The 72,089-nt window shown below is 39.8% G+C and overlaps 1 protein-coding gene across 2 annotated transcripts; it reads right to left on the bottom strand.

Annotated features, from left to right (window-relative positions):
- Positions 1–38,643: 38,643 nt before the first annotated feature.
- Positions 38,644–52,235, bottom strand: MGST1 (microsomal glutathione S-transferase 1). Of its 2 annotated transcripts, none has more exons than XM_061363907.1 (4): positions 52,128–52,235; positions 49,550–49,697; positions 47,355–47,449; positions 38,644–39,257 (listed from the first exon to the last, which is right to left on the bottom strand). In XM_061363907.1, exons 2-4 carry the CDS (start codon positions 49,673–49,675, stop codon positions 39,011–39,013), a joined length of 468 nt encoding a protein of 155 aa, XP_061219891.1. In that variant the 5' UTR covers positions 49,676–49,697; positions 52,128–52,235; the 3' UTR covers positions 38,644–39,010. The 2 variants fall into 2 exon arrangements, with proteins under 2 accessions (XP_061219891.1, XP_061219890.1); XM_061363906.1 differs by lacking the exon at positions 52,128–52,235 and adding an exon at positions 50,197–50,257.
- Positions 52,236–72,089: the final 19,854 nt, after the last annotated feature.

The raw sequence follows: 72,089 nt of genomic DNA on the forward strand, positions 1-72,089 counted from the left end.
ATATATTTTGGACATAAATTAACATTTAAAATTTCTTTAAGCCTATCAAGCCAGCCATAGCCTAGTCTTTTATCAGCTAGTACATAGAAAACTTTTTTTTGTTTGTTTTAAGAGTCCTTCTTGTCTGTGATCATATTTTTGAGTGAAGGGTTTCACATAAAACCAAAATGACAGTGGACATTTAACAGGAAAGGACTCAAGCAATAAATGTCCAAAGAGCAGCTGGATCCTGTTTCAGCCTGCATAAGCTGTACCAAATAACTGACAGTCTTACTGCCTTTCCGTTTTACACAAAACCACGGTAAAAAAAGTGGTATCTTCTGAAAGTTATTCCATGTGGAATGTAACTCATTTTCTGGGCAGACTGATGCTTTCTTTGAGAAGCAGATAGTGAACCAAAGGTATATATTTCAAGAGAAACATAGCTGTGGAAATTAAAGACAGAAAAATTACAGGTAGGACCCAGCTTCCCTTAAATCCAAACCAGTTTTTCTATATACTTCAGTGGGAAGTTGCAACAGGATTCCTGAAGAGAAATCCTGGTTCCTTTTAGCTTCCTTTAATTAAAAATTTCCAGGACTGTTCTTACAGAGTATAAGCATGACACAGTCATGGAGACTATTAAGAAAGAGTGATGTATATATAATTGTTTATCAGGTAGTATTAACTTTAAGTTGCTTTTAATGTACAAAATTTCTTGTTTAATACCTTGCATATTTCATTAATTTTGTATCATTTTTCTAATTGCAATGTGTTTATTTGCCCCTCCTCTTCTCCTGCTCATATTCTAAGTGTGTAATGCAGTAAGGACTTGACCTTGTATGAACAAACACGTGGAAGTCTTGCCTGAGACCAGTGGGTGTTTAAGACCTCTAAACATTTACACATGCTAGCACCTCCATAGATTTAAATAACCTTCCTCCCTCCCTAAATTCAACACCTGGCAGAATCAAAGAAAGCTGGAGAGAAACGGAGCCCACAGATTTTCACCTTTGTGCTTCTGCTTATATCTGATTACTTCTGCTAATTTTGCTGCAAAGCGTAAAGTAAACTATGCATTCCAATGTAATATAAATGACATAATTTAATGTGACTAAGAGATATACAGATGGCATTGAATTTCCTCCACAGCATGGAGAGGTCAGACAGCAATTGGCTATAACACAAACTAAGCTAATGCAGAGCTACAAGCTGCCAGATCTTGGTCCTGCTTACTAACAGCCTATACTATGTGAAGCAGTTGAGCATACAGCAAAATTCTCAACTGTTCTTAAGCAAAGGACAATGTTGGAAAATGTCAGTGCTCCAACTTAACAAATCTTCACATAAATAGGAAGCTATTTTAAAAGATTTTAATGATAAAAAGTTCAGAAGAAACAAACTTTTTGTTAGGAGTGCCTAGATCTACAGCTCACATATTACAGATGTTTAGTCTTTCTCACCTCCTAGGAAAACTGCAAAGAGAAATCTTGAAATTAAAAATAAGCCACTTCTGTTATTCACTTTGATACCCCCCAAAAGTTAACAATAATTTATAATTATAGTTTATCTAGGTTTTGTTCAAAATATAACCAGTAACACTATTACAAAATTATCTAGTTTCTAGTATAAATCCCTTCCTTAAGCCTCATTCTAAGGGGAAGTAGAGTTAATATTTTTTTTCTATGTAAAAGTCTATGCAAATTGTGCTATAACTCCATCTACAAAGGATCCTGACTTGTTTCATTTCAGAAATGTAAAAAGAGGCTTTAAAACTGTCCCATCCGTGTAACTATGGGAAATTCTACCTCATGGCAAGAACAGAGCAAGTCAAGTCAAAGTAAAGGGAAAGAAGAGGGTCTGACAACATAAATGACCAAACTGTACTGTACTCTCCTCAGCACTATAATGCACTAAGATGTCTTTAGGAGATGCTATAAAATACAATAACAATCAAATACTTCCCTTAACTATATAATCAGCAGAGCATGCCCCCTCCTTCCCAGAGAAGGTATGAAGAGTTTTGTGTCCCTACACATACAGATAGCTAGGTTATTCAGTATTTGTAAACCAGCTGTTCAAATCTAAAACAACTTACTTATGTATCTTCTACTGTTTAATCTTTAGTAATCACCTTCTGATCAGTAAAATCCATAAATATAAAAACATATAAAGAGTGCAACCATCTTCTACATGTACTGAGCTGCAAGTATCCCTCTGAAGAGGTGCTGGAAAAGCTATCTGGGTTTGCAGCTGTGAATGAGTCTCAATCCATATGAGATTAATTTCTGGATCCAATTTGGAAATCAATTGTCTCTCTAATGTGCCTGTACTTCAGCAGAAGACTTCCAAAGAGTACATGCCTAATTATAGCCGCTCAGCTGAGAAATGGCAACTTACAATGCTCCCATTATGTCAGCAAATTACATTTTTTTTCCGTAGTTGTGTAACAGCTGTGTTTTCTGTTACTGCTTAGCTACCTGAACCCCATGGAAGCATGGAGTGACAATCTGAACACTGTTGCTGACACTTGCATTTTTTACATTAATCCTGAAACATTTAACATGATTCTTAAATCTCCATATCCCCAAATCAAAAGATTGCTACAGAACATAAACTTTTATTTAAAGAAGGGTGGTATTTGTAGATCTGGTTCCCTCAGAGAAAATCTCAAAAGTCTGCATAGAACAGAAGACAGTAAAGAGCATCCAGATTAGTAATATTAAAAGCAGTCTAATGATTTTCTGAGGCCTGATTCATGCTTTTTAAACCTCTGGAGATATAAAAATTAAAACTGACTGTAGGAAGACCTCACAGAACTAAATGAGTGTGTAATAAGATGGTAAATGAAATAAAAAATTGATAAACACAAAAAATACACAAAGTAAAAATAGTGGTAATTATGTACACTGAGATCACAAGTTCTAAACTAGCTATTACTATTACAGAAGGAGATTTTGAAGTGACTGTGTTTGCTCAGCAATGTCAGTTTAGTGGTTGTTGCTGGTCAAAAAAAAGCAAACTGAACAATGGGAATCACTGAGAAAGGAATACAGATTAAAATGGAAAACATCCTAATCTAGATCCAGTGCAACCACATATTGTTTACTGCTTGCAATTCTGTTTCCTTCCATGTCACACAGTAGGATCTGATAAGACACAAGAACACTCATTGTTCCTAGAGTTATGAAACATCTTATTTGCAAGATTAAGTGAGGTTGAATAAATAACAGGTGAAATTAAAATGTTTCCTAAAAAATTCATATGGATTCACAGTCACATTTGGAATTTTGCAAACACTGACAAACATACACAGTAAAATACAAAGTTTTTAAGATAAACACTGCCAAATACTTCCCTAATTCTCACCCAAAACACAGTCTAGATTTATGCACAATTTACTCATGCCAGGAGTACTTTTCATGTTCCTTTAAAAAGAGAGAAGCCATTCAGTATGATTTTCATGAGCCATCATGGCTTAGATAGTTCCAGGTTCTGAATGTGCACAAGTCCATTGGTCCTGATGAAATCCATCCGTGGGCTCTAAAAGAGCTGGCAAATGAAGTTGCTAAGCTGCTGGCCATCATATTTGAGAAATCATGGCAGTCAGGTGAAGTTCCCAACGACTGGAAAAAGGGAAATATAACCCCCATTTTCAAGAAGGGGAAAATGGATACCCAGGGAATTACAGACCAGTCAGTCTCACCTCTGTGCCTGGCAAAACCTTGGAGCAGATTCTCCTGGAAGGCATGTTAAGGCACATGAAAAACAACAAGGTGCTTGGTGACAGCCAGCATGGCTTCACTAAGAGGAAATCCTGCCTGACCAATTTGGTGGCCTTCTATGATGGGGCTACAGAATTGATGGACAATAGTAGAGCAGTTGACGTCATCTACCTGGACTTGTGTAAAGCATTTGACACTGTACCACATGACACCCTTGTCTCTAAATTGAAGAGACATCAATTTGATGAATGGACCACTCGGTGGATAAAGAACTGGCTGGATGGCCGCACACAAAGAGTTGTGGTCAATGGCTCAATGTCCAGCTGGAGATCAGTAACGAGTGGTGTCTGTCAGGGATCAGTGTTGGGACTGGTCTTGTTCAACATCTTTGTTGCTGCCATGGACAGTGGGATTGAGTGCATCCTCAGCAAGTTTGCCGATGACACCAAGCTGTGTGGTTTGGTTGATATGCTGGAGGGAAGGAATGCCATCCAGAGGGACCTTGACGCGCTTGTGAGGTGGGCCGATGCCAACCTCATGAAGTTTAACCATGCCAAGTGCAAGGTCCTACACCTGGGTCGGAGCAATCCCAGGCACAGCTACAGGTTGGGCAGAGAAGAGATTCAGAGCAGCCCTGCAGAGAAGGACTTGGGGGTCTTGGTCAATGAGAAAATGAACATGAGCCAGCTTCAGTGTGTGCTTGCAGCCCAGAAAGCCAACCGTATCCTGGGCTGCATCAAAAGGAACATGACCAGCAGGTCGAAGGAGGTGATCCTGCCTCTTTAGTCTGCTCTTGTGAGATCTCACCTGGAGTATTGTGTGCAGTTCTGGTGTCCTCAACATAAAAAGGACATGGAACTGTTGGAACAAGTCCAGAGGAGGGCCACGAGGATGATCAGGGGACTGGAGCACCTCCCATATGAAGATAGGCTGAGAAAGTTGGGACTGTTCAGCCTGGAGAAGAGGAAGACTGCGTGGAGACCTCACATCTGAAGAGGGCCTATAGGGATTCTGGGGATGGACTCTTCATTAGGGACTGTAGTGACAGGACAAGGGGTTAAAACTTAAAACAGGGGAAGTTTAGATTGGATATAAGGAGGAAATTCTTTCCTGTTAGGGTGGTGAGACACTGGAATGGGTTGCCCAGGGAGGTTGTGAATGCTCCATCCCTGGCAGTGTTCAAGGCCAGGTTGGACAAAGCCTTGGGTGATATGGTTTAGAGGGAGGTGTTCCTGCGCATGGCAGGGGGGTTGGAACTTGATGATCTTAAGGTCCTTTCCAACCCTAACTATTCTACGATTCTATGATTCTAACTTTCAGTAACAGTTGGAAGTAAAAATATACTTTCCAAGTCATTCAGGCAAGACGTGTGGGCAGTGTTGCACTCCTGAAGAGTGGGTGGCAGATGAAATTCACAAGCAGAACATATGCTGCTTTTTCTAAAAGCAATGCATACTGCCTGCTTTAGTGTGTCAGACCAAAGTCCTTTTGGCACCTGGGCCACCAAACTTTATAAAAGCATTCACGAATGTCCTCCAAAAATATAGCAGTGCCTAGTCAGCCTGGAGAACACCAATACCTTTAGATCTATTATGAATCTAAGAGGGCCAGATTTTATCCTTGCCTTTCCTTAATCCTTTTCACTGTCTTAACTCTTAGTCAATACATATAAAGAGTCAAATTCAGCTGTTAGTTCTCTGTTTTCCCATTGTTCTTATTGTTTTTTTAATACAAGCCATCAAGCCTCTGCCCCTTCCAAGGTTTCACTTTGCTGCAGTGATCTCTGGCGCAACAGTTTCATCTTAACCAGGAGCTACTCAAGATAAATGTCATTTTCAAATTTAGAATCTTTTTGAGGTGCTTGCTCTCCGAGTGCATTAGATGGTTGCACTACTTGATTAGCAATGCTCTTTCTGAGTGGTATATTTACTTTCTGTAACCCTTTATCATTTATCATACTTATGTTCATTTCACTCTTATCCCAATCATGGCAGCTTTTAGGTAGATGTAAAATAAATTAAAAAAAAAAAAAAGAAACAAAAGAAAAACATCAATACCTATTTAGTACACCTTTAATACACACATACACACATACACTTTTCAGAGACAAATGTGTTCTGTAGCTTCTTTATGTCTGTCCTCTTAACTTTCTTCATCAGAGTTACCTGAATGTAAATACTAAGCTGAACTGTAATAAAGCAATATAGAAGCTGCATATCACTAGAGAGCCAAGATGAACAATGGAAATTCAGGCCAACCATCTGGTCAAACACAATGCTCCACTTCAAAAGGTATATCTTTGAGAATCCTGCTACTGAAGTATAACGTGATTTTGGGTCACAGTCATTCTGACAACCTTGTTGCAGAGATTGCGTATGTACAGTTGAGTCAGATCTCCCGAATGTAACCTAAATCACACAGATGTTTTCTTTTAAATCTTTTGTGTTACAGGAACAATTGACCATCTGTTTTCATAAGAAAGTGCTTTAGCAGGCCTTCTATGGGTGGTATGGTCCTCAAGGGTGCAGATGGAAGTGAGAGGAACTAAATTTGTTCTATGTTACAAGACACCGGAATCGCAAAGCTATTTAAGCATCACAGAAGACAACTGAGGAGAGGTACCTCTTCATAAAAATTAGAATTTTAGTGGGTAGGTTGGAAACCAGTAATAATATTAATTTTTCAGAAATTTCCATAAAATAAACAACACTTCTATTGCCTAGCGGAAGATTCTGTTCCACTCTCCTGAGTCCCTAAAAAGAGCTTTTATTTTTAATTTAGAAACTTTCCATCAAGAAAGTTCTAGAGTTTACTTACTGCTTCAAATCTGAACTTTCCAGGGGCTTCTTTTTTTTTTGTTCTCCAATCTGGCATGTTGTTTCAGTACTATATTGATGAACTATCCTTCATTCACAGCTATCTAATTATGTAAATCACCAAGTTATATTTCAGACACCTGACTCAGTACAACTAGCTTCAACACAAACTGTGTATCTTACAATCTAAATTAATGCTGTGAAAAAGTTTTTATGTATATATATAAGAAAAACAGAACAAACATGCAGCAAATGGAAAGGAGATGGTCACAAAATAGCTGTTTTAAGGTTGTGGGTTTTGTGAGTTCTGTAACATGTAAAGGACTAAACTAATCAAAGTAGACTGAGAAAAACTTGTTATAGAAGGGCAGTCTTACGCTTAGGATAGTTATCGGAGCCCATGAAACAGCAGATCTCTGATTGCAATAACCACTACAATGTTTCAGGAACTATTGCCAAAGCAGTGCTTTTGGAGTGAACTTGGTGTCCACGACACTTGGCTAAAACATTTCAACTTTTCTGGGTAATCCCAGCCATTTAGAAAGTTGTTGAGGGACATCAGCGGAAAAGAGATTTCAAAAAGCAGTTAAGACAGTAGTCACAAAGTTTCCTCTTCAGAGGAATGCTGTCATACAAAAGGACAGCTAATAGAATATTAGGCCCATTTCATGGGCCCCCAAAATTATGTTCCATATTGTCAAAGGGTGGAAATCATCACAATTCCATGCAGAACCCATCACAGCGTGTATCCCCATTATACCCCTTCAAGTCAGGGGAAAATCATAACTAATATCTGTACTAAGATATGATATGCACTATGGAAGAAATTGTATTTTCATTCTACTTCATTCTCTTCCTCCTCTTTCTTTTAGACGTTGTCACATCCTCTCTAACCAACTCTCTCCAAAGTTTTCTTGGATAGTGTATTTTTCATTCTCCTATCTTTCTTCCAGCCTTATAGTATTTATAAAGAATAAAAGATAAAAGGAAATGATACAAAAATCCACTAACATTAAAAATTTCACTTTCAGAACACGTAGCCCCTTAAACTTGGAGGCTAAGGTCAAGGCACATATACGCGGAAGCCTGAATGGCTGCTGAGTGAACTAGATGGTGCAGCACTAGGGCATAAATACTCAGGTGGGCAGTCATTCTCATGGCACCTTACGAATGCTTTCACTGGGTTCCCCAGCCAGCTACTGAACAAAAAGCACCAAAATGTGGATCTTAAGACATACAGAGAAGTTACTCATAAATAAAAACACCTATGACAATTTACACCAGCTGAAAGAATTGGTAGGTTTTAGAATGGACTCAGACTTTCAAGTTCAGAATTTGATATGTATATTTAAGATCTAATATCTTATAAATTATTAATAATATACCTAATAAATTATTAAGTGCTTTTACATAAGGTTATTCACAGTTATTCTTATACATGCACAAACTTGTTATGCCACATAAACCACACTATTTTAGCAATTATGTATCTTACTATTTTTATGCATAAGCCAGACACTACATGGCAGAAGGTCACAAAAATAGAAACTTCTACCTGATTGGGGAAGAAAAAAACAACAACAACAACAAATAATGGATATTTCTGTTCTCAGAAACATCTTAATAACATTTAAGTCACTGCAGCAAAAAAGTGATCATCTTAAATTTTAAAAAGAAATGCTTTGATACCACTCTGATCTCAGACTATTTAAATCTGTTATACTCTGAGATATCAAATGTAGGTCAAGAACTTACATGATGAAGGTTTGGTCAGTGAAATGAGTAGTATTGTCATACTACAGTGAATATTAAAAGTGCAAAATTCAATGTATCTGAGCTTGATCACTCTATATTCACAGTCACAGTGCTGTGGATTATTTAGATTCATAATTTTGTTCTATCTATTATGAAAAAAAGCAAATAATCCTCATTTGGCTTCAGTTTTACAACATCCTTGCAACAGAAAGCAAGTAAGGGACCAAGCCATAAAGGTTAACTGAGATCAATAGGAGCTAAACACTGAAATATGTCTGAAAAGAAGGGCCAGAGGGATGTGGTCCATAAGTGCTTGTGGGAATTTTCAAAATCAGCCTGTAGCTTAGATTGCCATTGCATTGGCTAAATCTGAACATTTAAAAATATAGCTTTAACTGATTAGCCTCCATAGTAAAAGTAGGAGCAGAGCAGAGAACTAAATCTGAATGTTCAAAACCCCATAGACAAAAACAGGAACCTTACTTTTCTCCAAGATGAGTATGAAACTTGGCTTTTGCCTGGCCTGCCTCTGATATTTACTAATGTCTCAAACAAAATTTATTGAAAGTAATTAAATTTGACAATGGTTCAATTTTAAATGATTGCTAGTTGTGGGAAATTTCAGTTTTGACTCTGAAGAGAAAGTAAAGAGATGAAGCTTGGCAAGCTGGCCAAACCAAATCTACATTCACACACTGACGGTCCATGAATATCGTCCTTGGACAATGGATATTGTTGAAACATTTGAGGAAGATGCTGGGGAATTGATTTGAATGCCATAATGAGTATATCTACCCAGTTTCCCCAGCAGTTAAAAATAAAGTTAGAAGGAGCAATCAAGGAACTTTAACGATAATATAGGACAATGGTTTATGCTCAGTTTTGGTTTTGTCAGTTAAGGAGTTGGAAGAAAAAGAACAAATAGGACAAACCATAGTATTTGACCATTAAATGAATCCTCCATTTAAAAATCATTTCTCTTTTCCTTAGATACATTTCTTGCTCAAAATGATTTTCACAATAATTCTGGCAAATCTTGATCTCTAGATTAGTCACAATGAACATGTTATGCACACTCAAAATGAGATACCAGAGGACATAGAGGCCAGAATTTTGTTGAAAATTCTCACGTTACCAACTTTAAACTTTGCTGTTCAAGATTATTTTCTATTTTTTACCTATGTATTGCTGTTTCCATAAAATTTATGGTCAGCAAATGAATGGAGTCATGGCAATATTTATTGAAAGCTAGCACAGACAAAGTAAAGTTCAAACAACCCAATTAAAAAGTTGGGGAAAGATGGGTAAGGTACCCAAAATTCACAGGATTACAATGAATAAATCAGACTTTTCACTCTCAGCCTTTTACCCTCAATACTCGCAAGGACTTTTAGGACCACTCGGAATGTAAGAGCAATCAAAATAAATCAGATATAAAATACTGTTTTGCAGTCATATTCAGCAGTTGAAAATTACTGGCACAAGAATCAAGCATTACGTCTGCGTTTAAAGCAATGTCTGATGATTTTATTGCTGCTAATAGAGCACTCAGAGCTTTTTGTAAATTTTCTCTAACTCTATTTGTATGGTCTTAGCTCTGCACTAAGCTCATATGGACCTAATAGAGCAGACAAGAATTTCACAGGTCGAACTGCTCAAATGAGGTCATTTGCTCAAGCTGTTTCAAATTTCGCAAGAACAGATGATCTTATGAGATGATTCCATTACAGAGGTCAAAAGTCTCATGAGAAGGACAATAGGAAATATCTTTCTTTGCCCCTAAAATGCCACGCAAAAAGTATGCAGTGATGTGAAGAAGCCAAGGCAGGGGAAAGATAAGCAGAAGAGCTTGTCTTTCTTTTAATTTCTCGCCCTACCTCTTATGCTTGCTAAATAACAGTGCTGCAATTTCTCAATGGAAAGGCTTCATCTTTTTTTATAGACTGCTTTGGAATTCTGGTGTCATTAAAAAAAAAACACACAGGAAGTCTATAAGGGAGGGAGCATATGGAACGGGGCGGGTTGCACCTCATGGGGAGAAAGTTCCATGTGTACATTGCGCTTTTTAGAAAATGACACAAAACTATTTTGATTTTGTGGATGAGTTAAAAACTGAACAGTGTGCTCCTGGATCTGAGGTTTCCAGCACTGTCTACAGAGGGAAAAAGACAACTTTTTGTCCAGGTTAATAATTAGTCAACTTATTCATTATATATATGCATAGAAAAGAGGTAGAAGGCATTTTATTGTCTTCTGAATGATCAAAGTGTTGGCCAGTATTATGGTCAGAGGCCAAACTAGACTGAAGATGGTTTGATCCATTATGCCTACTGCTGTATTCTTATCTTGGAATGACAGCAATTACTCCATATATTTTTAACTGTATTCTTCCATTATGGCAATAAATGGTTATTTAAATGCCATCAGTTTCAAATTACTCCACTGAAAAATACAGCAGGGAGAAGTATCAAAGACAAAGAACTTTTAAATAAATCTCATCTCTCCACCTGCCATATGAAGCAATTTCTGTGCCAGGTGGCAGATGTTTCTGATGGTGCTTAAACCAAGTAAAAATCAAATGGATCTCAAAACTTAACTGTTTTTTACTGCAAAAGGCTCTCAATTAAATGGAATTTTGTTTTATTTTTTTTTGTTAGAGACCCTATCAGAAATGCCCTGAAAACCCAAAGCTCTTTAATATAAAAGAGATGATAGAGATATCAGAATCTCAAGCATTAAAAGAGAATCTTCTTTCCTCAATGTAATTTGATATATAATATCTCATAATCGGGCTATCATGACAGAGAACTCTTCATCCCTTCAATATAACACTTAGACAGTACATGTGGAATTTTCTTGAAGCATGACATTTTATACAGGATATAGATCAATCAGATGCGTTTTTCTCAGATTTTTTGCAAGAAATATATTAGCAGTAAAACACCACATTCAAAAATCCCTTTTGAAAACTGAGTATGTATCTGATTATCAATTTTACAAGAGACCTTATAGTTTATGAAATACTTAAGTCCTCTTCTAATTAGTATAATTTCTTATCTGAAGAACTCTAATTTCCACAAGACAGTTTTCACTGAACATTTTTCTTGCTGACGTTTCCTATATAAAGATCAGCTAGGTCTTTTTTTTTTGGGTATCTTATATTTGTAAACATGTTGCTATACTTGAAAGTGACCATTCACATTAAGCCTTTCATGAATCAATGCCATATCTTACATTGGTCTGTGTCTGCTCTATGTCAGAAGCAGGTATAGAAATTATATGTAAGTAGCATATATTTTTGTTCCACACGAATTCCCCAGGATAACAACACTGCTTCAGCTGAAAGAATGACAAAGGATTTATGTGTTCTTCTTTTATTTATCCCCTGCATGAGTTTCTATAAAGTAGATGTGGGTCTGAGTAAGAACCTCACATAAACCATACCAATTGAACCGCTGAATGAGAGAGGAATTCCATGAGCTGGATCATGGTACATGTGCATTAACTTGAATCTTTGAGACAACAAGATCTAGGGAAAAACAGTTTACCATCTCAGCGAGGATGTGGCACATAGTGACAGAAACCTTGAGAAAACACATTATTGAGAAGGCAACAAAAACATCATGAAATACTTTCACACCTGTATAACAAGACAAAATATTTGTTTGCATTGTTATAGCTGCAAAGAACTGGTTGAACTGTCCTACACTAAAAAACAGGTCAAATCAGAATTCAAGAGTCTGTTTCCAGAAAAGACTATACTCTCTTCTAGAAGGCCTTCAGTGTAGGATGCCTGGTCTCACAGATCTGAAGTGTATGTCCTAATTACAAAAGCTGATCTATTGCTGAATTTTAAGGATTAAGCCCTTATTACATAGTTATGACAGTTCTGTGTAGATATATGTCAGACATTTTCACAGAATCACAGAATCATTCGGGTTGGAAGGGACCTCTAGATCATCTGGTCCAAGCCCTCCGCTAAAACAAGTTCACCTACAAGGAGGTTCCACATAATCATATCCAGCCGGGTTTTTAATATCTCCAGAGAAGGAGACTCCACAACCTGGGCAGCCTCTTCCAATGCTCTGTCACCCTCACAGTAAGGTTCCTCCTTGTATTCAGGTGGAACTTCATACGTTTCAGTTTGCGCCCATTGCCCCTTATCCTACCACCGGTCACCACTGAAAACAGCCTGGCCCCATCTTTTTGACACCCATCCTTAAGATATTTGCTTGTATTGAGAATATCCCCTCTCAGTCATCTCTTCTCTGGGCTAAACAGGTCCATCTCTCTCAGCCCTTCCTCATAATAGAGATGATTCAGTCCCCTAATCATCTCCATAGCCCTCCACTGTACCTTCTCCAGTACTTTCTTGTCCTTCTTGTACTGAGGATCCCAGAACTGGACACAGTACCCCAGATGTGGCCTCACGAGGGTGGAGTAGAGGGGGAGGATCCCCTCTCTCAACCTGCTGTCACACTCCTCCCGATGTACCCCAGGATACTATTTGCCCTCTTGGCTAAAAGCACACACTGCTGGGTCATGGTCAGCTTATCCATCAATACTCTCAGGTCCTTCTCAGCTGACCTATTCTCTAGTAGGTCAGCTCCCAGCCTGTGCTGGTACTTCAGGTTCTTCCTCCCCGGGTGCAGTATCCTGCACTTGCCCTTCTTGAGCCTCATTAGGTTTCTCTCCACCCAGTTCTCTATCATTATTGCTCTTCTACCATCATTTCGATGAATACAAAGATAGCACTTTCCCAAATTCAAGTTTGCTCAATTAAAACTACTTAATTAACCCAATACCACTGCCAATCCAGTCAACTAATATTGGTTCATTTAAAACCTTCTATGGCAGGAAGGAAGACAGGCTATACTGTAGCTAGGGCTTTAACGTACTACACTAAAGAAGATTGCAAAGAGCTAAAGTAATGAAAAATTAAGTAAGATAGCAGATATAGTGAAAGCATATAAAAAAACTAAAACTTTTTAAAGTTTGGTAGTATTTTTTTCTTCATTTTTAAACTAAAAGAGGGGAGATTCAGGCTGATGTGAGGAAAAAAATTTTTACAATGAGGGTGGTAAAATACTGGCACAGGTTGCCCAGGGAGGTGGTGGATAAACATTCCCTAGAGACTTTCAAGGCCAGGCTGGATGTGGTTCTGAGCCACCTGATCTAGTTGAAGTGTCCCTGCTCATTGCAGGGGTTTGGACTATGTGACCTTTGAAGGTCACTTCTGATCCAAACTATTCTATGATTCTATAAGCAGAGATAAAGCACAAAGGGGATACACGAGTGACATAGTCAAAGATATTTCTGCATTTCACCAATGACATACTTCAAACAGTCCAGTTTGTGTACCTTCTTTCCAATATTTTGAGTCATTTTTGAGTCACAGAAAAAAACCTGTTCCACACCAGATAGGTCTCTTATCCATCTTACTAACCCTTTCTGTGTTGGTTTCTACTGTCTATTTTATGTAAGAACAACCAGCCTTTCTCTGGTTAATGTTTTAATCTGTTCAGCAGTGCTACAGAGGTACAGGAAACTTAGGGGGAGGGGAAGGTGTTTAGGAGATTGACCACTAAACTCCATTTGGAAGTTCCAAACACATATAAATTATTAACTCTGTCTGTATTCTTGCTTGAGACATGACCTTTTGTCTGAAACCCACTAATAGTGAACATATGTCAACGTAGAAACTCTTTGGCACCCAAGTTATTTCAGTGCATCAAACTTAACAAATTGTAATTCTAGTTACATAGCTCCTCTGCTTATAATAAAGCAAATATGTCACAGAAAAAAATAATCTTTCTTTCCCATAAAAAGACTCATAGTTAAACCATATAAGATTATCATTATGCAAGCTCATTAGGCGTACACAAGCTATACTTTTCCCCGTACAACTGAAATTCATTGATAAAACAATGAAGTGAACTAACACCCCTCCTAAATAAAGTTTCACCAGTAGCACTGTATGTTAATGGAGCTATTTCATTGTTAATGTGACTGACTGCTTATTGATTCTTGCAGTAATCCAGCAAGGGCTTCAGAGTACAATTTAGTTTGGAGAGCTACGGGTCCAACATCTATGCTCAATTACAACTTTCAGAAGGGTAGATCAATAAAATTTAAATTGCTTATGGTAATCACAACTTCAAATCATTGCGATCAGCATAAGCAATCTGCTGACCTCAGCCAAGCTCCTAAATTGAAACTTGTAATGAGTGGTCATTTAGTTTGGGTCCATTCATATTATTTTGGAGGCAGGTGATGAACAATTAAAGATCAGTCAGCACCTTCCCTACCCAGCATTCCCATCTGAATTCCCAAAGTACTAATATGTAGTAACCCTAGGGTATAGGCCTTTGCACTTCTTTAATGGGTATTCTGTATGAATAAGCAATTATATTTTCTATTAAACAATTTCAGTGTAATTGAATTAGCAGTTATAATATTGCTCGGGCAAGCAGAAGCTTTCCCAGGGAAAAATTAAGTGATATTGAGTAATTCAAATTAATTTGTAAGCCTGAAAAATGTAACCATTAAACAGAATTGTTCACCCTTCCCAAAAAATTACAATTAATGAGCATATTGTTTCGATGCATAAGTTCCCTAACAATTTGGGGTTTGGTCATAATAGCTTTTTCCCAGTTCATTATAAAAACCTGTCTATTATAATGAAAATTTCATAGGCTGTTTCTTTGACAAAGCAGGTTGCAAGTTTAAACAAAGATAGCCTGCAGATTACTTTCACGATAAGGAGTCACCTTAGAATTACATTTTAATAAATCATTGACAATAAATCTTCTGCATTACAGCACTAGGGTTTAGAGAAGGAAGAAAAAAGGCAAATACAGAGAAAACGATCAATGAAAATCCCCTTCTGCCAATATGAGAATAGATTGACCAACTCTAACGTAAAGTTTGCTACACACAAAAATAAAAGCTCAAAAAGCTGTATCTAAAAAAGATGCAAAGTAAACAGCAATAAAGTCTGTACACAGATGCAGATTTAATTAACATATTAATTTATTAATACTCACCTAACAGCTTTTTGCAAATGGTCTGTATTCAGGTTAGAAGTCACTGAATATTTAAACAAGCTAACAGACGCTGATTTGGGAATATTTTCATTAATAAAATGCCAAACACACATGATTCTAGTTCATGAGATTACATATTATTCACAAGTATTTAGAAAAACTGATAAGCATTTCTATTTGAGATTCACAAAATGTTACATGGGGCTTAGCAAGAACAGTGCTTTGCCTGAAAACTGTTTAAACTGCTTTAAGTCATCCAACCAGCCAGGAATAACAATTCCCATATTTTTACTTAGAAAAAGAGGTCTTAAGGCCAAGGGCATCTAAGATACATAAAATATCTCTTGCCATATTAACCAACAGGGCAAGATACACCCTAGTTATGCCGGGTTTTGAGCAGCTATGTGGACAAGAATTTCAGTGGATTTATTGATTAAGCAGAATCCAAAATAAAACCTATGCGTTCACCTATGAGTCTGTGGTTACTTACACTGGAGAGGGCTTCCCCCTCCTCCTGGCCTGTCACTTTATATGTAATGTAATGCTTCCTAAGAATATCAATCTTAAAAAGTATACTGATGTTTTATAGCTGCTCCTATTTTGCAATACAAATGATATAATTACTTGTTTCTCGCTGGAGGGGGTCCAGTTCTTTTAGTTCATTTTTTAAATGCAAATCTTATTAGCATTTTATCCTAAAATGGCTACTGCAAAGAGGGCAGTATGATCTCAAGACGAAGATGGACAACACACCTCTGATAATAAATACTAGGCAAGGAATGAAAACCGAATTAAAGCAGCATACCAAAACCTGAACTGATTGCTTACTGAAATATGTTAACATGATGTAATACGCAACTACTAAAATCATATGTACAGTAATATTCCATGAATCACTGCTAGCTAACCCACAACGAACAAAGACATAATAAAGAGCTCTGTTCACCAAAAATCTCAAATTTTATAATAGCTCTGAAATGTTCTGTTTATATAGTATAACAAATTTCTCACCACCTACAGCTTCACATTTGTTACTGTGGACAGACTGAAAACTTTCTTACAGTGGTGAGCAAAGCATTAACTCATTCCTGTGAGTAACTACTCCTCCATTTGAGCTCACTAATGACACCCTACTCTTGAGCTGGAGACCACAACCAATCAGAAATTCCTGGCAGCAACTGAGCTTGAAATTAGATTCTCCTGGCCCAAAAGCACAAGTCCTTACTATTTAACTTAAAGCAGATTCGGCGTGAGTTGTGCCCTATGAGACATGACAAATGACAGAACAGTTCTGCTTCCACCCATTAGAGGTCAGTGGTACTTGTAAGCAAGCCAACTCATTAAAGAACCACAGAAAAGGGATTAATTAGTGTCCTAGCTTAGCTTCAATTATGGAACAATCTATATTCAAATTGTCTGTTGAATATGGTGGCCACTACATGAGTATTCTGGAAATATAAAGATAATGACAGCATTGCATTTAGGAAAAAATTTGTAGTCCAGTGACATTGAGAATGTAGGGACCGACATCCACCCTGTATCCTTCACATACTTTCTAGTCAGGAAGATGTCCATATCATCTCCAGCAACTCTGCTGGGAAAGGTAGGTTTACTTCTTTGTGGAAGAGAACTGGGCCAGAGTTGCCGTGTTTGTTGCAGCATGTGAAGTGCTCTCTCTGCAGTCCTGGAAACACTAAAAGAAGAAAGTCCTTTCTCCTTTACTTCTCCTAATGTAGGGAAAAGCGCAGTGAAAATCAATAGAGAGATGAGTAGGTAATAGAAGATTCATATATAGAGATGTCTGTCCAAAATGGATCTAAAAGGCAGAATTCTCAGCCTATATAATTAGCTCACAAATTAGACTATAAATACCCCAGCCTCATTGTCACTATATTAGCAAATTCCTAACTTGTAAATTTTCTTTTATTTTTTTAGTCCTTTAGAAATCTTCCAGTAATCATTAGATTTCAATATTTGAAGTCAAGATATATAGGAAAGTCATAAATAATATGCATCCTTTCCCTAGGTAGGTCTTTAAGACATTTTAAAGTACAAAAGTAATAAGACATTTTAAAGATTTGTGAATTTCTTAAAAGAAAGCTGAAAAATCGGTCTGACAAATCCTTAATCCATTTATCCACAGAATGAAAATGTAACTTTTCTATTTGAAAAAGAATACAAGAAATTATCAATTCCCTCTGAGTGAAGAAACTAGTGGAATATGCAAGGCTAGGTTCTGATCCAACTTGCATTACTCTAATATGGGGTAGAGCAATTTTAATAGTTATTTCACATTTTCTGTAAAGAAAATGTCGATGAGAGCTTTAGACTTCCTAGCAGCATTGTTTCTAAAAGGATCAATTTTCATGATATTTTTTATTAGCATACTTCATTGTACTTTTGCATTTGTCAGGAATCCTGCAGTAACATCAGCTTAACAGAATTCTTGAAGCAATTATCTATAAATTGAAAGACTTACATCATAGAATCACAGAATGGTTTGATTTGGAAGGGACCTTAAAGATCATTTAGTTCCAACACCCTGCCACAGGCAGGGACACCTTCTACTAGACCAGGTTGCTCCAAGTCCTGTCCAAACTGGCCATAACTAAAGACAGTGCACCTAAAACAGGTCTTAATCAACCAGGTTAAAAGGATAGTGTCATAACAATGGTATAAGAACATAATTTATTGTGTTTAGTGAATATCTATAACAGTGAAAGATAGAACTTGTGAGTTCGGTGCTATTGCAAAAATAAATATGCAATAGGATTGGCAACTTTATAGAAACCCTTGTGGTTTGAATTAGGATGTCAGAAGAATGTAGGCCTATTGACACTGTGTTCTGTTTCTTATACAGGTGGAAAAACATGCAGGAAAGCAATAGATGAACCAAAGGACAGAATATGGCCCCCACTGCAAGGCTTAACCCTGAATTATGTTCTACTGTTAACATGAATGAGCTGATCCACAATAGCTGTGAACTTGCATGCTCTTGACCTGTGCAAAGCTCTGAGAAGTATTATCTACCTTAAAATTCCCTCACTGAAATTTAAACATTGTCACGCTACTTTACATTTACTTGTAGGACGGATTTTCTACCAGGCTCAGCTGAAAACAGCAACCCTTTAAAAATGTAAGACCTGGATTGAATGGTTTAGCCTTAAAATTTTTATTTTAAGAAAACTTTAAATTTCAGTAGAAAATTATGGTTAATACAGGAGATGGTGAACAAAGAGCTACCGATTGTTAAAGCGTGGGAACACTTCTAAACATGCTTCAGTACCAGAAGACTGAGTGGTACCTGCTAAACCTCCTGCATCACACAGCCTACTCCTGCAACACTGCGTGGAGTTTGTGCTACCTAGTGTTCTACATTAAAGCATCTTGGAGTCATCTGCATGATTAATAAAAGATTAAATGGAGAATCTTGTGCTCTTACTTACAAAAAATAACTTGAAAAGGCTGAAAAACTGGAGAAAAAAATATCCCATGTTGTGGACTTTTTTTTTTTCCCTTTAAAGAAGTTGATATTTAAAATACCATGAATCTTTGGGTCATGTGAGTTTTTTGTGGATAAAGGCTGGATTTCAGCCTCAAGACATTGCATCTGATAGCCCATCACCTTGTATCTGCTCTGCTAAAAACTACCCCATGGGCAAATCATGATCCTAAGAGTTAGTTAAAAGTAACCTCAAACCTTTCACCCTTTTTGTACTCACAAAGTAATCTAAACCCAGCACATTAACACACATCAAAGAGCCCCCACTGGTTTTTGTAGGTGCAACTTCTGAGTCTCTCACTTCTTACTTTAGAGATAAGCCATGCAAAGACTTCATTCTGGCCTTTTGCCCCCAGAAGAGTTTTTTCTGAAATGTGTGTTGCAGTAGAAAGATAAATAGTCAGAGTTACAGAAATCAATACAGCAAAATTCAATAAATATCAACAAACATCTACTGGACAAGACCTAAATTTTTACCATGAAAGAAGCCGTTTTCGTTTCCTATGCTTGTACAATATAGACACTCGTTTTGTACATTCATGTTCATAAAGAATATAACAACTTTCTGACTTGGGCAAAAGGTGAAGTATATGTTCCATTGCCATCACTGTCTAAGAGCTCTTTGGAACTAGAACCAGAAACTTAAATGATATTAAACTGCATCACACATATAAATTTAGATCTTAAATTCACTTTATAGTATGGATGTAAGCTACAAAATACAGATCCAGATCTCATTATCCTCAAGGTCTGCAGCTATCTGAATCTGACATTTTGACTTGGAGCCGTTTCTAGTAGGAGTCAGAATCTTTTTTTTTCATTTTCCATTTAATCATTCCCAGCATGTTTTGCTTACAATATTTTTTTTTACTCTGTCCCTGCACTATGAAGCCATTGAACCATCTGCAGCGTTCAGATAATAATTTTCTTAGATATAACTATATAATTCCACTAATGAGGCTACTGGAGAGCCTGCTATCTTCCATTTCCAAAGACATTATTATAGTTTGATCTTTTGCATACGCAGGCATCGTTCCACCTTATAGATGTGGTTAAGTGTGTAAGAAAACATTTCTTAAAGAAACACTCTACTGGAGCAATATATATAAATATCAAATGGCATAACTATCAAGAAATACCATTTTAGAGAGTCTGAAACTCTTTCCCAGATGGACAGAATTCAGATGGGAGTTTTGGCTATAAGAAAATAATTTAAAAATAGTCTGGAAAAGTTAAAAAATAGTTCTAAAATTTTTCAAGCTATTGTTTAAAAATTGTATTTTCACTTTAAAATCCATCAACTTTCATTATTTCTTATAAGAATTTAATTTTTCATTCCATGTCTCTTTAATTTTTCCTTTAAAAAGGGGAAACCCCAAATAAAATTCCCTTTGGTAATTAACCAACGTTTGTTTCAATTTTTCAACTGAGATTGTGAACCAAAAAGCCACCTTTAGATCATACCCATCCAAAAATGCAGTAGTACTAATCACAGCAATAGATCAGACTCTCCAAAGGGCCAGACCTCAGACTTACTTTATGGAAGCCCCTAAGAACCTAATATGACCTTCATCCACAGGATCAGGATAATTATTCAACTAGAACCTGGACAATCTTCAGATGCAGTCTTCACATTGGCCTTTTCAGGATTTGCACAGTACTCCCTCTGCAGAGAGACGGTGATGCAGATATCTGCTTTGTAGCCTTTGTATAAGGGCCCTTGTGCCAGCACGCGACACGGAGTTCATGCTCACCATCTTCTCAAATAAAAATTATACGTTACAAGTAAGAGATTCCTGAAAACTCTTCATAATATGACCTGTCTGTGTCCTTTATAAGGATGCAGCCTTTGCTGTCAGCCTCTCCTGACACAATAGCCTCTCCATTCATGTCTGAAGTCCTCCAGTCACAGAAGTGCCTTCTTAAATGGAGAGAGAATTTTGAAAATGCATTCGTCAGTCTAATGATAAAAGATGAATAAGAGAATAAAAGAATTCCTGTCTTTTCCTTGTATACAAGACTTTCTTTGCAAAAATCAATCTGTGCCATTTTGGAACAGTATCACTAATGAAATTACCATAATCAAGAGCTGCAAAGGCATCGATTACTAAACACAAAGCTAATAACAGCTTTGAACAAGATTCTGATGCCACTGAGGGCTTACAGAATCTGGCCAGGATTTTTCTCTCTATCACCTAATAACCCCACTGAAAAGCGAAACATTTTGAACTATAAGCACTTGATAAATCCAAGGTCATGGTTCTACATAACATAACAAAAAAGCTGTGCTCTCCAGACCCAAAACGAACTTGTCTTTCCAGTTCAGATTCATTCAAAAATTCATCCTAGTATACTTCTTGATCATCTATCCTGTACCCTACAATCAGCATGAAGCACGAAGCTGGCAGCTCTTGTTATTTTAACAGAAATAGCACTAATCATAGCTTTGAGACAGATCCAGATCAAATCTTTGAAGACGTATGATTCAAAGACGCACACAGCCAGTATGGATGAAGCTGGAACTATGACCTCATTGACTTTGCTAAGTTAATCTTTGATGTTAAAATAACTCATTTAAAATCTTACTTGGATTATGCTCAAACCACTCTGCATTGTGTTTGTGTGTCAAGGTTTTGGTAGTGAGGGAGTACAGGGACATGTATTATAGCCACCAGCCAGGTGAGTTGATGGCTGCCTGGCTGTTACAATGCTGGGATAATAGGGCTAACAGTCAGCAACTGCAAGGTAAGGAAGGCCAAGAGCTGGAATTCCTTGCTAAAAATTAGGGAATTGAGGGAGGAATTGGAAAATAAGCAGCAATTTGCAGTCTCTGGAGATGGCTTCTCTCAAGTGTGAGGGCAAGATGTCCATTCAAGGAAGATCTTGTGAACTTCCCAGGAAATCAGTCTACCACAGGTGAAGGCATTCAGTGCATGAATTAGCAGTGCTGGAAGTAATCTACAGTGATCTAGACAATGATGAGGATTCTTCAAAGATCCATAGGATGTCCTGTGCACACAGGCCATACAGAGGAAGGTAATTCAAAGTGCGTCAGTGTGATATTGTAACAGGCAGCAATGTACTACCCAGATACAGATACACCATTTGTGGAAAAGGTGCCTTCTGGGCTCCAAAACTCTGAAAAAAATCCCTGCACCTCTTCATCCCTATGGGCCAGCACCTTGGCTCTCAGGGAAGCCCCAAGAAATCAGTCCTTTTCTGCCCCAGTCAGAAGGAAAGGGAACCCCAGATGCATGCCGCGTGTCACACTCTGGTTCTTCCTGTGTGGCCAGGAGAAGGACATGAAGAAGTGGGATGGTGAACCCACTTTTAAGATGGAAGCCCATGTAAGTGAACTGAGAGGGAAGCCACCTGCTAAGAAGGGCCCACCCAAGAAGGCTGCCAGCTTAGTTGCTGGAGAGACACAAAACAATTGCTGACCTCCCAGACACAGAACTGAGCTGACCTCCCTTGAACCTGGTGCAGGGACTTCTGGTGTGGCACTGCAAGGGTCAGATAGTGAATACTCTGATTTGGAATGGGAAAAGAGGGGCACCTGCCTTTGGTCAGGAAGAGGAAAGGATTGACCAGGTATACTGGACTGCATAGATATAGACTGGAACATCAGACCCACAGAAGTGTAAGGCATTGGGTAGACACTGGTGGACAGTGTATGCCGGTGCCACCGGGATACAGGGGCATAGAACCCATCTATATCTCTGGACTGATTGAGGAATGTTAAGAAGAATTGTCTGTACTGGAGGCTGATGTGAGCTTAACAGGGGAGAAGTGGGAAAAGCACCCCTACTGTGACCAGCCCAGACGTCTTGTGGCATAGTCTGTCCTTGACATAGACTGCCTCGGGAGAGGGTATTTCAAGGAGCCAAAGAGGTACTGACAGCTTTTGGTGTAGCCACTGTGAACACAGAGATCAGATATCTACTCCATCTGGCCTTTCAGAAGGTCCCATTGTTATGGGATTGTTGCAAATTGGAGAGCATCATGTGCCAGCTGCTACTAGGACAGTGCAACAGTGGCAATATCACACAAATGTACACTCCCTGGCTCACACTCATGACCTGATTCATCAACTGGAGAGCCAAGGCATCATCATAAAGGCTCACTCACCTTTTAGTAGTCCCATATGACCAGTGCAAAAGTCTGACAGAGGGTGGAAGGTCAACAGTGCACTTCTGTGGCCTGAACAAAGTAATGCCACCACTGACTGCTGCTCTACCAGACATGTTAGAGCTCCACTACGAACTGCAATCAAAGGCAGCCAAGTGGTATACAACTGACATTGCCAATGCATTGTTTTCAATTCCTTTGGCAGCAGAGGGCAGGCAACAGTTTGCTTCCATGTGGAGTGGTGTCCAACACAACTAGAATCAACTGCTCCATGGGTGGGAGTACAGCCCTACCATTTGTCATGGACTAATTCAAAGTGCACTGGAAAATGGTAATGCCCCTGAAAATGTACAATACAACAGTGACATCACTGTGTGGGGCATCAAGGCAGAAGAAGTGCTCAAGAAGGTACAAAGAGCAATTCAGGTTCTTCTGCAAAGCTGGTTTTGCCATGAAAAATTAATCGAGGTCAAGTGACCTGCACAGGAGATTCAGTTCCTGAAAATAAAATGGCATGATGGATGCCGCTATGTGTCTATGGAACTGATCAACAAAATAGCAACTGTGTCTCCACCAACTAACAAGAAAGAAACAATCCTTCCTAGGTCTTGAAGGATTCTGCAACTTCATCCACAAAGGAACATGAATCAATGGTCCTTCTAAGCAGTTCAGCCATGCAACACTTTGTGTGGATAAATGTGTACTTAACTTTCATATGCATCTCCCAGATTCACCTGCCAGGTGCCTGATAGCTTAAAGTGTACAGTGTGAGTAAGTGTGCATGTAATTAGAGATGCAATGTTTTCTCCAAACATTTGAAACTTCATAGATTCAACCTGTTCCACTGTTCTTGGAAATTTCAAAGGTCCAAACTGTCTAATTAAGTATTGCTTAGTTTTCATACGTTTTCATTTTGTGAACCCATAATGATTCGCACAGCTGAGGACCCTCAGTCCCACATCTCACAGTCATACAGGAAGAGCCATACCCCAGTTTCCCTGATTTAAAGCCAGTCCAAATTCACTGTATGTGGATTCACTTGAAGACTGGGCAAAGCAAATAAAATGGAGTAAGTAATTATGAGAAGGATGTATCAAATGATACCCTACAGGTATTTTCCATTTCCAATGGCTAAGAGTCACTCTCTTTTCTCACCCAATAAGATCTGAGGCAATATAAAGCCTCCAAAGACCTCACTCTTTCACTAATGTCCAAAATGGTGTTTGTTTGCATAGAAACAATGTAGAAAGATATAAAAATAGGCTTACATTAGCATATTGCCAAATTGGTCTACTGTAACAAGTGCTTTGAAGTCTGGCATGCTGACTGATTCCCCACAGGAAGTTGAGTACTCTGAAAACAATTAAGAACAAAAAAGGGGCGGGAGGGAGGAGAGAGGGAGCAGGCGACTACAGTAGTTAAATTAAGCAAAGTGAGCCTTGGAATAGTCAAGGGACTAAACAAGCCATCAAATCACTTAATAACAGCACTTCTTTAGCAGCAGAGACAGAAATAACTGGATTTTTAGAAACTGAAACATTAAAGCTTGAAAAAGCAGAACGACAGAAGTTTAAATTAAATAAATGAAAACTACTTCACATTATAATAGAAGGTAATAAGGCACCAAAACTGCCAGTAGTTACAGTAGCTGATCCTGTGCTCTAAAAGTGATCCTAATGTAAAAGCATTGTGCAATGTAAAAGTAATAAACACAATAATCCATGCCATTTTACATAATAAATAAATCTTAACTGTGTTTCCCTTTTGTATAAAGCTTTATGAAATGATGGGTTCAGTTGTTGAAAAAAAATCCAAATATTTGTTTCACAAGGATACTACGGTGATGCAGTGGAACATATTTTGAAGGAAAGTTAAAATACATTTTATAGGCAGTACTGAGTAAACATAACTACATCTGAAAAACCACACACACCACACAAAGAAAGACCTTTCAGATTATACAATAAATATTTTACACTGTCGAATACCTTCTCTATAACATTTTGTCTACACTGAAATGTGTAATCACATACATAAAGATGGTTACTAGTATGTCCCGGGTTCAGCTTAAACAACGACATAGTATAATTACTAATGTTACAGTAGCATACAGGGGGACTAGTGTACAATTAGCAACAGTATCTGTCACAAAGATCCTGTGATGTAAATAAGCAAAACAGGCAAAGGTTTCACCATCTGTGTTTCACCAGATAAGAATGAGGCACAGGGAAGATCAAAGGCTTACTCCAATTAAGTGGTGAATCTCCACGTAACTGATGATTTCCAGAGCAGGTCCCAAATTACTGGTCTAAGGGAACAGAAGGCTGTGGTTCACCTGGGACCCGAACCTACATCCTTGTCTTCCATATGCATGGCTTAGCATAACTCATCAGAAATTAATTCTGTTCCTTTGGACCCTGTCTTTACAAGCCTCCCATACAGACACTCCTGTACCTCCACGGTGTGGCACTCCAGAGGCACTACAAGGAACATAGCTGTCCATCTCACAGCAATACACCTCATGTACAAGATAAGGTCTTAAGTCTCAAGAACTTCACTTGAGTTTTCCCCCTACCACCGTCTGCCCACTCCCTGATACACATATATCAGTGCCTCTGTATTTTCATCATTGCCACTACAAGTGTTAGGACAAGGTTACAATATTTTTTAAAAACTTTGGTAATTAACATTTGACAATAAGACTTCAGTAAATAACCTTTCTGGTTCGTAACAGCAGTTGTGGAATCTCCACCCTTGGAGGTGTTAAGACTCGGCTGGACAAGGCCCTGAGCTAGGACCCACTTTGTGCAGGGGAATGGGCAAAATGATCTCCACAGGTCCCTTCCAGACTAAATTACTTCATTATTCTATCTTATGTATTCTTACCTTAGGCGTCTCCCTCGACATGATACAAAATCTATTTCTTTTAACCCCCCACCCAACATTTCTTATCTTACAGAAGGGTCCAAATGTCTGTCCTTCGAGATTCAGAGGAGTACTGTAAGAATGAACTAGATATTTCTACAAAGTGTGTCTGCTGGTAATATGCAGGTCTTGTATCCCTTCTAAGTCTTCCTAAAGTCCTAAAGAAAAAGACAGGCATTTATCCTCTGTTCCCTTGCAACTGAAAGCCTGTACAGTACACGAGAACTCTAAACACCAAGATTGTAGGACAAGTCAGGAGACCCTTGCTGACCTCAACAGCCTAAAGAATCACCTTTATTGTACTGTACCTGTTCTTTGAGAATGTGTTATTATGGATGCCACTATAGAAGATCAGTAAGCATTATCCTGTCAGAATAGCAGCTTTGAGAAAATCCAGCTGCCTTGAATACTGATTTATTTTACCGCATTCCCAAATTTAGTAACCAAGAAAAGGTGGAAAACCTAATACTGACATTCTCACTTCTGGCCAAAGTAACATGCATCAGAAAGAATAATATGAAGTAGATCTGCAGAACTCTCTCAGAAGGGACTTCTGCACAAGTCTCACCATGTTTCAGTTCTCTGGACCGTCTAACAACTACATAGACATAAAAAAAGCTATACTAGAAAGCGAAAGAAACTAAGTAGTACTTCTTCGGAAGTACAAAAAGCCCCGTAGTCTAAAACAGCTAAGAGGGTAACCTTTTCAGGATTAGTCTGGAGAAGACTCTAGAGATTAAGTCTTGTCTTATGGATAAGGCTCCATTCAAACATTTTTTTGGCTGCCTATATCAAGAACCTTCCTCATTTTGAAAAGTACCTTCTAATGATCATGTTTCTCTCAAGACTTCCTAGTCATAGAATCATAGAATAGTTAGGGTTGGAAAGGACCTTAAGATCATCTAGTTCCAATCCCCCTGCCATGGGCAGGGATACCTCACACTAAACAATGTCACCCAAGGCTTCGTCCAACCTGGCCTCGAACACTGCCAGGGATGGAGCACACAACTTCCCTGGGCAACCCATTCCAGTGCCTCACCATCCTAACAGGAAAGAATTTCCTCCTTAATATCCAATCTAAACTTCCCCTGTTTTAAGTTTTAACCCATTACCCCTTGTCCTATCACTACAGTCCCTAATGAAGAGTCCCTCCCCAGCATCCCTACAGGCTCACTTCAGATACTAGAAGGCTGCTATGAGGTCTCCATGCAGCCTTCTCTTCTCCAGGCTGAACAGTCCCAACTTTCTCAGCCTATCTTCATATGGGAGGTGCTCCAGTCCCCTGATCATCCTCGTGGCCCTCCTCTGGACTTGTTCCAACAGTTCCATGTCCTTTTTATGTTGAGGACACCAGAACTACACACAATACTCCAAGTGAGATCTCACGAGAGCAGAATAAAGGGGCAGGATCACCTCCTTTGACCTGCTGGTCACACTCCTTTTGATGCAGCCCAGGATACGGTTGGCTTTCTGGGCTACAAGCACACACTGAAGCCGGCTCATGTTCATTTTCTCATCGACCAGCACCCGCAAGTCCTTCTCCTCAGGGCTGCTCTGAATCTCTTCTCTGCCCAGCCTGTAGCTGTGCCTGGGATTGCTCTGACCCAGGTGTAGGACCTTGCACTTGGCATGGTTAAACTTCATGAGGTTGGCATCAGCCCACCTCAGAAGCGTGTCAAGGTCCCTCTGGATGCCATTCCTTCCCTCCAGCGTATCAACCGAACCACACAGCTTGGTGTCATCAGCAAACTCGCTGAGGGCGCACTCAATCCCACTGTCCATGTCAGCGACAATGATGTTGAACAAGACCAGTCTCAAAACCGATCCCTGAGGGACACCACTCGTTACTGGTCTCCAGCTTCATCTTGGACCAACCTCTTTATAAAGTGCTTAGGTTTTTAGCAGAGACAATTATCAGGTGAGAAGAAAAGAGCAGGGTGTTGATCCTGCTCCTGTGAGGGTTTGATGCATGGCTCTGTGAGGCTTGGTGGAAACGATCTGAAAACAGACTATCTAACAGACTAGCACTACTCACTTCAAAAGCCACCACATGAATGCCACCATATCCTCTTCAAGCTTGAAAATCACTTCAGCTGGAACTCTATCCTTAGACAGTATGAAACATCAACATTTGTTTGTTACCATTCTTTTTATTGATTATTCTCAACTTTTTATTATTTCCTCTTCTTTCTTTAATATTATGTATTAATATTACAGTACCACCTATAGCAACAAATTAAAATTGCAACTTCCACAAGAAACATGGTCCTGTTAAGCTAGGAAGCTCAGTTAAGCTTACTGGAAATAAGCTACAGTCCCTTTCTCAAAGTGGCAAAAATAAAGGTGAGAGAAACAAAATCAAAGCAAAAAGAGGTGGCCCAGTTCATGTCATATGTCAGCAGAAGAACAGGTTTCCCAATTCCAAGTCCAAGGCACCATATTGCTTTACTTTTTCCTTTGGCACTTTGCCTTTTTTCCCTATGTCTCTTCCACTCTTTACCTTAGAGCTGAATATTTACGCCTGAGAGACTGTGAGAGTGTGTGCATGATCTGCAACACAGCTGACTTGTATACAAGCAATTTCCATAGTTAGCATTTGTTTCATCTTCAATTCTTTTCTTAATGTAAGTTTGGAGGTTGGAAATGGAAACATAAGTACAGAAATATTACCTGATTTGGTAAAAAATATGGTCAGGATAGAATATAGGCCTTTTGGTGCTCCAGTTACAAAACTCTCAGTTTTTATGAGCAGAAGCAAACAACTGCTGCTCTTGATCAGAGCTATTTGTAACCAGATTCTCACGATATCAAGGCCCTGCTAATAAAACGTATCTGCCAGCATTTGGTATCTCCTCATTATGACTACTTAAACCAGGCCCATGAGTGGGCCAAACAAGTCTAAAGGCTGCAAAGAAATCTGGGTAAGACTTACTGGGTAACACTTCTTTATTCACTAAAGTCATGGTAGAGGGAAAAAAAAGGTTTCACTTTGTATGCATTACTGGTCAGCACTAAACATCTTTCTGGGTAGCAACTGAGGATATAGGAGATTTTAAATGCTTTCTTTGAAAATAAAAAAATGTATCTTTTAAGCAGTCAAGCTTTAACTGTGAGAATTAAAAATATCTGTTCCATATGTTCAAGTCCCAAGTAAAGTAATATTAAGTATGTACAAGAAAGTTCAGGTAGGAAAAGCAAATGATTAAAATAAAAGTCCCTTGGGAAAAAACGCAAGAGTAGTAGACATAGATAAAGTACCAGGGAAAAGAGATGAAATACAAACAGGATGTGCTGCGGTGTCCAAATGAGACACATTACTAAAAAAAGTGTTGCATCATTAACCACTCCATCAGCTGGCTCTGCCAGGGCTGCAATGGACTTTCTATTGCCAACACCAAGTCCTCTGACAGCACAGAGACAGTGGAGAATACGAGGATCTTGGATCACTCTCTGTTTGCTAGTCACACTTTAATACTTCAAAACAGAGGAAAGGTAAAATTAATAATTAAAGAGAAACAGCAGTTACATTAGCAGCTGAAAAAAACAATTCCAGTTGTGATGGGCCTCTCAATATATGACTGAGATTGGTATCTTCTGCATTGGTATCTCAATGATTAGTTGGTTAGTCCCTGGTCTTCAATGGATGCCACATGTGTTGTCCTCAAGTTGCATTGCTTTTGTCACTGGTGCTGGGATAGCTCCCTAGAAGCCATCTAGACATCCCAAGACCGTTTCAATATCCCAAATCAATAGTTTTGACCTGAAGCCATACACTGAAACGAAAGTGCTGAATGACACCATTTTGCTCTGCAGTCCATTGGAAACTGATGATCTTCAGTGTCTCTACAATCAGTCTCTTAACAGTGAGCCCTGTCTGCCTTCCATGGCATTCCCCAGTACACAGCCCATGTGACAAAAAGATCTTCTTGAGGTTGTCCAGATGTCAATTTTAACCACTTTTGGAACTATTAATAGATAAAACAGAAGTTTGTATAAGTGTAGTTAAATGTTATCTGTATGCAAGTGCATACAAACTCCATTGCATCCATTGTAAATTGTAAAATTAATTAATTATAGTGTTTTACAAAATGTTTAGATTTCTCCGATCAAAGTAATTGTAATGATTTTTCACTTCAAGAAGTATTTTTAAAATGCTTATTCAGAGCTAACAAATTTTATTCCATTTTTAAAACTACTATTTTTTGAGGTTGCCATAAAAAAAACACTGTTTTTCTATTTAACTGCTAAGCTCAGTCCACTTAAATTTTCAGACAAAATTCTTAACTGAAAGAATTAAAGGAAAAATACATTTTATTCTTCTTTTGTGAAATACACAAAGCAAATGTGGACTACTTACTTTGTGTACTTTGGGTTTAGTCATATTCATTCCTCCATTACCATGTCAGTGAAGTAGCCAGTACCCCCTTTAGCATGGTTTATACTTTCACACACACAGGCACACATACATAAAAACCCCCCACCAAAAATAACCACAAAAACATGGTTAAAAATAGGATACTCTTGATTGCAATCCCACAGAAACTGGCAAAAGGACTTGGGGACACAAAGCTCCTATTAGCCTGTTTGTTTTTAATTGACTAGATTTCAACTTGACAGTGGCCCTTTTAGCAGTGTACAGAGCAAAACAGCACCACATGGCCAGCAGGATCCATTTTAAAGTGGTGCTGTCTTATGTCCCCTGCTGAGGATTGCACCATATGAGCCATCAGTAATGCCAAGTCAAAGGCCAACCATCAATAACGCTCTAGCTGTGATCAAGAATATGTAAACAATGGACCAGCCACTTCTAGTGGCAGTTAAAATAGGGTTAAGGCTGAAGGAGGGTGGAACCTACTTAACAGGTTCTTTGAAATTTTTCAAAATATAATTTATCTGGACACTGTTGCTTGCTTGCAGTAAATATTTTAGCGCAGACTGTATTCTGCATATACTGAATTAAACTAGCAGAATATGACAGAGACTACTTGTCTAGGTGCAAAGCCTGTGAAAGCCAACGGGAGCTTTTCCACTGGCCTCTGAGTTAGGTCTACAGTCAATATATCGTAACCCAGCTATCACAGTGATGAGAACTAAATAAATAACATAGAAGATGTGTCCTCCCGCATTACATACTCTTAAAAGTACACTTTTATTTAGTACGGTTCCACACATCTGGGCTAAGCTTCTCTCTGTAGATGTACATCTGCCTGAAGTTGAAATTTCCTACCACAGAAGTTTTCCTGAGAACAGGTTATTATTTCAGAAGGGAAAGACCCATAGAATTTAATAGGGATTGTTGGTTTTCGTCATCCTTCTTGCATTCCTCCTATAGGATGGATTAAGCGTTCTGTGGGAAGGATTTACTTCTGTATATCCTGGAATAGTTTCCCTAAATCCTTTTAACTTCATTTTGTAGGGTGGGTTTCTCCATAACTCATGCACCTGTAAGACTTAACTGGGCAAATTAAGAAATTCATACAAGCCCCATCCTAAGGACATACTTTCTCTGACCTTAACCAACTCTTTGTTGCCACCCACCCCTGTACATGACTCATCCCATTCTGTCACGTTACCATTGACAAGGACATCTAAATCCACAAAAAAAGTTAACTGACATCCCCGCCAGAGCATTAGCTACCTTGCTCCTGAGATCCGACTGTGCCTTTTGACAGCTCTTCAAGCACATTTACCCATTTCTAGAATGAAACTGAACCTTTGCACTTTATTATTAGTATTATTATTATTATTGTTCTCTTTCAGGAAAAAGGTAATTGGGCATGAAAAGTTCAAATCCATTAAATAAAAGCTCAATTTAAAATATTTTTCATCCACCAAGCAAGGTCCTATTCATTATGCTGACACTGTACTCCACCTCTGTGCCAAGTGGATCACTCAAAGATGCCCCCCCACCACTTTCCTGGCATTTTGTGTGACAAGTAAATCTGCTGTGCACACATTGCTTTACAGGGCATCCCAGTTTTATATAAATACAGCAACATTATTTTTACAGCATCTTTAAATTCTCAATTTGAATTCTGTAACTATCAAGATATTTTCAAGTAAACTAATTGTGCCAAGTCTCTCTTGTGGATATTGTGGCAAACAGACACAGCTTTTGACATTTATTTCTGCTTCTTTACTCACTTCAAGTTTTTTAATATCCCCAGTCCTGTTCAGATCCGCCTACTGCTAAATACAAATCATAAAGTATATTTACTTATCAAAAACAACAGCAGACAATTAAAATATAAATTTTGCAGTTCTCCAGGAACCTCAGTAGAAGAATTCAGATGTTGCAGTTACCTGGTGCCACATTAATTTAAAGAAGCAAAGCAAACAAAACATTCTGATGCTTCAGCTACAAGTTAAATACTCTGTTTTCACAGAGGTCACTTTTTTTCATTAAGTTTTCTTAGCACAAGTTTACTGTACAGAGACACTATTTTGCCTTAATATCCATTATGACTTTCTCCTTTAAAGCTTGCAAAATATTTTCCCCCTACAACTCAATCTACCAGAGATGCAGAACACAGCTACCTTATCCTTCACAGGTCCAGTCCTGGAATCTAATAAAAAAGCCAAAGAGGGACATCTAGTGGTACCATGCATGAAATTGAGAACGAGCAGAGGGAGAGAAAACCTACTGCCATGCCTAGGGATCTCAGAGAATTGCTTGTTTCTCATTAGAAATGAAGAAAGGTTGAAGGGAAGACCAAAATTAAAGAAAGGAAAAAGTCTGCCCATTTTACTACTTTCTAACACATAGACACATTGGTAATATACTTAACCCTATCATCCATTTGGGCAAGGCAGAAAGATGAGGCAAAACAAAAGGAGAGCTAACACTCTTTTAAGTAACTCCAATATATTTAAATAAAGTCAGATTCCTCAAAATAAACTGAATCTAAATGAAAGAGCCATAAATAAACAATACTGTCTCAGAACTCCAGACACAAAGAATGAAACTGCACCCAGGCTTTTACTTGCAGAACAATCCTGAGGAAAACCAAGAGGATCTGCAGTACTAATTTAATTTACCTTGAAAGTAGACAGGTATATTAAACTCCAACCAAGGACTGAGCATCAACAGAACCTAAATTCCAGCTGAATGCAACTTCCAAAAAGTTGCCTGATGAGTAAATGATAAGATTTAGTCCTTAGCAGTTCTATTAGCAGTGAACCATTATCATCACAGAGTGCTTATGAAATATGAGCAGAGTAAGCCATCTGCCTAACAAGGCAGATCAGTAGCACTGGACCCTTCTCCCATCTGAAGACAAGGAGAAATCAACAGCAAACTCCAAATTCCTGGAGAGACAACAGAAAAGCTGAGTAGCACAATCTACACCATCCCAGCTAACTTTAGTACCAAAGAGTATCTGTATTTGTAACAGATTGGGTCTTTCTTATGAAAACATTCCTGTAAGAGTACAGACGGGAAACCCACAAGAAGAGTATGTAATTTGCCAGCACTGCTCTCTGAGAAATGCAGCCTCTAAGATGGACCACACCTGCCCACAGATTTTATGTGAAAATCCCATAGTAAGTAACTTCCACATGCTGTAGCTGCTCAGTATTAAATAAATGAGGCAGTCATGCATACTAGAACGTAAGGGCAGGCCATTAAGGAAAACTGAGCTTTCAGTATCCTTTTCTATGAAAAGAGGAAGCAGATGAAGCTCTATCTTTATAGCAATTACATAGAGGTCTCTTAGACACCTAGACATTAAGAATTTTAACCTACCTTGAGCACTTCTTGTGGCATTCCACATACACACACCAATCTCTACAGCTTGTCTCTAAAGTGAGGGTTAAAGAGATGAAGTTCAGAAATTCTTCCCAGAAATGTGGGGCAACCTACAGAGTTGAACCTTTTCTTTCCAGATCCCAGACAAACTCACCCTTGTCCTGAAGGTCCCTTCTGATTTCCACAGATGTATTGCAGTAAAAATGAATACTTCTCCATAAATTTGAAAAGAAGTGCCATATATGACTTCCCATGCAAAAATAAAAGAAAACCAAACCACAACCCACCCCAAAATGCTCCTCTCCAACACCATAGGTGTAATGTCATTTTTTGGACAGTTTCAGGGGCTGCTCTTTGGAGCCACACAACACGAACTCCTACCTCCCACCTCAGTGATTTGTGTGCCACAGGTGCCTTAAGAGGCAACTGATTAAATAGAATTAAGTACCAAGCTGACACAACCTGATTGGGTGATCTCCATTCTGATTTGAAGTACTTATAATCCTCTTTGCAGATATTTAATGACTAGATGCATGAGGACACACTTTCTTAAAAATTATTTCAAATGGTTAGTAAGATGGCCACAGAAGCAGAAGTTGCTTGCCTCCCTTACAAGACTTCATCTATGAGTCTTCATCCAGTTTGCTCCTTGATGTTGTGCTCTCATTAAAGTATTTCCTTTCTTTCAGTCCTTCCACCCCCCCCATCCTTATTATTTCTGCAGCACTGATTCTAACTTCTGTATTTATTCCCACTAACTGGAGAGCAGTATCCATGAGACAAAGACTTTTCCTTAAAAAGATGGGTTTCTTGCAACTTCCTCTTCTTAGCTCTCTCAAAAGCCTATCAGTACGTACAAGATGTAGAATAAAAGAAAGATGTTGTCAGTGGTGATGCACTCTAGGATCCACTGGCAAAGAGCTATAAAGACATTCAATTGTGCAGATTACATGGCAACTGCTAACGTCCTTTAATGGACAAAAATAAGTTACTTTTAAATGTGTTACCATGGCAAAAGCAGCCACCTGGCATGCAGGTCAGTACTTCGGAATGCTGTGTTGAGGCTTAAGAGCAGTCAGCCACCACTCCCCTGCCCATATTACAACTTAGTAGGCTTTGAAGAAAGAGTGCTGGAGATGTCATTTTCCACTCTTCTATAAGCATCCAGTTCAAGATGCTTCACTCCAGGCCAGCAACAAGATGCCCTACATCACTGTAGCAGTTCGTACAGGACTTATGACATAGGATTATGGCTACAACTTCATACATTGCAAGCATTTATGCAGAATACTGTCCCATGTGTGCATATTCATAGTGTGTTCCTAAGAATGCTTAACTAGCACTACTAAACAGAAAAATACTTCAGGCACTATATCTCACATTTCTCACACCTACTTTTAAAACAGAAAAGTAGCTTTTTTTTTTTTATATATGTGGAAAGGGACTCTAAATTTTTTGCCTTCCAAGAGTTTATAGAAGTGAGGAGTGTTTTATAGGAAGAAAGCACCTGTTTAAAATATTTCATATTACTCATTACACTGCAATAATTTAATAATAAATGCCTGGATTTAAAAAAAAAAAAAAAAAAAAAAAACCACAAAAAGACACACACACAAAAAACAACCCGACAACCACCCAAAACCAAAACAAAACCAGAACACCAAAACACAAACCCAAAACCAAACAACAAAGCCAACAAAAAAAAAAACCTATGTTGTTTTTAGACTAAGTTTAGTGTGAATATATTCCAGAAAGAAATAGTGTCACAGAAAAGAGTCAACACCTGTCTCCCAGAGTCTCTGAATGAAGATCACACACCCTTCTGGAAGTCATGCTATGATTAAACTCTCCTCAGCAGAAGGGCAGTCATTCCATGTCATATTTTCCACTAGAGGTCAGGCTGAAAGAGCTAATGATCGATTTTAGCCTTCAAAATCTTTGAGGGGGAGTTACTAATAAAGATTCTGAATTTTGAAAATCACTTAAAGTGAATCTCAAAGATGTATTTTTCTAAGTGCCCAACAGCAGGAGATAATTAATCGTGAGAGTATTTTAACATATGTTAATACAACCTTTCACAGAGCACCTGATGTGTCACCTCAGCTGGCAGGACAAGTTTTGGAAAAAGAGAAAAATTCTTCCTAAATTTCAGTCCTGAAATAAATACCACGTTAGTTTGATTAGTAACAGACAACACTACAGGTACTTTTAAAAGGGTATTTTTAAAGTTTTGCTTTTAGAAAGGAAATACACTACAAGCATTTTCCACCAAAAATCTAGATTGAATTTGTTCCTGTAACTGGAAAGACACATAGCTGCCTTAAATACAACTGTCTGCAGCCATGAGAACCAGGACAAAGTAACTCAGGGTATAAGCCACATAAGCATTTACTCATAGAGTCAAAAAATAAACTGAGGAATTGCTTACATGTTTACACTTCTGAAAATGAAACAGCCCATGAAATTCACTGAGAGAAAAATCAGCTAAGTCAAGCTATGCTAGCTAGCATTTTAAAGTACCTCATGGTCAAGTATTAGACCCATTTCAAAGATACACAAAGTACTTTGGAGAAGTAAGAATATAAAATGCCAGGAATAATTGGCAGAGAGAAGAAAACTTGTAACTTTTCCATCCGCCTAAGACTAGTGGTGGGAATAACAGGCATAAGAAACAGAAATGAAGCCTAGATGTTGGTTTGACCTTATTCCGCATGTCTTACTTGGACTAGCTTTTTCTGCACTTTCACCAGGTCAAAAGTAGCACAACTGCTAACAGCCACTACTTTCATCAGAGTTACAGATTACTTTAATGATTTTGTAACAGAACCTGATAAGCACAGTCCAAAATCCACATCTGCATGTTTCAGAAGGTGAAAATTCAGTTTAGCTCAGTAATACATTCAACTAACACACTCTTTTTCTTTTATTAGTTCTCCTAAAAATAAGCTAACCTTTTAAAATTTACAGCTGTACAACAGGTACAGTATACCTCTTTACAGCATGGCCTGGAGACATGCAAGAGCTGTTTGACTTCAACACACTTCCACAGAGCTGGCAGTCAGAGTTTGACTAAAGCTGGTAAAGCAGATTTCCCAGATTGAGCACGTACCCCACCCAGATGCACAGATGGTATTTGTGGGAGCAAAGGAAAATAAAATACAGGTTTAAAATAAATGCAAGAGAAACACAGAATAATATTGAATCACTCTAGGTATTTCTAGGGGTTTCAGTTTGTCTTTTCTGCTTCTCAGCATATAGTGAGTGTATGAAACCACTGAGCAAATGGAAGGGATTTAAAACTAGTTTTGTTTTAAATGTAAGATCACAGAAATAAAGACAGGCGCCTGTTATTTCTCTTCAGAATGGTATTTCTGTACAAAAGTTTGATGCAAAAGAGTTAAAAATGCTGTTCCTGCGTATGTCTAGCAATGACAGCTAGACTTGTCAGAAGGGCCCTTTCAATGCTGCTGAAATTCAGATGCACCCCTCTGCCCAGGGTGGCCACTTTCCCATTGTTTTAAATGGAGAGAAAAACACAGAGCTAGAAAAAAAGAGTCAAGCTACAGAGAAGGGAGGGAAATACAGCTTTAGATACTGGTATCACAATATAAAGAGTCAAGAGAATCCACATACTGATCAATGTGAGCTGGCAGGTTTACTCTGACAATTGGTTTGAGCCCCAACCCAAGGCTGCAGCCTCATCCCTTCTTGCTCCATCACGCTTCTCAAGCTAGGAAGAGCCCGTAGCCAATCTTACCTCGTTACCATGATACCATTCAAGATACCTCAAGATTCCATGAAAAGCTAACAGAGGAAAAAAAATAGGAGGAAAACAGCACAGGTAGGAAGTGGTGGAGAAAGATGTGAGGAGCAGGAACAAGAAAGCCCCTATTTTCCATTGGAGTCCCTGATAACCCAGGAGTGTTGACATGTGCTTACACTTCCATGTCAGGAACTGAAGCTTCACAATGCTCAACTTTTAATCCTTCTCTCTCAACCATCTCCCTCTAGAGGATCCAGCTCTTTATTATTTCACTCATTAGTTAAGATCTAAGTTCTGGTAAACCAATGTTAACTTCTTGATTTCAAGTCCCATCCTTCTCTTCTTCAGTAGGCATGACAAACGCTATCAGGTAGACCCTCCTGTGATATGTCTTGTGGTACTATGATTACTTCACCCATTCAAAAAGAAAAGCAAACCCTCTGGCATACAGAGGCAGCAGAGACAATTTTCCAGCTCCTCTCTGGGCTATCCCTTTGCAGCACAGCTTCTGAGGTAGGAAAGTAAACGAAACATGTTGTGCTCTTACTTCTGCCTTTAAATATTATCAGTGGTAAGCACACTGGAGATTGAGATTCTTCTGGGTTTTTTTTTCTTGAAATCTTGAGCTATTATCTAAGCCACAGCTCCAAAAAGAAACAAGTGAAACAAACAAAAGACTATGAAAAATCTTTAAAGAAAATATTTCAAATTAACACATCACAGAAAGATACAAGCAAAATGCAAAATTTTCTATCAGCAACATATTTATGACAGTATGACATGCAAACTAATTATATATTCACATCTGAACTGCTTGATACATTTGCAAGTGTTGCTCATTTTATGCTGAATTTCTAAAAAAAAAAAAAATAAAATAAATCTTCTACAAAGGGCCTACACTTCATCCAAACACAGGTTTTGTGACTGGATAAATTTCAACAAGAAGAATTACTTTAAATTTTCACCAGTGTCACTATACAGAGTTTAGCCCATATGCTTTTTTTCTTTTTATCTATTCAACTGAGTGAAATGGAGCTGCAATGGCTTGGGTTTTTTTAGTCCCAAAGTGGATTATACAAACAACAATTTCATCAAAGATTTTTTACAACAAGCCTAGCATTACTGGTTATATCTTATTATTAAGGTAAGCATTCTTCAAAGAGCTGTATGATTGGAATTTCTTCCTGATACATAGTGACATGCTATTTGCTGGCTGCAGTGAGAAGAGTCAAAATGAAAACAAAAATACAAACATGCTTATTTTTCCTCTTGTCTTTATTGATTTAGACTTCAGAGCTACAGCCAAAAATAGTGCATCTGTAGAAAATTACCACACATGCTATCAGTACAGAACCATTGCATGTTTAGAATTGCAAGCACTTGACAAATCACAAAGGGAACACTCAACCTAGTATTTTGGCAACGCAACCCATGAATAGGGAATACAAAGAGAAAGGCTTTTTTTTCTTCCTTCCAAAAAGAAATACTTCTGAACAGGACAGAAAGGCCTCTGTCAAAAAATTAATTCCAGTCACCACAGAACGCTGGCTCATTCAAGACATCAACATACACTGCTGGAAACTTTGTATGGAATGTCAAATGGTACACAGAAGCTACGACTCTGCTACAGGTACAGCACTGATTTCATTATGTTGTATGCCATAGAGAAGGTCACCACATACCCTATTGCCCAAGACAAACCTCTGCTGGGTTGGGGAAGAGGGATTAAATAGGCAAAGGTGTGAACGATCCTACATGCAGTGAAGATCCTGAAGTGCAGCAAGGCTGAGGAAAGCTCAGGGCCACTAAGAGCGTACAGCAGTCCAATGCCAAAAAAAGGGACAATATTTTCCAGGTCATTCAGGTGGCATCTGGGGAAAGAAGCAAAGTTGGTTTACACTGTTATGTTCTGTTGAATAAACCACTTCAAGGCTCATTATTTTTCAGCATCATCAGATCATGCTTCTGTTAAGGCCCTAACATAGCTGTTGGCTTCCTCTGCAGTGGGGACTTGATTCAGCTACTGATATGTTTTTGGCGTGTTTACCTGACATCATTGTGGGGCTTCTTGCTGCACACCACATTTTTAAGCTCCTGATCTTCTGTATAAAAGCTCTAACTTTTTCCCCGGGACCCTGGTAATATTAGGGGCTTACTTGAGGTATGCAAGTGTATCTGGGTGTAAGAACACACAGAAAGGCAGGGACAGATAGCTGAAATTCTCTTTTAGTCTCTCTTAACTGAACCTCAATTAACTGGATGACTGTGACTGCAACTACTAGACTTCACCTCCCAGATGATTTATTCCAATACGATAAACTCAGTTCGTAGTCTCTATAAAGAAAATATGAAATATCCTATATATGAAACAATCTATCAATTCTTCATGAAGTTAAATCATCTTGAGGAATGTTATTTTTGAGCATCTAACAGGTGTGACAGTTATGCTTTAGTTCATTTTCTTCACCACTAAGCACTTAAATAGCTGAAAAATGTTTGAAATTTTGAAACCATAATATAATTTACTAAAAATGTGTTGAGACTGAACTCCAGAATTTGAAGTATTTTTTTCACACTTCTTCCCAACCCTTCTCCACTCCCTTTACCTCTTTAGATAAATTATGCTTCCAGCCAAATTTACTGATTGAAACAATCTGTAAGACTTACTAATTATGTCAAATTTCACAGCCAACTAGAATCAGAACATGGTGCTGTTTGCAGCTGCATTCTGAACTCATCATTGCAAGGAAAAATATCCTTCAGCCATTTTACTCTTTTTCCAAGAAAGTACACTGAAGAAAGTAATGTCTTTTCTATACCCATAAACAGAACAAATTCTAGTCACTTACATAGAAGAGAAGCCATGCTAGATCTATGCAGCAATATCTGTTGCCATGAAACTTGCAAAAGACAAAAAAGTAAACTTCCATTAAGAAACATTCTTGGGAAGAATACATGGATGCTACAACACCAGAGAGCAACTAGAACCAAGCTGACTTACTAGGGGAAGTCTGAACAACTCTGCAAAACAGCAACACAAGATTTAATAATCATAGAAACATAAAATGGTTTGGATTGGAAGGGACCTTAAAGGTCATCTGGTACCAACCCACCTGCCATGGGCAGGGACAACTTCCACTAGAGCAGGCTGCTCAAAGCCCCATCCAGCCTGGGCTGGAATACTTTCAGGGATGGAGCAGCCACAACCCTTTCCAGTGTCTCACCACACTCACAGTGAAGAAATTTTTTCCTTATGTGTAATCTAAATCTCCCTCTTTCAGTTTAAAGCCATCCCCCCCTTGTTTTGCCACTATATTCCTCTGTAGAAGTCCCTCTCCATATTTCTATCAACTAACAACTTCCTGAACCACTCAGGGGAAAAAAAAGAAAGTTCAAAGCACCTTTACAGCCCACTGAGATGACATGCTTCTTTCTGTGATTTTATTCCAAAAGAGACATACAGAAATTACCACCCTTCATGAAACCACAGTCATGTACATTTGAAGGATGAACTGTTCTTAAATCAGAGCTAACACTTATTTTCAAGATCTTCCCTAATGGTGGTTTAAATGAGAACAGTTCATTTACATTCAAGCTTTTAGTATAAAAATATATATAGCAAATAAACTGTGAGCTCCATTCACAAATAAAATATGGAAAGCATTCCTTGTTAGTAGCATCTTGAAAGTTATGATTTTGGTAGCAAAAATTTTTGCCTTCAGCTAAATAAAATTAAATAAGCTGCAATATTTAGCCCACTAAGTACAGTTTACATTCTGCCACGAATCTTGCAAAAGAAAACACATACACCACAGGTTGCACTCTGCTATACTATTAACGGCATTCCTCCAGAAGGCTAGTCAACTTTCCTGTACAATTGACACACTGTTGAGTAAGCTCAATTCAATCCAGCAACAGGAACACAAGCTTTGACTCCCACTCTGTACCATTTCACAGTATCAGAGTATGCTAGAGATTGGAAGGGACCTCAAAAGATCATCTAGTCCAATCCCCCTGCCAGAGCAGGAACACCTAGATAAGGTTACACAGGAACGTGTCCAGGCGGGTTTTGAATGTCTCCAGAGAAGGAGACTCCACAACCTCCCTGGGCAGCCTGTTCCAGTGTTCTGTCACCCTCACTGAGAAGAAGTTTCTTCTCAAGTTTAAGTGGAACCTCTTGTGTTCCAGTTTGTACCCACTGCCCCTTGTCCTACCACTGTTTGCCACTGAGAAGAGCCTGGCTCCATCCTCATGACACTCCCCCTTTATATATTTATATACACTAATAAGGTCACCCCTCAGTCTCCTCCAAACTATAGAGACCCAGCTCCCTCAGTCTTTCCTCATAAGGGAGATGCTCCACTCCCTTTATCATCTTAGTTGCCCTGTGCTGGACTCTCTCCAGCAGGTCCCTGTCCTTCTTGAACTGAGGGGCCCAGAACTGGACACAATATTCCAGATACGGTCTCCCCAGGGCAGAGTAGAGGGGAAGGAGGACCTCTCTCGACCTACTAACCACCCCCCTTCTAATACACCCCAGGATGCCATTGGCCTTCTTGGCCACAAGGACACAGTGTCGGCTCATGGTCATCCTGTCGTCCACTAGGATCCCCAGGTCCCTCTCCCCTACACTGCTAACAGGTCGTTCCCCAACCTATACTGGAACCTGGGGTTGTTCCTGCCCAGATGCAGGACTCTACACTTTCCCTTGTTATATTTCACCAAGTTATTCCCTGCTCAACTCTCCAGCCTGTCCAGGTCTCTCTGGATGGCAGCACAGCCTTCTGGCGTGTCGGCCACTCCTCCCAGCTTAGTGTCATCAGCAAACTTGCTGACAGTACACTCAATTCCCTCATCTAAATCGTTAATGAATATATTAAATAATACTGGTCCCAGTACCGACCCCTGAGGCACTCCACTAGATACAGGCCTCCAACTAGACTCCGCCCCATAGACTACAACTCTCTGGCTTCTCTCCTTCAGCCAGTTCACAGTCCACCTCACTACCCGATCATCCAGACCACACTTCCTCAATTTAGCTGTGAGGATGCTGTGGGAGAATGTGTCAAATGCTTTGCTGAAGTCAAGGTAGACCACATCCACCGCTCTGCCATCATCCATCCAGCGTGTTATTTCCTAATAAAAGGCTACGAGATTGGTCAAGCATGTCTTCCCCTTGGTGAAGCCATGTTGACTGCTCCTCATAACCCTCTTATCCTTGATGTGTCTTAAGATGGCACCAAGGATAAGGTGTTCCATCACTTTCCCAGGGATGGAGGTGAGGCTGACTGGTCTATAGTAACCCGGGTCCTCCTTCTTGTCCTTTTTGAAGACGGGAGTGACATTTGCTTTCCTCCAGTCCTCAGGCACCTCTCCCGTTTCCCTAGACTTGGTAAAGATGATGGAGAGCGGTCTAGCAATGACCTCAGCCAGTTCCCTCAGCACCCGCGGGTGCATCCCATCTGGACCCATGGATTTATGGATGTCCAGATTGCTCAACTGGTCTCTAATCCATTCCTCATTGACTAAGGCAAACCACTCCGTTGACCTGACTTCATCTGAGGTCTCAGCGGTACAGGGCTCTTCAGGACTGCCTCCGGTCAGAGTAGACAGAAACAAAGAAGGCATTCAGTAACTCTGCCATCTCTGTATCTTCTGTCACCAGGGCACCCATCCCGTTCATCAGCGGGCCTACATTGCCTCTGGTGTTAGTTTTACCTGCCATGTATCTGAAAAAGCTCTTTCTGCTGCCCTTGACCCCTCTCGCCAGATTTAATTCCAAAGAGGCCTTAGTCATCCTAGCTGCCTTCCTATATCCTCTAGCAGCAGCCTTATATTCCTCCCAAGTGGCCAGCCCCTCCTTCCATGACCTGTAAACTCTCCTCTTCCACTTGAGCATACCCAGCAATTCCCTATTTAGCCACGCAGGTCTCCTGGCCCTCTTCCTTGACTTCCTACGTGTCGGGATGCTCTGATCTTGAGCTCGGAAAAAGCAGTCCTTGAATGCCAACCAACTATCTTGGGCCCCTTTACCATCAAGCAGCCTTGCCCATGGGATTTCCCCTAGCAATTGCTTGGAAAGGCCAAAGTTTGCCCTGCTAAAGTCCAGGGTTGCGATTCTACTTGCTATTCTACTTGTCCCACCACACAAGATCCTGAATTCTACCATCTCGTGGTCGCTGCAACCAAGGCAGCCCTCAACCTTCACTGCTTCGACCAGACCCTCCTTGTTAGTGAGGATGAGATCCAGCAGCGCACCTCTCCTGGTTGGCTCATCCACCATTTGCATGAGGAAGTTATCATCCATACACTGGAGGAACCTCCTGGACTGCGGCTGGGTTGCCGAGTAGTCCTTCCAGCAAACATCAGGGAAGTTAAAATCCCCCACGACGACCACGGCCTGTGACTGTGAGGCCGCTCTCAGCTGCCTGTAGAAGGCCTCGTCAACTTCCTCACCCTGATCCGGTGGCCTGTAACAGACCCCCACAACAGTATCGCCCCTGCCAGCCTGCCCCTTAATTCTCACCCACAGACTCTCAACTCGCTCGTCATCTGTCCCCAGACAGAACTCAATGCATTGTAGCTGCTCTCGCACATAAAGAGCAACCCCACCACCCCGCCTGGCTGGCCTGTCTTTACTGAAAAGGACATAGCCCTCCATGACTATATTCCAGTCATGTGAGCTGTCCCACCACGTCTCTGTAATTGCCACCAGATCATAATCTCCTGACTTAACACAGGTTTCTAGCTCCTCCTGCTTATTTCCCATGCTGCACGCACTGGTGTACAGACATTTCAGGGAGCGAGCTGAGCACACCGATTTCACCCTAGGATTACAGGAGGCCTCCCAGTCTTCATCAATTCTGGAGTGCTGCCCCACTGGGGTAAGCCCAGCTACAACCCCATCCCCCTTTGAATCTAGTTTAAAGCTCTCCAAATGAGCCCTGCTAATTCATGCCCCAGCATCCTTTTGCCTCTGTGCGATAAACCTTTCCCACATGCCATTGTCCAGACTGGTGCCCTATAAAACCAGCTGTTATGAAAGAATCCAAAGCCCTGCCTGCAGCACCAGCCTCGAAGCCAATCGTTTATGGACTGAATTTTCCCATTCAGTCCCACATCATCAGTGGAAGATGGAAGGAGTGAGGAGAAGATCACTTGAGCCCCAGAGTCTTTCACCATCCGCCCCAAGGCCCTGTAGTCTTTCTTCAACCCCCCCCATTTGCCAGATTAACTTTCTCATTACAAGTCTGGAGTTCTGTGATTTTAACATAGTTACTCCTCTTCATCGTATAATTTTCTTTATACTTTAGTAAAAGATATAATATTGCAACTAGTGTTCAAATTACACACATACCTCATTTACACTTAGTGGATACTGTTTCATACTAAATCAACTTATGGTCATATTTTACAATCTTCTCACCACCTCCTCCATGCATACAGGATACCATCCAAGAGTTAGCTATTATAACTTGACAAGGAGAGGTGCCATGCTTGACCTCATGCTCACCAACAGGGAGGGGCTAGTGGGGAATGTGACACTCCAGGGCAGCCTTGGCTGCAATGATCACAAGACGGGGGAGTTTGAGATCCTCAGTGCAGTGAGAAAGGCATGCTGTAAGCTCACTGCCCTGGACTTCAAGGGAGCAGACTTTGGGCTCTTCAGGAACCTGCTTAGTAAGGTTCCATGGGCTATAGCCCTAGAGGGCAGGGGGGCCCAAGAATCACCTGCTCCAAGCTCAGGAGCGTTGTGTCCCAACAAGAAGAAAATGGGGCAGGAAGGCCAGAAGGACTCCATGGATGGGTAAGGAGCTGCTGAGAAAACTGAGAAAGGAAGCTTGCAGAACGTGGAAGCAAGGGACAGGCAGCCTGGGAAGAATACAGGCATGTCGTCTGGGAAGACAGGGATCAGATCAGGAAAGCTATGGCCCAGTCAGAATTGAGTCTGGCCAGGGATGTCAAGGGTAATAGGAAGGGCTCCTATAGGTATATCGCAAACAAAAGATAGACTACAAGTAATGTGGGCCCTCTCCAGAAGCTAACAGGAGAACTGACTACGCTGGATTTGGAGAAGCCTGAAGTTCTCAATGACTTCTTTGCCTCAGTCTTCATTGGCAAGTGCTCTGCCCATGCCACTCAAGTCTTGGAAGGCAAATACAAGGACTGGGAGAATGAAGACCTTGGGCCCACTGTAGGAGAGGATCGGGTTCGAAATCATCTTAGGAACCTGAATGCGAACAATTCCATGGAACCTGATGAAATCCATCTGCAGGTCCTGAACAACCTGGTGAAAGGAAGCTGCTAAGCCACTGTCCATCATATTTGAAAAATCATGGCAGTCAGGTGAAGTTCCTGAACACTGGAAAAAGGGAAATATAACCCCCATTTTCAGGAAGGGCAAAATGGAAGTCACAAGCAGCTATGAACCAGTCAGTCTCACCTCTGTACCCAGCAGGATAATGGAGCAAATTCTCGTGGAAACCATGCTAAGGCTCATGAAAAAACATGTTGGTGACAGCCAACATGGCTTCACTAAGGGGAAATCCTGCCTGACCAGTATGGCAGCCTTCTACGATGGGGCTACAGAACTGATGGATAGGGGTTAAGCAGTTGACATCGTTCACCTGGACTTGAACAAAGCGTTCAACACAGTACCACATGACATTCTTGTCTCTAAGTTGGAGAGACATCAGTTTGATGGATGGACCACTTCATGGACAAAGAATTAGCTGGATGGCTGTTTGCAGAGAGTTGTCAGTGGCTCATGTTGTCCAATGGCTCATGGAGATCAGTAACAAGTGGTGTCCCTCAGGGGTCAGTGTTGGGACCAATCCTGTTCAACATCTCTGTCAGTGACATGGACAGTGGAATTGAGTGCACCCTCAGCACTTTTGCTGACAACACTAACCTGTGTGGTGCAGCTGACACGCTGGAGGGAAGAGATGCCATCCAGAGGGACCTTGACATGCTTGTGAGGTGGGCTGATGCCAACCTTATGAAGTTTAACCAAGCCAAGAGCAAGGTCCTATACCTGGGTCAGGGCAATCCCAGGCACAGCTACAGGTTGGATGGAGAAGTGATTCACAGCAGACCTGCAGAGAAGGACTTGGGAGCGTTGATCAATGAGAAACTGAACATGAGCCGGCAGTGTGCACTGCAGCCCAGAAAGACAACTGTATACGGGGCTGCATCAAAAGAAGCATGACCAGCAGGTCGAAGGAGGTGATCCTGCCCCTCTACTCTGCTCTCGTGAGAACTCACTTGGAGTACTGTGTGCAGTTCTGGTGTACCTAATGTAAGTTGGAGCAAGTCCAGAGTAGGTCCACAAGGATGACAAGGGGGCTGGAGCACCTCCCATACAAAAATGAGTTAAAAAAACTGGGGCTGTTCATCCTGGAGAAGAGAAGGCTGAATGGAGACCTCATAGCAGCCTTCCAATATCTCAAAGGGACCTACAGGGATGCTGGAGAGGGACTCCTCATCCAGGACTGTAGCAATAGGACAAGGGATAATGGGTTTACACTTAAACAGAGGAAGTACAGGTTAGATATAAGCACAAAATTCTATACTGTGCAGGTGGTGAGGACTGGAACAGGAACCGGAACAGGCTGCCCAAAGAAGTGGTAAATGCTCCGCCCCTGGCAGTCTTCAAGGCCAAGTTGGACAGAACCTTTGGTGACAGTCTAGTGCAAAGAGTCCCTGCCCATGGCAGGGACATGAGCTTAAGGTCCTTTCCAACCCTAACCATTTCATGATTCGATGATTAAAGACTTATTATTTTTAGTATTATTATTTTGTTTGACTGTGTAAATGTATTTTCATTTAAACAAATTTATGTATTAGATTACTACATAAACCAACACAAAACAGACACAGGCTTGCCAAAGAGAATGTGGTGAAATTAATTCCCTGATTTAGTACTATTCTGCTATTTAAAATATATTTTTAAGACTCCTATGCATTACCTGCGTACACGATCAACATCTGGATGAGTCCGCACAAATTTTTTAGCATTTTCGCCTTTTCCAAATGATGCTGTATCTTCTGGGTTGTCAAAGGCCTATTTCAAATCCAAATACACAAAAGACATTAGTAGCCAAAACGTTTCTTCTAGTCAAGGCAGCTTGCTGTAAAGGTCATTCTTTTTACTAATGCCTCTAGGACCTCACATAACTTACCTGAAGCCAAATGCATGGGGAATATATTGTTCACTGCATTACTGTTTTCTTGAGCCTACCCTGTGCTTGTGTGCTGACAAATTAATGTAATGTAATTTATGCATGTAGATAAAACCTTCTTGTAAGATCAACAAGCACTGCAGATGACTGATACTCAGCCTGAAGTAATGCCAATGGGCTGAAGGCACACAGGGACCTGTAAGGAAGAACTACTGCCTGTACTGCCTAAGTCCTTTTTCACTATTCTTGACAAGTTATTTGAAAGCCTTTTTGGATCCCTTCCTTCTTCAGAAGTCTAAACAGCAACAGGATCTGAGAGACTTACTGCCATATTCATTTATGACCAAGTAAGTTTCTCGCTTTCCTCTGGTACGAATTTTTCTAGTTATATGACCTGTTACTACCTCCAAATACTGTAAGACACTACTTAAAAACAGTATTTAATTTAGCTAGTTAGTAGATCTCTCCTTGCTGACACATGCAGTAACACATGCATTGTGTGGACCATTCAGGCTATGCAAGTGTAAGTCAAGAAAATTGTTTGATTTTAGGAGAGCTACATGATTGCTTTCTGAGGCAGTCTTGATGCCTTCCTGTGAAATAATTTGCCTCAAAATTCTTGAGACACATTAAAAGCATAAGCATCGGCAACATTTTACCTTCTCTCACTCCCCAATCTGCTTTCCTCCTTTTCTGTTAATATTTTAAAGACTTTTTAATACTACATAGGAAATGACTTCAATAATTTGTCTGTTCGTAGTATCACTGTCTGTCATAAGAAAACCAAGTACTTCCTTATTCAAATAAGGAAGACCCTATTGGCACCTACATACATATGGATCATAACACAGTTACAAATGTTAAACACAGGACATGACTGGATGCGCATGCAGGACCAGTACAGTCAATATGCTTCTGCAAGAGCAAAAGCAAGTAAGGCTACAACACAGATATCTGGGTCCTATTCTGGACATAAAGGACAGGCTGTGTGCTCTACTATATCCAGTCTTCAGACGTTTCAAAGACCTAGAGAGCTATCAGAACCCAGTAGTAGCTAAAATGGTCTTAGGACTTCATTAACAACAGAACAGTTCATCTGGGTTCTTTTGTACCAAGCAGGAAAAAAACAACAGCAAAAGAACAAATGAAAGGACTACAACAAAATCCCTGAAGAACATGCTGTCTCACAAAACCACATCTCACAAGAATAGCTATATCAGGCAAAATCAGGGCTCTTTCAGCCCAGGACCAAGTGTTTTCACTAGTGGCCCTGAGCAGATGCCTAAAGACCAAGAACAGGGCAAAGACAGCACAATACTTCCCATGAGCACCCTTTCCAAAGCTAGATGCAATTATTCCATGGTACTGCCTTATTTAGTAAACCTCAGTGAATCTCTCTTATACAGCCTACACACCAATCCACGCAATTTTTCAGCCTACCTCACATTCTAGAAAAAGAATTTTTATTTTTTTTCTTTTAGATAATGACTTACGTGCAATGGGAAGGCTGAAACAACTAGATAATGTAAAGAGCTTTAGAATTGCTGGATGAAAGGGTTACAGATGCATAAAAATCCACTTTATATTCCCTCTTCTGAACCTACTAGTTGGTTATCCATGTAGCATGGCCTCATATCACGCTTTATTTACTTTATAAACTGGGTACCCTGGACACCAGCTCTTCAAAAGACAGTGGAAATTACAATTATGAAAAACTCTTATTTTAAAATAACAGAAATGTTTTATAAAGGCCAAATAAGCCAAATTCAACCGTAAGAAACAGTCTCATAATTATACCATAATTAGGTTAAAGATGTAGTCCATTTGAGACCAACAAAGCATCAGCGCACCAAACTCAGAATATCATTGTTAGAGGGATGAGGAACAAAGCACAGCACCAGTATTTGAAAGCTGAGCACTTACGATATTATTTCAGTACACATTTCAATCTATTCTACCAGACAGCATTTCCAATTTCTTACCTTTCTCGTGAGTCTGAAGTATGATGTTGTAACACTCATTAGCATCATTTTCAGAACGACAATAGTCGCGTAAGTAGCAAAAGCCCGGAAGACTTCATTGTCAACAAACTGGGTCAATCTAGCCATTTCTCCACTTTTCACTGATGACCTTTCGAAGAGCATTAAAGTTAGACTAACATCATACCAATCCAAAGTTCTGACAACAAGATTGTCAGAACAGCCTTTTTTTAGCATCTCTGCAATAATAGCACAATTCTGCCATCGTGACAAGTTTATTATCAAATGTATTTTCCTCAGTTTATTTTCACAATGGCATGGTATAGTACTTTAAGATGAGAAATTATATTATTTAGCTTTCATTATATCTGCTTATTAAACTGTCAAAATATAAACCACCACAAGACTTAATGTAACTGCAGAAACAAAATTTAGTCACAGAAATTAGTACTTTTGAAATAACACACCAATTTTAGACCAATTAACTTGAACCAGTGAATTTAACTAAGCAGTTACCAGGATAGAAAGAGTGTGATGACATACTATACATACTGTAGTGTTTAAAGAGGAAAATTATTACTGTATACCTTTTTTGTACAATTACACAATTATAACTGCACTTCAGCATTCAAAATAACCAATATTCCTACCCAGCAATAGCTTGTGATCAAACTGAGTTAAATATGTGTTTTTCTCCTTTGAGACCTTGGTCTTAAAAATTGCTTTTAGCATGATTCACGGGCAAAGATTAAGTCGTAATGACAAAAAAGAAGAGAACTATTTATGCTTTTATCATGGGAGGTTTAAGCTAATTAAGTCTCTTTCCATGAGACCATACCAAACCCACAATCCTATGAAGGTGATACCTTTTATGAACACCATAATGACAAGAATGTGATGAGGGCTGAATGCATGCAAAACAAAAAGCATGCCCCCTTGCACACTCAACTTGTGCTCTGCACAGAGCAAGGCTTTTGCCTCACCGCATGCTTCAATCATGCACTTGGTAATTAGGGATCTGTAAAACTAGAATGTCTCAGTTTCGCTAGAGACCAAAATAAATGCACTTTTTGTTATAGTTATTTCCTAGGATATAATTTTAACAAGAATAAAATAAGTAATACAATTATTACCTATATAATAAAAAGGTAATACTGTTATTAACTTGATTACAGCTCTAAGTATCTTTCATTGTGCTTTCAGCACAGGGTTACTGCCAGCTATAGCCAAACAAGGGAAACTAAACAACCCAAGAGCAGCAGAAGACTTGCTCTGAAGGCAAATCCTTGGTGGAGAGGTGGGCAGCATGGAGGCAGGCAGCTGTTTGCTCACTGAAACATATCTAGCCTTGCGGGGACATGTCTGGCTGCAGTGATGGGATTTTGCGCCCTCTTTTATCCTTTCTAAAACAGTGCTTGGGCCATGGGCCAAGTACCAGGGTCCAGGGACTGTAGGAAATCCAATAGAACTCTCCCTCTTCTCACACTGCAGTCCACCAGTTCTCAAGATAACCAGCGACTTAGCAAAGGTTTTTCTCAGCAACAGAAAGAAACTGCAATTTTTAACTGTATCACAGCAGAAAACTCACGTAGTTTCACACATCAAAAATAAAGTAAATCCATGGCATCAAGAGTGGTTTTCTCTGCTGTATTTTAAAGCTATGCTGAACACATCCAGGACTATATAAAGTCATGAGAAACTGTCCACCACCATCTCTGGAACTACACATTTACTCATTTCCCTTACTAGTGAGGGTGGCCTCTCCAAATTGTCGTAAAGCCCAGGCCTTGCTTTTACTATGACAAGGAAGCATACCACATTAGTTACAGATTAAGCACCAGCAGAACTGCAAAAAAATAAGCCTCACATACTAAAACTGGAGAGGGCTTTAAGGGATATGCTTAGGCAACAAACAGCCTGATCCACACAGGTTATATTATACCACCTTTCCATGGTGCGAATGCAGAACTTGAGCCTGGTTAAGTGCACAAGTCCAGATCGCATGTAAAGGGTCCTAAGACACCTGAGCTGCCGCGCCCTCAACAGGAGCACAGCTGTGCTAAGGCCCCCATCCCAGCGCAGACTAACTCGACATGTAATCAGCGACATTAGCACCGGGCCAGCCTTCTACCGGCTGCTGTCGCACCACCACTTCCCAAACCGCCGGTATCGGCCCCACTCCACTCCGAACTCCGTTTCCAAACACGCACGTCCTGCCTGCAGCTGAGCTGGCACCGCCCCTTCCCCCAAACGCTTTCGCTTATCGAGGCCGCCCAGCGTGCGACCCGGTTGCTCCTACCTCAACACCACCTGGGGGACCCAGCCTCCCACCCCTCCCGGGGAGCTGCCCCACCGATCCACGCGGACACGGGGCCGACCCCCGTCATCACAACTGCCCGCCGCCTGCGTGGAGCGACAGGCTCCAGCGTCGAGTTGGTTCTGTGGGGCGGCCCTGGCCCCGCGCCATCCCCGCCCCGCACCCACGGAGGGTTTCGCGCCTGGAAGGCGGCGGGAAGGGATTTGGAGGAACCTCCCATTCCGTCCCGGCAGCGGGAGCCGCCATAACGCAGCGACGACGCACCTCGACAGCCGTCCCCTCGGAGAGTGCAGACACAGCGCACAACCGCACTGATACCGGTCGGACACTGCGCCTCCGCCCGCCTCGGGGCACGGCGCGGCCCCGCCTCGCCTCGCCCCTGCGGGCGCGGAGGCGGGTCCTGGCCTGGCTACACGCGGGGGGAATGGTTGCTACCCCAAAGGAGCCGCTGCTCGCGGAGGCTTTCAGGGCCGGTATTGTGACGGTTTGTCGGTGGTGGTTCACCAGGGAAGGGCTGGAGTGAGGCCCAGACCCCAGAGAACATAATCTGGGAGGGCAGAAGGAAAGGCAGGCAAAGCAATCAAGCAAAATCCCGCCTGTCTGAGCTCCCTCAGGGAAAGAGAGACTTACGACCCAGGCAGTCATCCTCACAGACAGGCCGTGTCCAGCGATTCCTCAAGCAACAGTTGGCTCAAAGACTACCTGAAAGACTCTAAAGCACCTGAAGCCTCAGTACTTTGGGCCCCTACGTTGTTTGGGTGCATCTGAAGGGAAAACCTCCTACAAATGCTTGGATTGCTAAGCCATCAGCGCTGGTCCAACCAATATGCGCTACTTTGCTTTGCAAAGCCTAACAGTAAAGGAGCTTAAGGGCAGGCCACTGACTCCTGCTTGCACTCTAGGATGTGATGAAGCAATGAAAGAGAAAGGGACAAAAGAGAAAAGGAAAATCAAGATGAAAGAAGGGAAGGGAAAAATGAGAGAAAAAAAAGCTAAAAGATTGAAAGATGAAAAAGAAAAGAGAAATATGAAGATAAAAAAAGGGAAGGGGTGGGAATGAAAGGTAAGGGAGGAAAAAAAGATCTAAGATTAAAAGAAAGCTGAAAAAAAAAAGATAAAAGGAGAAAAGCCAAGATAAATGAAAGAAGGAAAGGAGAGAGGTGGGGTGGGAAGGGTAAAAAGTGGGGAAAAAAACGATTATAAGAAAAATAAAAAAGAAAATATGTAAAGCTAGACAATTCAAGATAAATGAAAGAAGGGGAGGGGGAAAAGTAAAAGATTTAAGATTACAAGAAAGATAAAAAGAGAAAAAAAAAGGTAAAGAAGGAGAGTGGCTGGAAGGAGAGTGGAGGGGAAGGGAAGGAGGGGGAAGGGAGAAAAGATGGAAAGAGTGGAGGGAAAGGAAAGGAAAAATGAAAGAAGGATGCAAGATGAAAAAGAAAATGAGAAAAGAAAAATCAACAAATGGAAAGGAAGGGGAAGGGAGAAAATGAAAAGAGAAAAAAAGCTGAAAGAGTAAAAGTAAGTTAAAGAGAAGATGAGGAAAGATAGAAAAATCAAGAGGAAGGGAAGGAAGAAAAGATGGAGAATGAAAGAAAAGGGGAGGGAAGGGAAGGAGAAGAAATAAAAGAATTATAAAAGATGAACAGAGAAAAAAGGTAAATGAAAAGAGGGAAAGGAAAGAAAAAGAAGGGAGAAAAAAAAAGATAAAGAGAAAAGGAGAAAAGAAGAAAAATCAAGATAAATGAAAGAAGAGAAGGAAGAAAATACTAAGAAGAGAAGGGAGGGGAGGAAAGAGAAGGGAGACATAAAAAGGGAAGGGAAAGGAGAAAATATACAAAAAAAATATTTAATATTAAAAGACTCAAAAAGAAAAGGAGAACAGAAATGAAAATCAAGATAAAGTAATGAGAAGAAGGGGGTAATGGAGAAAAAAGGTAAAAAAAATCAAGATAAATGAAGCAAATGAAGGGCAGGGGAAGGGTGAGAAAAGGGAAGGGAATAAAATGAAAAAGAAAAGCGAAAATGAGAAAAAATAAAAATAAATGAAAGAAAATACAGAAAGAGAAAGTAAAAAAAAACCCACACCACTATTTCTTTAAGGCCTTGAACCACTTAAGAGCGGTTATGAGACTGAGTGGAAAACTGTGGCCATAGTAAAGCAGAACTGAACTTGTGCTCAAGGTCTATTTTGTTCTTAAAGTTCACTAGCAGTATAAAGTGCCTATAGAACATTTGAGAACTGCTGTGGTCTAAGTGAGGTTAGATACATAACTGGTGATAGTTACTCCTCAGGGACCCATTCTCACAGTTCTTACTCATGTGAATTGTTCCTGTGATGCTAATAGGATTACTCTTGTAAATCAGGGATGCCATATCAGCCCAATGCCCAGGGTTATACTGATCATGAAGGGCTTGATCTTGCAAACCTCGTTCATGTGATCAGCCCTTTTTCATGACAATTTTCCCATTGACTTGAAGAACTATCCATATAGCCAGAAACAGTAGAGTCAAGACACAAGTTTAGGGTCAGCATAAAAGTAGGAATACAAGAGTTTTTCATTTAACCTCCAGCAAAGAATAGATAGCACTCAAGGAAGCCAGGTAAGTGCAATCTTTCTCTTCTGACTGCAGGGAAGGTGAGGGAGAGGCATGTATTGGCCAGCCTTGTTTCATCCTGTCTCTTCCTTTGGCTCCATTTATTCACCGTAATTAGAGTGGTAAAGAAGATACCAACAATACATTTTCACCACACCTGAAGCTTTTGTTCACCACCCACTTGCTAATATAAGTTAGTTGTTTCCTCAAATACCTCTTCTGTCAAATTGACAAATTACACTTCCTGCATTAAATAAGCCAGTGGTTTACAGAGTAAAACAAAACTTGGGCACTAAGATTCAGTCCATATATTAACTTAAAATCTGAAATCCTGCTTAAATGCCAAAAGGAAAGTGTTACAAAATGTTTAGTGTAATGGACCAGAGCCAGTTTTGTGCTACTCCATTAAAACCTACACCCCCTCTGGTTAGAAAGCACTTTCATTGTATCAGATGTTGACACCTACGTAATTTCAGTGTGATTCAAATGCTCCTATTTCAGAAGATCTCATACTGCTGTCTGCTTTCTCCGGGCAACTACTTCAAAAACAGCAAGAAAGGATCTTTCTTTGGGGGAGAAAAGGGAGAAAAGTGGATGTTAGAATTCCAGATGCTCACTTACGAGACAGTAACAATAATATATGGTTTAAGTGACCATTCACAGTCAGTAGTGACTGACAAGCAGTGTGAGAAAGTAAAAGGATACAATCTCCACAAAACAGAAGAGTGGTTGTATGTGCTGATAGTCTGCTCAGTTATACATCCTTAATACATTAATACAAAGCTCATTTATTGGTCATTTAAAGAGACAATGAATAAGGTTACCCTCTAAAGTTGCTTACTGTCTTTCATCAAGTAGCACCATTGAACGTGCAAGACAGGGATCAAAAGCCAGGGTGTGGACATATCATAAGAAACACTCCACACATGAAGAAGTATCTGTAGACCATTGCCCTGCACAGCTTGATGTCCCAGTTGAGAAACAACTCAGAAAGGGTTTGGCTGGCATATAGGCAAACCTTTTCAGTAGGTCTGTATATAGGCACATCATGGGCCATTTTTTGCTTAGATCCCTCTTTCACTGCATATGAATACTGTACTATTGCGGTATTGTGGTCTTGCTTCTGAAAATAAGTCTGCAGCGTGGAACCGCCTTTGCAGCCGACAGTAATGCATATGTGGTGAGGTATTTAAAGTCCTGTGCTTTATTGAAGGTAAAAAAAAAAAAAAAAGGCATTAACCTCAGCTTTTGTGGTGCTATTTGATCCATACAATTGTTTTTGCTAGGAAAGCAAGATATTTTATATCATTAAAGGCCATGAGAGAGTTGATGTCATTATAAGCTCAGATGTGCCAATAAAACAGATTTTCCAAACACCATAGGAAGTTGCTTTTAAACTAATCCAGTATGAAGAGTTATTTGTTAAGCACAGTTAAATACAGCTTACAGAACAAAACCTGATCCTTTCAAACAACACTTAAGTAGCAGGAGAAAAATACTCATTATAAAAGCAGAAGGGTTATCAAGTTCACTTCACAGATTGAACAACAAAATATAGAGACCAAAATGAATTTTAAGATACTGAGGTTTTAATCATTAGTAGAAGAGTTCAGTATGTTTTCCTTGGTATTGTACTATTTTGCTCTAGAGGCATAAGCTGGAGGCTAAACTGAAAGATTTCTTGCTATGGTGCCACCCCAAATGCACAGATTGTAAGAAAACTTAGTCAGTTTGAGTGAGGTACTGAGAATACAAAGATGATAAAAAGTATTTATCAAGAAGTTGCAAGGTGTCTCTGTAGACAAGAGATCCCCCGAAGTAAACAAGTAACAGCTTTGCAGGAAACCTGTAGACATACAGCGCTGGTATGTTTATAGACAAATAGGTAAAGTTATAAAGTTAGCTCTCAAAGTGCTCTCAGATCATATGGTGAGGTTTTTATATTCATGTAAATGTAGGTATTTATGTAAGGCAGTGAAAGAGCTCGGCCCTGTGAATTGAAGCAAGCTCATTATTCCGTGAGTACTAAACCGCACTTACACTGGTCTCAATCTTTAGTCAGTGTTAATCTTAACTGGATTCATATCACTGGATTCATATCAGTTGCTTCTTAATAGGCTAAATGATTGTGTTGCTCATTATTAATTATCTAAAATTGAAGTTTCTCAACACTTATTTGTGTGTATATATGTCACTGATGGGTTATGAACCATCTTTATCTAATGGAGCAACTTCTGCTTGGTGGTTCTGAAATTATGAGTGCTGAAGGTGAGGAAGGACAGCTGTACTCCTGTACAGGGGGCTATTTTTGAGGAGTAACCATCTGAAAGAAAGAACTTCCATGTGCCATGTAAGCAACATTGATCAGTAGTAATTACTTGTCATGCACACAGGCATATGTAACTGATCTTGTGGTAGGACTGTGTGTGGGATTCTGTAGAAGCACTGGATCAGAAGATGTGGGGAGAAGGAACAGGACCCCAGTTTTTTGGGACCCCAGTTTTTTGGGTGTCTGTCGTCATCCAGCAGGAAATGAAGGCTGGAGACTCCTGCTTTCAGCAATTCAGCTGTCTCTAGCTCACGGACTGAAGTTGTGTAATGAATGCAAAGTGAGTACATTCTGCTCTGAGAGAAAAGAGAGCCCTAATGCATGTTTGTCTAGGAGTTAATTTGTGTGTGAGTTGTTCTCATGTAAGGGTTAAGGGGCAGACCGTGCAGTCAGTGTGAGCCAAACATCATTGTTTTAAAAATATCAATTATCTGCAATTATAGGGCCTACTCCAACAGTACCTTTGCAGTATGCAGAGCCTTCTCAGCTATTTTTATTTACAACCTTCCCTCCCCCAGCTCTCTGTACGGAGCCAAGTTTAGAGTCAGCAAAATTACTTGGAACCAGCACATTTTATCCCCAACAGGCCAACCAACCACAATTAAACTGTATTACCACACATTAGGCTTTAAAGGGGTTCCTTTACTGCAGTATATAAAAGTCTGTAAGGAGGGACAGAGAAGGAAAGGACAAACATTTCATGTGTAATGGATTAAAGTCCTCCCCAATGTAAGTCCATTGACTTCAGTTGGCTAGGGATGAATACAGACAATTCAATGTCTAATAATCAACAACTTTTGCTTAGTTGGCAAGAAGAGGAACAATTTAAGGTCCAGAGCCTTCCCTGTGCTCTTTCTGTCTTCCTGAATGCAACTGAGAGTTGCAGTAGCTCTCTGTGAACAGGAATGACACTCTGCAGGGTTGGCTGTTGGGTATTTTCTGCTGTGGTGCAAGATTACTTCTTGTGGTTTTATGATGCAGCAGTAGACTTTAATAGTCACCTGAGACAATTATTCAGATACTGTATTGTGCAGTAAGATTGCTTTTGAACAGCTTCAGAAATGCTTAGCAGAGACACACTCCCTAAAGCCTGGGGAGGGGAAATAAAAACAAACAAACCACAGCAGCAAGACAAGAGTCTGCATCTTACTCTTTAAGCTTGTAAAAAAGGGAGTTATGTAAGTGATTTAAAATTTAATCGGGACAGGGACCATTTTTCATTTAGTGGTCCATATAACCCCCGTCAATAATAGGCTGCAAATGCACATTCAGTCACTATTCAAACAAGTCTTCTTTGGGCAGAGTTGTGACCTGGTGTATGGTGCCTGCCAGGGAGTTCTCATTAAAAAGATAAAGAGGTGATGAAACAGGGTTGCGGTTATTCTCTGCAGTACTGATAATGTTCTTTGGTGCAATCCCATTTACAAAGAACATCACAAAATCATATGTTCCTCTGGTAGAAATGGGCAATTTTGTTTCTCGTAGCTTCAACCTTGCCATTCTGGTATTATGCCTTAAGAAAAATACCATTTCCCCCCCCAAGCCATGATAACCCATGTTTCTCTGTTACACTGTGTTGCAACTAATTAATTTCCCTGCCACAGTGAAAATCTTTTGGCTGATGCAACATATTGTAGGTTAGCTTGATGCTCAGCGTTGTTTTAAGTCTCTCCCTACAAAGGGATATTCAGCTGCACTGTCTATTTAGCTTGAATAAAGAGTGCTCATAAACACGTAAAATTTTATGGAATCTCTTAATAGCTATCTGGTCATCAAATCCTCCCTTCAGCTCTGGACTCAGGAGGATCTGGCAGTATAGCAGAAGGGGAGAAGTACTCTTGCATAGTTTGGCCTCTGAGAAGAAGCCCTGCTGCTTTTTTTCTGCAGACAGGGAGTTGGCAGGGGCTTAGTAGGCTCTGCTAACCCACTCCCCCACTGTATCATAACAACCTTTCTCTTAAGTCACAGTATGAACATTTCCTCAGCATTTTCTCTGAGTATGACCCTGCAGGTGAAGTCAAGCTGGGACAATGTTTTGTACTAAATACAGTGTGTGATATGCTGGGAATTCAGTGGATGAAAGACTGCTTGTTCACTTTTTACTGATTCTTCAGTAAAGTTGCTTCAGTGCTTCAGTGAAGTTGCTCTTGATTTGTAGCCAGATAACCAAAGTCAGAATCAGACCCTTGCTACTCCTTTCTGTGGGAGCAGAACTGGGCCTTATGTGCTCTTGTGCTCATTATATACCTCAGTATCAAGTCTCACAGCTTTGATTCATAGAGTTCTCTTTAATTTGGTACATGCAGGCTTCCAGAGTAGATCACATAGCAGCAGGATAACAATCCTCAGGAGAGCATTTCAGTTTGAGAAATTCATGAAGAGGGTGACTTTGCTGCTTACTTGCAATGATACTTGTGGAATAGGAAAGTGAAGAAGTGAATGAAATGGAATTGCCAGCCTGTTCCAAAATATATGCTCTGTTCTACAGCAGATGACAAATAACATCCTCAATAACATAGTTCTAGTAGCTGTGCTAGTTTTTGTCAGGTTGTTGTTTTTTTCTCACTGTAATCTGTCTTTCCACATTTAAGGCAAGTTTTTCTTACTTGTGTGCACTGCACATGGGAGCTCTGAAATACTCCTTTTTGCCCTTCTTCAGAGGTTTCCACAGGCCTTGCCTAGGGTGGAGGTAGGCAGGAGTAACAGAGCCTCTTTCTGCCATGTGGCAGGGAAAAACCTTGAATTCATCCCTTTCTTCCTCCCGTCTTTGGCACTCTGACCAATAGTGTTGAATTTGCAGTGTGCAGGTCACTTCCTCATGGAGCAAAGCCAGGTTCCTTCCTGTTGCTTTTCTGATCCATAAAAAAATCTTATATGCCTCCTGACATGGGAAGGGTTGCAAAGCAACAATCTTGCCTTCTTTCACCAGGAATGAGCCACTCTCCTTTTGGCTGAGGCATTTTACTATATATTTAGGTATATAGAAGCTGAGGAAAAAATACGTGCTTGACAGTAGCTATAGTGAATCATCAGTATATGTATATGTATTATGTATATGTATATGTATGTATATGTATAAAATGACAGTAGGAGCTCTGCAGCAAGAGATGATGAGAAAGTGGTCCTCAAAGAAGAATAATGAGCTTCATGCTTTGAGGACCGCAGGACTTTTTGCCCCCTTTCCATGGAAAATTGGCTTCCTAGCCTGATAGTAACAAGAGAACTGAGAACTGAACTCTTGATGCTCTTCACCCCATCGTAATTTCCATGCAGACGCATATTTACAAAGGGTAATACTGACTTCTAATGGTAGATGAACTGTCTTTGCACAAGAGAAATTACATTATTGTGAAGCTGAGGAATTTTAGTAAGATTACATGTTGAACACGGAGAAATTTGACCGTATCCTACCAAAGAACAGAACAAAGCAAAGGTACCTGACATACATCTCCTAGTCCATGTCATATTGCCCTGGCAAAAGTTTCCCGGAGCATGCAGATCATGACCTAGACTTTCACCCCTAGTGAAGTAAAGAAGGTACAAGAAGCTACAAACTGAGGATCTGTATATTCTTGAGGGAGCGTGGAAAACCGAAAGTGGAATGAATCATAGAGACTCATGTTCTTAATGCTACTGGAAGGTGTCCTGTAAGTGCAGTTCGCCTTCCAAAAATCCTGGGTCAGAATGCAGTTAGATGGGGGATGAGATGTATGAAGGAGAAGGGAAAATCATAGTAGTGTTGCTTCTCTACTTGTAGTGAGGTTGCAGGACTGCTTGCACATAAACTGTGTTTGAGTAGATAGGTACGTGGGCACTGCAGTTGAGTAGAGAGCTAGGTATTAATGCATCCTGATTTCAGAATTAGTTAATTTGGTTTGGTGGCTGTTCATTCCATCCACACTGCTTCTTTTAAAAGGGTTGTTTATTTTCTGATGTATTTAATTTCAGTGCCTCAAGATTCTGCATGTTTGTATGCTCGCAATGTTAGTGTTTGTGGGAGTAGGCTTGAAAATGGTGCTTTTAGTAACAAAACGCAGTCACATGTGCAGATCCAGTCATTTACTGCCTTGTCCAAGAAATTCATCTGTTTCTGTTTCATCAGATGATCTAATTGCCAGCAATTGCCAAAAAGTTGTTCAATAGCAGTCGTACTCATGGCTTTTATGTATTTTCTTCCTGAAACGTTACAGCCCCTTTGAGCCTGGAAAAATCATCTAGGAAACAGATTTCCAACAGAAAATTTTCAAAGCTTTCTTTAACCCTTTTAAGGGACTTTATGTGTATATATTTTTATGTTTTGTGCTGTAGTGTTTAGATTAAGCAAAGGATCATGAAGAATAATGATCCTGTTCAGCTGTGCACAGTATGGAAAGTCACACTGAGAACAGTTATACAGTAGTTCATGAAATAGAAACAAATGAAAGTTTATTCAATAATAATAATAGGGTCCATATTGGCCAAGTTCAATTTGTAATGGTTTGTAGTGAGTAGTGAGTTACCTGATTAATCAGATAACTAAATCTGAGGAGAAGCAGGCAAATCGCTATCTTCTTAAAAGGGCAGATAATACTTCGTATGGTGCTCACTCCCTCCTTATTCCAAAGACAGGAATAGTAAAGGTTGTTATACCCACCTGAATTATGACCTTAAGGAACTACAAGAAGAGGTGAGAGAATAACTAGTCAATGACAACTCAATTCTGGGTTCATCCTATGAAGCCTGACAAAAATGTTGCTGCGACAGTCACACACTGTCATTTGCTGGGAACTGAACTATGATCCTGAACTTGTTTCAACAGCCAACTGAACAGTTAATTGTCAGATGATGCCTTTTGATCACTAGCTATCCTGACGTTATGGTAGCAGGGATGAAGATTTGATGCTCCACTTCTACCCTGTGGCCTTCATAAATGTCTGTGAATGAAGTAGCTTTTGATCTTTCAGGTTGTGATCTAAAGTCTACCAAAGTCAATGAAGAGACCAACTGCTTTAGGCCTTTTGTTCAGTAAATGTTAAATAGCCTTTTCCAGAAAACTCTATCTAAAGTCAATGAAGTTCAAGTCCGTGAATCATACACAGTAATTCTAGCTGCATGTCATATAGACTTTGGTGACCTAGAAACCTACAACTGCCTCACCTCAGTAGCTCTGTTGAAATCTGTTCCTGAGTACCACACCCCATGCAGATGCTCACAGTGTGTTTTTTTTTCCACAAGCATCTGTAACACTTAATCCATCCTTGTCAGTGCATTGGCCCTTTGAAGAGGAAGCTTCAGATGTTGCACTTACTTTAGGATGAATGCCAAGTTCTATCCTGTCTTGCACTGAAACTGGCTGTTCTTCCTAGACAAGACTGGAGGATTTTCCCCTTAACTTCATAACAATTAACTAATTATCTTGTAACAGAGTTAAGTGACTATCCCTAGTTTGGGGATGCAGTTTTTTCCCATCCTGCTTTCATTTTTCTCAGCTGTTAGCACTGCACTGCATGACTCAATCGCTTCATTGCCTTCCCAGTCTACAGCAGTCACAGCTAATGACTGCTCAGCAACTTATATGAGCCCCTTTATCTGCCCTGCATAACCTTATAACCCAGGGAAGACTCTAGCCACATGTATGTAAATTATGTATATGTTCACCGTTACTCTTAGTTCATGTTTTCTTTAAATCTTTCATGAAGTTATTTCAGTTATTTAATTCTGAATTTTCAGGTACACTGTTTCACTTTTAGCCTCTAAAAAGCCTCTCTAACATTGTGGCCACTCTGCTTTTGAAGCCAATTCAGGGACTCTTATCATTCCTTCTTACCACTCAGTATTCCCTCTACTTTTCATGGGACAAGACAGATAAATTGATAAATTGATATGAAGTGAGGTCAAAGGCATATTACAATGGCCCAATTTGCCTGAATGCAATCTTTCTGCTACTGGCCTTCCACAGAAGGTCCTGTTAAATGTTGTGGACATTCTCTTAATTCCATGAGCATCAGTGCAAGTTTCCTTCCTTTACTAAATGTTATTGAGTAAACAAGCCAACTAGAAAGTTTCATGACCTTTTACAATTTGATCACAAACATGTAAAATAGAACTATTGCTCAGTGGAATGACACGCACTTGAAGTCAAGTCCTTTGACTACCATCCTTGTAGGAATAAGAGTGGTTGACTTTTTTCTTCCACTTCTTTAATAGGATTTAGGAGGCCTGTAAAGATGCTGAGGAGGGACTCTTCATTAGGGACTGTAGTGGTAGGACAAGGAGTAATGGGTTCAAACTTGAATAGGGGTAGATCAGGTTAAAGATAAGAGGTTTTTACTGTAAGGGTGGTGAGGCACTGGAGTGGCTTGCCCAAGGAAGTTGTGAATGTGCCCTCCCTGGCAATGTTCAAGGCCAGGTGGGACAGAGCTTTGGGCGACATGGTTTAATGTGAGGTGTCCCTGCCCATGGCAGGGGGGTTGGAACTAGATGTTCTTAAGGTTCTTTCACATCCTAACTGTTCTATGATTCTATGATTCTGTGATTCTGTGATTTGGATCCACCTCATCCAAATCCTATGGAAGCCAATGGTTTTTTTTTTTATTTCTAACTTGTGGGATATGGCTTACACTCAGCTTCAGTGTCTCAAGAGGATTTCAATTATTTTTTATGCTTTGAAAAATAAGCCCAGTCACAAGTAATGGCACCTTCTTTAAACCTGAATTTTTACAGTGATAAAGAAAATTCTTACAGTGGATGTTGAATGAGTAGGGCCTATCTGCAGTTTAACTCTCACAGGTGCAAAGAGTGATAGCAATGGCATGTATTTCTGAAGAACTTTACTCTAATCAGCTAGAGATAACTTATCAGAATAAACAATGATGGGGCAAAGTTTCCATCTAGCAAGTTTGTGACATCTTATAAAGCAGCAAACTTTATTTTTCACTTCTGCACTGTTGTGCAATAGTGCAATAGTTTTAACAAGTTTCTTAGAGAATCACAATGCATTGTATAACACAAGAAGGAAAGAAGGAAGCAAGCAAGCAAGTAAGAAAGGAATGAAAGAGGGAAGGAAGATGGTGTTCATACTGTAATGTCTTTCTGCAGAATGAGTGGTGGTTGAAATGTACTAGCCAAGGCGTTTCTTAGTCCTGTATCAGTTTTTTATACATATGGGCAATGGTGGAGGATTAGGGTAGGTTGTAATGAAACATGATTTAATTTATCTACTTTTGTTATGTCATCAGTGCTTTAAATGTAGCAATCTTTATTAAAAAATGAGTACTGTTATTTGGTATTTTAACTGGAGAAGTAGCTACATGTTCCAGTTGAGCTACACGCTTTAAAAGCTTAAAATAAGTCAAATTTGTCACAACACCTAAAACTGGATATATGTGCTTAATTGCGCAGTTGCATTAATGTCAATAATGTGTATATTGTGCACAAATTTAGACATGATCATAACTTAGTGCAAAATTCAGGCTTATGTTGGAGAAGTAATTTATTTTTTTACTTTTACTACTACTTTAAGTTATAAGAGAGGGGAAGAGGAAGTTTAGAAGGTGATACTCTATTCATGCTAAGCCCTATTATATACTACACAACCCAGTCATGATTGCCATTACATTTGTGGAAATAGATGAAAGAAGCTATGGAGAGATTTGGATAGAAGGACTTCAGGCATTTACGGAAGCTCCCTGTGTTGGCGTTATGAGAGGTGGGTGAGTTGGACTTCTCCCACAGTGCTTAACTTATTCCTTACAACCTTCAGGCATTGACTTACGCAATTCACCATTGTTTGTTGTGATCATGTTGCAAGTTCTTTGATAATTGGTGTTTTTCCTGAAATCCAAGTCCTTCAGTCAGTGAATCTGTGAGAATTTCTCTTGGTAATCCTTTGTGCTTATAGGGGAGGAGGGAGTTAGAAATTGTGGCTGAGTACAGCCCTAAAGGTCAAGCCAGCAGAACACATAACATGAGAAACAACACCCTCATTTAAAAAAGGAAAATTCATTATAAATACTTCCACTTTCAGACTTTTCTTTCTCTAGACATGGGTTTTTTTCCTAACTAGTTTACTTCCTCAATCAGTTACTTTGGTTTTAGCTTGGGGCAAAGGTTTGGCAAGTGTTTCCCCTAATTTTTATTTTAATCAGATCATCCCTGAGTTTTATATTCTTTATTAAAAGAGTATTTGAAAATGCAAATTCTGACAGACCTACTTTTCTGGTCAGTACAGAGTGCCCTCACATTAGATTGCTCTTAATAGAAATTAACTGTATCATGCCTGTAGACCTTGGAGCAATTTTGTAGGTATTAGATTCTTAGACACCTGTGGTGTTTTATTATTGATAAAAGAATGAGAGAAAATCACATGGCTTAAGACCTTGTACTGGAATTTATGAATTACTTCTTTTCCTATGTGACCCTTGGTAGGTCATTGAATCTGTCTTTCGGTTTCCCGTCTGTGAAGCAGGGAATAATGATGATTTTCTGCTGCTGCTCTTTGTCCATCATGCCTGCTTAAGTAATTCACTCTTTGGAACAGGTCTTGTTACTTGCTAGTGCAAAGAAATCTCATTCTGAGTTAGGATCTGGAGCTGTAATACAAATAATTAATATCAGCATTAAACAGTCAAAGGTATTACATCCAAGATGCATTTGGCTTGAGGCCACATAGTTCTTAAAATGATGGATTTTTAATTGATTATTTGGAATGAGGCTTTTTCTCAGGCTAGCTAAATTGCTTAAGACCCACGCATGCTGGCTATATTTAGAGGCGAGGAGGTGGCAGAATAATTCTTAAAGTGCTCTATTTCTAATAACCCAGGTGAGTGACAATCTCTGAGTGCTGCATCTTTTAAAACAAACATGACTCACAGCCCCCAGGCAGCAAGCATGTGCAGGTTAGAAATTGTATTGAACTGTCCACATCCAAGAACCAGTGAAATACAGCCATAATCGTAAACATTTAATTTAATAATTTCAGGTTAGTACAAGAGTATAGGTATACCAATGGCTTGGCATCTATAAAAGCAAAATGCAAAAAAGGCTGTGTAAAGTCTGTGTGGGGTTTCAAGGTGAGTCTGGAGTAAACAAGGTGATATCTTCACCCCAAAGCACACTCTGATGCTTTCAGAAAGCAGACATGTCCTGGAGTATGAGGCATTGTTATGAATTCTGCAGAAACTGTATCTTTACAAGAATATTATACCCAGTGTCCAAATCAAAGGCAAAATGTAAATGGCCTTCTAAATGCACTGATATTTAATTCCCATCGAAACAAGCCCACACGCAAATGGCTGTTTCCTAGGCATTTCTTGTCCCAGACAATTACTAGCCCCCCATGAATGATCTTGCACTCTTTCAGAAAGTGTACATGGTGAAATCAAGTTGGAAACTGCCAGGGAGGTGCAAGAGAGGAGTGAGTACCACCCTTTTCACATCTTTGACCAAAGATAAAAATAAGTGGCAAAACAGGGAGAAACTGGTTTTCCAGTGGGAGAAGGATCCCTCTGTCTTCTTGAAAGATGCTTTATGTCACTTGTGCTCCAGGGGACAAGAGGCCCAAGTGATTCTTGTGTCCTAAACTTGTCAATGACCTCGGCACCCAGCCACATTGCACTGTTTTCTGTGAAATTACCCAAGGCAAGCTCATCTCTGGGAATCTAAAACAGCATTGCCAGGAACTCCCTGTGGTGCAACAACTTTCTTTCATCGCGAGTTGCAAAGTTAAAGGCATGCTTTGGTCTTGACTGCAATAACAAAGCTCGGCAGGCTCTGAAATATCTGCATCTTTGTTCCAGCACATTATCATTAAAGTTAACAGCTGCATGAGAAATATAGGCAGTTTTAACTATTTGCCTTCTTAAGGAGGTTTCATTAGAAATTAGATACGGCCCTTCTTCCCCCAAATTGCTGACTCTTTTTCAATAGTTCCCGTGTTTCATTTCCAAGAATTTGCATTCATAGAGCCACATTTTTTGTGCCGTTTGCCAGTTCATGCAATACACGTAGCAACACTGAAAACAAGTTACATCAAAGACACGAGGCTTTGGTTCAGAATTTCCTTGCCTCTTGCTTCCTTTAGGGCGAACACAGTATTGATTTTATATTTGTCTCCCAGTTCTGTTTCTCAGAACCCAGTTCTGTTCTTGTACCCAGTGGCAGAGAAAGCTAGGCATAATACCTGCTCAACAGCAAGTGCACACCCAGCTTGGCTACTGCTAATGAAATTTCCTCATGTCAAAAAATCAGGTAAATGTTACTCAGTGGTTTTGCACCAGATTAGGAATCTGCATTTTAAAGCATCTTCTTCATAAGGACTTGAAGGAGACTGATAAGCCTGGAAAATGAAGACCCAGCACTCATAGCAAGAAGTTGGTATTGGAAGCTGTTCAGTGTCCTCCCGCCTATCTGCAGACATGCTTTCAACTCTGACCCACTTTACTGGGTGGTGGCTCATATAATCCTTTGTCCTTTTAAGATTACATGTGTAAATAACTGTATAATATTTATGTATAATCTCTTCTGTCAAGGTAAATAGGTTGCCAAGCTCTGAAAGTACCAGAGTGTACTAGATATAAGGTTCGTCTGGTTTCTGGGGGTGCTTTATAAGTGAAGATCAGCTTAATAAAAGTATGGGAAGACTGAGAATTAGTAATAGCTGCAGTGTGTAGTGCTTTACATAATATCTCTTTTACTGGCAGTATGTCATTCAAGTTATTGCCTAAGATTCAGATTCTGTTCTACTTTCAGAAGTTCCTCCATTTCAACACCACTATAGTTAACTATTTGCGGCTAATCAAATTAACCTACTCTTTGTCTTTGTTGGGTTCAGCTGGTTAGTTTACAGCTCCTGAATCATAGAATCATAGAATAGTTAGGGTTGGAAAGGTCCTTAAGATCATCTAATTCCAACCCCCACCACCACCATGGGTAGGGACATGAATATCTGAAGTATAAAATTTAACATCTTTTCCAAACATTTTTTCCTCAAAATTATTAATTCAATATATAACTTCGTCTGTGTAAATATCCAGTCACTTTTTATATATTTCATGTTCCTTGCTTTCAATAGAAATGAATTTCAGAGTTCAGTTATATGCTGGGTATTGTTTTTTCAGGGTTGGATTCTATTCTTCCTAATGGCATTGAATTGAATTGGTCTTCTGATTCTGTATGAAGAAACAGTGAGAAAATAAGCTCCCTATATCTTAGGTACTGATACACACTTTCAGGACTATCCATTTTATAAAGGACAGTCATACTATCCTTTAAATAAGAGACAACAGTTTTGGGGGTAGATGTGGTGGCTAGCAGATGAATCATACTTACATTTCAAGTTAATATTCTCAGGTTTTTTTCTTCCTTAATATTTGCTGCTATTGCAACCAGCTTCCAAGAAAGGCTTTCGATCTGCTGCCTATGATACCCCACTATAACTGCTATAGTAAACCCTTATCTTTCAACCACACTGACTCCAAAACCCAATAGAAAGACTGGAAGATTTCTAGTGACTGCAAAAAGCCTGTAGGTCTTGATGAAGTGCAGTGTTAAAGGGACAGTTTTCTTTCTTTTTTTTTTCCCCTTCTGATTCAGCCTGTTAAGGTTTGGCATTGTTTTCAGACTGCTTCAGTCCCTCTGTCCAGGATTTAGCTTTATTAATATATGAAGGAAAAGTATAATATGCAAAGTGACCTTTTCTTCTAAACTTGAGATTTTTTCACTGCCTGTGTATTACCTTAAAGTTTCCACTTAATAGGCTGTTGCCCTGCATTGTATTTTCTGTTTCCTACAAGAACTAAGTTGCTTCATCTGCCTGCCCCCATGATAGAGGACTTTTCTCCTGAAATCATATCCCATACAAACCATTAGTCTAATTAGTTCAGCTCTCAAGGAAACTGATAAATCAACAGTAATCTCAACCCCAGCCTCCCTTCAAGTGCTAGCCTATGTCAAAGGGCTTTAGAGTTCGTGCTGTTCTGTGTAATGAGTTCTGCCCTGGGAGGATGGAATAAATACTGCTTGGTAGCTGATGAACATTTGAGATTCTTTCTCCTGAGCAGGATTGTGATTTTCCTGCATTTCAGTAAAATAACTTAAAAGCTAATTTAGACAGTGTATTGGTAGTGGTCAGATGTGGGTGCTTGACCACTAAAAACTGAACTGGCAAGCTACACACTCCTTTCTCCTTAAAGTCACTTAAGAGAAGGGGAAATTATTATCTAGAGTGAGCTGTCAACCTTTATGCCAGCTTTTCTCCTGATATGATTTATAAAACAGCTAAGATAACCTCTGGGGGGGGAGCTTTGCAATGGAAATAGCAAGTAATTCTTCTCTAATGAACATAACACTGTCACAGGTTTAAAGTTCAAATCTGAGGTATGAAGGTTTTGGGGAAAAAAAAGAGCCTGTAAAATACTAATGTGACAGCATATGTGTTCTTTGCCTGCAAAATGTATGAAACAGGAAAAACAGGCAAACTTTATTTTTCTAATGGGGTTTAAAATATTTTTCAGTCTTTATTAGACAGAAGTTCCTCAATGCTGGTTGGGTTTTGATGCCTTTTTGTTTTTGCCTTTTTTTTTTTATTTTATTTTTGCTTCACACTCTCCTCAATTGAGATGAGGCATTTTTCTCAGCACAAGTTGTGCGCCCTTTGGTCCTTCAGCACTGCAAAATGTACTGTCACAATTGGCACTCACTAAATAAGCCTTTGTTGGTAGCTGCAGCCAACAGGCGGAAGGCTGAATGGGCTACAGGAATTTAAAATCCTGGAGGAGGCTTGTCCTGACCAGCATTTAAAAATACCAAATGAGGATTTATTGGAGAACTCATTTCTTCCCACTCCGTAAAAAAACACCTTCACACCAAAAACCAAGGGAAAGAAGAATCCTATTACTATCTGGCAGCTTTCACTGGTATCTAGCTAACTTCAAAACTGCTTTAAAAATAAAACCAGATCTTTCCTAAAAACTATTAAATGCAAACTGAAAACAACAAAAGAAATTAGAAGGCTTATAAATCAATGGCAATCAGAATAACCTGCCCCTGAACTTACCCAGCATATTTCTTACGATGAGAGCTGTATGAATGCAATTTAGATAGTCAGTGAACCATAGTATCTGCAAGTTTGCTGAAGCTGATAGCTTTTCACTGGCTGGTCAGTATCTTTCTGTCTCAAGGCTAGAGTTGCCCTAGATCCTTGCTATCAGCTGAACTAAAAAGAGTTGCCTGAGTAGAAAAGGATAGTGAACTAAACCTTCACAAAGCTGTAAAGGCACAGTAATTCTACTTATTAGGCTCACTTTCTGAAGGTACATCTCACACTGAAGCTTTGTATTAGTAGGGAGCTCACATGTTGTACTAGCTTCTGGGTGTGCTGCCCGGTTGAAAATGAGGTGATGGTGCCTTGTGGAGTTCAAGAACTGTGTGTTGATCCAGCCACTCCCCTCCAGGTGCAGAAGGGTACAGTGTGCATATGGCAAACTCTTGCTTGGTGGAGACATGGAATTTTTTAGTGACACATCAGTAGAATGCTTATGACCTGGAAGCAATATCGAATGTATCAGAAATTCAAAAAAAATCCCTTCTATTAGTTTGGTAAAGCCTGCGTGAGTTCTACAAAAGGTGTTCACAGCCAGTGGAAGTATATACAACTGCCCTGCACTTGCTCACTGTGTAGTCCTGCCATGCTGAAGTTCTGTAATTAGCAGCAATATTAATCTGATCCCATGTACTTTTCCTTTTTACACAAAAGCTGTGTGCTAAATAGGTGTTGAATAGGTATTGGATAGCCTGAAGATTTAGAGTTCAAAAAGAGGAAGTGGAGAGTTAAGTTATGCTTTCCAGCGTGACACATGATTGCAGCTCACTTTACTGTGTTGTGGAAAAACAGAATATAGTCTACTTTCAAAAAAAGCAAAAACATGTTTGGGCAGTATTTTCTTATGGCTTACCTGCTTAAGGAACGCAGTGATGAGACAGATGGCAGATAAAAGAAAACAGGACCTTCAGGAAACCCCAACTTCTCTTTTGAATTTTTAAAAGGAAAAAAAAAAAAGGAAAAAGGAAAATGAGCAGATCATATCATACTCCAGCTGTTCTTAAAGGAGACATTACAGCAGCATTAGCAGATTCGTATTTACTCTGGGAGCCTGACCTGATTGCATATGGGACCTACCTGACATTCAGGGAGCAGCAGCCAGGTAGAAAGTAACCTGTCCCTCTGTGGCATAAAATGCACACTGCATGGGGACAGTGTAGCTCAATATTTGATTCTGCAATAAGTCTCCTTATACATGGTCACCACAGGTTTGGATTAGGGTGTACAAAACTTGGTATCACAGCTGTTGAAAAAAATCAGGAAAACAGTGGAAGTTCTTTCTCTTTGCTTTTCAGCAAAGTTTGAATTTCCACAGGGGAAATAAAATCAGTAATACCTGATAAATACAAAGCTTAGTATAAAAAAAGTTAAAGGTAAAAAAAAAATAAGCAGCCTCTCTCTTTTCCATTAGCAGGTGTCTGAAGTGTTTTTGTCTCTTAGTGACACAAAGAGATGCTAAATGCAGTATTTTGCCACCATCATGGGATGATTTAGCTATGAAATGTAATTTTTAATGTAGTTGTTATACCTCAAGTGGTAAATAAGACTTTGTCTGTGCTCCAAAATGGTGCCACTTTAAATATACCACTGTAGTTAAAGTAATACAACCCATTGGTTGTTGTTACAGCCCTGTAAAATGGCATTCAGTCATGTAGCTGTCCCTTTATAGTGAGGGAGGATATCTGGTGATTTTGTACTGCATTAAGCACTGAAGTTTTTATTGGTGTTACGGTAACAACTGGAAGAGAAAGGGCAACTAAAATGCTAATGCTGAGAAGGGTCTTGAGTTCAGATAAGGCCCAAATAGAAAGACTGAGCAGCTTCAGGAACAAACCCCATTTTCCTGTGGACAAAGGTAATGGTAGCACATTATGGGCTGTATTAAATATCATTAACAATGAAAAAGTATGGCAAAACCATTTCACTGAGGCAGGAAAATGTAAGGTTTCTGGTAGTAGTATAAACAGCCTTAACACTGAGCACAGAATTTCTCAGGATCCAACTCTTGTGCAGAATAAGACCATTTAATGTTTACTCTCAGAAGACAGTGTCTTCAAGTTACAAAGCTGCTCCTGAGGACTAAATGAAAGTCTGTACTATTGTAAAAAAAATGATAAATATCTTGCAATACTTGGAGTATAGTCTTTGTTTTCTGATTGCAAACAGGCAGTGAAAACCAATTCTTGCCAAGGGTTTCCAGTAAGGATTACAGCTGGGTAAG

Source organism: Neopsephotus bourkii, unplaced genomic scaffold (assembly GCF_033783945.1).
Source record: "Neopsephotus bourkii isolate Nb327-2 ecotype Australia unplaced genomic scaffold, CSIRO-AGI_Nbou_v1 NB_1183, whole genome shotgun sequence".
In the NCBI taxonomy this organism is placed as follows: domain Eukaryota; kingdom Metazoa; phylum Chordata; class Aves; order Psittaciformes; family Psittacidae; genus Neopsephotus; species Neopsephotus bourkii.

What these genes read in the sequence shown, in the direction of transcription:
- MGST1 (XM_061363907.1), bottom strand. Translation starts at nt 49,675, where the DNA reads ATGGCTAGATTGACCCAGTTTGTTGACAATGAAGTCTTCCGGGCTTTT. An exon ending in ACTTCAGACTCACGAGAAAG is followed by an intron (nt 47,450 to 49,549) that starts GTAAGAAATTGG and finishes GATTTGAAATAG; the next exon opens with GCCTTTGACAACCCAGAAGA. An exon ending in GATGTTGATCGTGTACGCAG is followed by an intron (nt 39,258 to 47,354) that starts GTAATGCATAGG and finishes TTCTTTCCCCAG; the next exon opens with ATGCCACCTGAATGACCTGG.